At 39.2% G+C, this 72,089-nt stretch overlaps 1 protein-coding gene across 1 annotated transcript; it reads right to left on the reverse strand.

The window, feature by feature from the left end:
• Positions 1 to 12,481: 12,481 nt before the first annotated feature.
• Positions 12,482 to 59,489, reverse strand: LOC133077607 (ADP-ribosylation factor 1-like). The gene is made up of 2 exons (XM_061172416.1): positions 59,418 to 59,489; positions 12,482 to 13,144 (listed from the first exon to the last, which is right to left on the reverse strand). Exons 1-2 carry the CDS (start codon positions 59,487 to 59,489, stop codon positions 12,482 to 12,484), a joined length of 735 nt encoding a protein of 244 aa, XP_061028399.1.
• Positions 59,490 to 72,089: the final 12,600 nt, after the last annotated feature.

Genomic DNA, 72,089 nt, shown 5'->3' on the forward strand with positions numbered 1-72,089 from the left:
AAATTGGGAAACCACCTACCCCCAATTACCACCAAACCACCAAAATAATGATGTTGGTACAAAATATATTTAGGAAAAGGAAAATATTCTTAAATGGATTTGTAGGGACTTCCCTGGTGGCGCAGTGGTTGGGAATCCACTTGCCAGTGCAGGTTCAAGCCCTGGTCTGGGAAGATCCCACATGCCTCAGAGCAACTGAGCCCATGCGCCACAACTACGGAGCCTGCACTCTAGAGCCCATGAGCCACAACTACTGAGCCCGCGTGCACAACTACTGAAGCCCGTACGTCTAGAGCCCGTGCTCCGCAGCAAGAGAAGCCACTGCAATGAGAAGCCCTCGCACCACAACGAAGAATAGCCCCCGCTCACCGCAACTAGAGAAAGCCCGCGCACAGCAACGAAGACCCAATGCAGCCAAAAATTTAAAAATAAATTTATTTTTTAAAAAAAGGATTTGTAAATATGTGGTCTAACTCATTTTCCAAAATATGCCCCTTTAATTTCTCTCTCTACCCTGAATTTTCTAATGACAAGAAATGTTTTAAAACATGTCTACAATATCACTGCTATTCCTCCCATAGAGAGATGGGCGTATATCCCCCCCTCCTTAAATATTAGTGACTTGCTTGTAACCAATGAGATGCAGGGGAAGTGATGCTGCATGACTTCCAAAGCTAGGCAAGGAAAGGCAATGCAGCTTCCAACTGGTTCCCTTGGAACACTCACTCTAGGGGAATACAGCCTTCATATAATAAATAGCTGCCCTGAGACCACCATGCTGGAGAAGGTGAGGAATGAAGCTTTTACTCACCGTACCAGCTATGGTTCCAGCTAACCACCAGCTTCAACTCCCAGTCATGTGAATGAGCCGTCTTGGATGTCCTGCCAGCCAAACCTTTAGATGACTGGAGCCACAACCAACATCTGATCACAGCAGCACAACAGACCCCAAACAATGGCTCGTCAAGCCATTTCCAAATTCCTGAGCCACAAAAATATGAGCAAATAAAATGGTGGTTTTTTCCAAACCACTAAGTTTTGGGGTAATTTGTTACGCAAAACATTGTTGACCATTCCCCAAACTTCCAACAAATAATAGCTAATATTTTGCAATGCCTTTCAATTGACAAAGTGCAATGATATCATCTTAATTAATTTGTATAAATATAAAATAATCACTCATTGCAGTGACTCGGACAAATGCTCAATAACACAATCAGGATTCAGATCCATGTCATCTTATTCCAATGACCTTCAACATTGTGCTGACTCCCAAACATGGTAAATGAAATATTTTAAGTGGCTAAAAATTTTATCTATTCAAAAATGCTGGATAGTAATGAAAAAACTAACAGCATTGTTACTTTGCTTGTTATTTCCAGATGGACTGTCTCTTCATATGTTTATATATTTTTATAAAATTTTAAAAGTAATAATAAAGCAATTCCTGGAGAGTCTAGATGACAGCCAATTCTTGCATTCCTTTACATTTGTAAATAACAAGATGATTTCTCTGTAATTTTACCTTCAACATTATAAGGAACAGACCAGTTTTCACGAAATGAAATAAAGCTGAATTTTAACCAGGCATGGAGAGACTTGTATTTCTTAACAACTCTCTGGATTTCACATCTTTAAACACACATTGAGAATTGATTGATTGGGGTCCTTAAAATTTAGAAGTTGCTTAATCCTAAAAGAGTTTGCCAAATCTGGCATGCCTTCTAGGTATTTCGAGTTCCCCTGCATTAATTTTTTACAATGGATAAATCAACAAAAACACATTTACTTTTTCCTATTAAGGGCACCGATGTGATACAAATAAGTATAAAATGTGCTTCCAGCCTTACAAAAGCTTACAGTCTCGTTAGGGCTATTCAGAGATAAATTTGTATGATGCAGAAGAAAGCATACTGGATTAGGAATACATTTCCCTACATACCTAAAAAGGGTGCTGTAAAGATTAAGAATGAAAATGCCTTAAAGTCACAAAACACTAAGCAAATGTAATATAAAATATGTGCAAATTAAAACAGAAAGATTTTATCCAAAACGGTGGCTGCAGCCCATGGTACAATATTTCTGCTCTGTTTTTAGAAAGTATTAAGTTGTATCTAACTGACTGATTCCAAAAGAGATAGCCAATTGCTACTAACCCCTTCTGATTACATACACCACAGGAGAAGAAAAAACAAAATCAGGTTTCCTAGGAGTGGTAATCAAGACGGACATTAGCGAAATTCCAGGAATTCACCATGAAGTAGGGGGTCACCGAAAGTCTAAGTCAAGCTGAGGCTTATTAGCAAGAGATGATGCCTAATTAAAGTGAAAAAGACAAACGAAATTGTGAGATGTATATAAACCATTTCTATAAATTTCTTACAGCAATTTATCTAGACTCCCTGAGAATAAATATTTACATACTCTATGGTTGCTACGAAGTCTTTTCCTGAAGTTATTTTTTTCTATCACCACTAAGAGGACGTGACGTGTTCCAGAGAAATAAACTGGAGACTCAGGCATAGTTCTCTAGTACCAGGCATCTAATTTAATGCTATCAGGAAAATCTAAGAAATATGAGGTTCTCTTGAAACATTAGGGATACAGAAGAGAAGATGCCTGTTTCTCTTCATTTCTGTGTTTAAACACAAACCAGTGGACGAAACTGTCCTCCTTAAAGTGATTCAAAACACCAGCAGGATGGGACGCCGGCTTGTAAATCAAGATGCCAATACCCTGATACCAATGCCCCTGTGTTGCACTACAATCTTTTGGCCCACTTTTGGCTTCAGTTTCCTATTAAAAGAAATAACCGCAGTGGAACACAGAACGTTCAAGAAAATCTTACTAAGGAGATTCCAGTCCAAGACGGTGACCTACACACCAAACCTGCAGCTACATATGGAACAATTTCCTCTTGAAAAAAAAAAAAGAAAAACCTGAAAACTGGCTAAGCAGCGCCTACGCCTCAGGCGAAGGAGAGAAGGCGCGGGTAGGAGAGGCCAGACACGGATGGCCATAAGCACCACGCCTGAGCGGCAACTCACAGTCAGGAGGGAGCTCAAACCCTGAGCTTCTCCCTAAGGAGTGAAGGCTCTGAACCCCACATGGGACACCCCCAAGCTTTAAGACCTGCACCTGAGACATGAGCCCCCAAAACCCCTAGCTTTGAAAACCAATCACTTCACGATACCTGCACTACAGCCATCCAAGAGACAGCTCTGGAAGGCCCGCGCTCAGACTCACCAGCCCTGGGTCCAGCGTGGAAGCCGCCTCCAGGGATGCCCCAGCGGCTGGGGGAGAGGCTCTGTTTGCCGGTCCCGAAGCATCGGCCTCAGTGGCAGGCCTCTGATTTAACACATTTGGGAGCCTGCTGGTGTTCTCTCCGAAGGAAGCTGGCAGGCAGCATCTCTGTGCCCTCCTTCCAGGGCCAGGATCTCCCAGGAGGGAGTTTTCACACGTGTCAGGTACCGGGTTTTACGTCAGTGCCCCAGTTTTATGTCAGACGCCCGGTTTCACCTCTGGTGCCCCAGCATTATGTCAGGCGCCTGGGGAGTCTGGTGCCCAGGTTTACATCAGGTGCCCGGTTTGACACAAGGTGCTGGGTTTTACATCTGGTCCCCCCGCTTTACATCTGTTGCCCCTGCTTTTCGTCAGGTGCCCTGGATTTACGTCAAGTGCCCCAGTTTTACGACTGGTGCCGGGTTTTAAACCAGGTACCCAGTTTTACCTCAGATGCCAGCTTTACGTCAGGCACCGGGTTTACGTCAGGCGCCCGGTTTTACGTCAGGCACAGAGCTTACGTCAGGCGCCCGGTTTTACGTCAGGCGCCGGCTTTACGTGAGGCACCGGTTTTACGTCAGGTGCCCCTGGGGTTTACATCAAGTGCCCCAGTTTTACGACTGGTGCCGGGTTTTATACCAGGTACCCGGTTTTACCTCAGATGCCAGGTTTACGTGAGGCGCCCGGTTTTACGTCAGGCGTAGGGCTTATGACAGACGCCCGGTTTTATGTCAGGCTCCCAGTTTTACGTCAGGTGCCCGGGGTTTACATTAAGTGCCCCAGTTTTATGTCAGGTCCCAGATTTACGTCAGGTAGTCGGTAATACGTCAGGTGTCGTGGTTTTACATCAGGCGCCCGGGCTTACGTCAGGCGCCAGTTTTACGTCAGGCGACCGGTTTTACGTCAGGCGCCGGCTTTACGTGAGGCACCGGGCTTACATGAGGCACCGTTTTTACGTCAGGTGCCCCTGGGGTTTACATCAAGTGCCCCAGTTTTATGTCAGGCGCCCGGGGAGTCTGGTGCCCAGGTTTACATCAGGTGCCCGGTTTGACACAGGTGCTGGGTTTTATATCTCGTCCCCCCGCTTTACATCTGTTGCCCCTGCTTTTCGTCAGGTGCCCTGGATTTACGTCAAGTGCCCCAGTTTTACGACTGGTGCCGGGTTTTATACCAGGTACCCGGTTTTACCTCAGATGCCAGCTTTACGTCAGGCACCGGGTTTACGTCAGGCGCCCGGTTTTACGTCAGGCGCCGGCTTTACGTGAGGCACCGGGCTTACGTGAGGCACCGGTTTTACGTCAGGTGCCCCTGGAATTTACATCAAGTGCACCAGTTTTATGGCAGGTCACAGGTTTACACCAGTAACACGTCAGGTGTCATGGTTTTACATCAGGTGCCTGGTTTTATGTCAGGTGCCCCAGCTTTACATCTGATGCCCCGTTTGTTTGGGTTTTTTTTTTTTTTGAAGTAAAACTTTTATTATTTGCAGTTTACGAGAATATTTAAAAATAGTCAAAAGAATCTACATACAAACTAATAGAATTAGTAAATTATTTTAGCTAGGTAGGTCTCTGGATAGATCAATAGACAAAAATTGTATTTTCATACACCAACACCAAAAAATTTGCAAGTGCAGTTTAAAATGAATTCCATTACAGAGCATGAAAAAATATTAGATATCTAAGGAAATAAGTAGATCCCCCTTATTTGTGGAGGATATGTTTTAAGACAGCAGTCCCCAACCTTCTTGGCATCAGGGACTGGTTTTGTGGAAAACAATTTTTCCACGGATTCGTGGGGAGGAATCGTTCAGGCAGTAATGCCAGCAATGGGGAGCCCTGGAGAGCGGCAGATGAAGCTTCACCCACTCACCCGTTGCTCACCTGCTGTGCGGCCCAGTTCCTAATAGGCTGTGGACCTGTATCACAGCCCGGGGGTTGGGGACCCCTGTTTTAAGACCTCCCCCCGCCAGTGGATGCCTGAAATCAAGGATAGTTCTAGACACTATGTATAAAGTTTTTCCTATACATATGTACCTCTGATAAAGTTTAACTTATAAATTAGTTACAGTAAGAGGTTAACAACAGTAACTAATAATAAAATACAGCAGTTATAACAATATACCATAATAAAAGTTATATAAATGTGGTCTCTCTCTTTCTCTCTAAATATTTTGTTGTACAAATTTAATACCTTTTCCGTCTTTTAACTAAGCACTTACACACTGTGGCTGTATCTTTTGCAGTTTGACACGTGACAGCAAAACTAGCACAAATTTCTTTTTCCTTCACAATTTCATAGACAGAACATTTGTTCTTACTAGATCTTAGCAACCTCAGCACTTATTTTTTTCTTTATTAAGTCAAGAGCTTTCATCTTTTCACTTAAAGGAAGAACTTTACGGCTTCTCTTTGGCATATCCGAATTGCCAGCATCTCTACTCGTGCGCTTTGGGGCCATTGATAAGTAAAATAAGGTTTTCCTGAACACAAGCACTGTGATGCTGTGGTAACCAAGCAGGACCTACGGGGCCTTCCCGGGAAAGACCCCTCCCCCCAAGTCCTCTGCTTTGGGTCCTCTGTGAAGTACCTAGTAACAGTATCAGATGCACGTTTCCTGAGTTGTTTCACAGATGCTAAAACCACCACCAAGTGGAAGAGGTTAACTACTTGATGAACATGATGAGCATGTAGCCCCCAGACCTACTGGAGCCTCGGGATTGACAACGTTAACCCCTGTGACATCACCTTCTTACCTCACCATCAACCTTTCAGAGAATTGTGCCTGAGCTGATCACATACCCTGGGTGTCCCCTCCTTCACCTTGCCTTTAAAAATGCGTCCCTGAAACCCATCAGGGAGTTCAGGTGTTTTCAAACATTAGCTGTCCTGGACTCCTTGTCTGGTGCTTTACAGTAAACAGGGCACTTTCCTTCGCCATAACCCGGTATCAGTAGATTGGCTTTACTGTGCATGGGCTAGCGGACCCAAATGTGGTTTAGTAACACAGTAACAGTTGATTTGATAACCAAGAGGGCTACTAGGTAAATAACAGGTGGGACAGAGCAGGAGGGCATGAGATTTCATCATGCTACTCAGAAAGGCGTGCAATTTAAAATTTATGAATTATGTCTGAATATTTTCATACTCTGGATTGGTGTACCAGTTTTACATCTGCTGCCCTGGGTTTTCTTCTGTTTTGTTTTTAAGATCTTTACTGGAGTATAATTGCTTCACAATACTGTGTTAGTTTCTGTTGCACAACAAAGTGAATCAGCCATATGCATACATATATCCCCATATGCCCTCCCTCTGGAGCGTCCCTCCCACCCGCCCTATCCCACCCCTCTAGGTCATCGCAAAGCGTGCCCTGATTTTTGAGGCTGCCTCCAGGGGACACCTCTATATCACCTGGCTCTGGTGGCCATGGGGCCTATGTTTTCAGCCCCACAGCACTGTTTATATTTGCATATTTTAAAATCTACTGCCTGAGGGTCTGGCTTCCAATCAGCCTGAATCTAGGTGCAGACTGAGATTCCCCTGCTTTGTAACACAGACTGGTCTTGGCAAACCCTCATCTACTAGGAGCCATTAAAAATAAAATAGGCTGTTTGGACAATCACTGAGGTTTGAGAGACAACAAGAGTGAGGCAGGATTGAACGGTCAGGCTCATCTCCTGCAGGAGGCCACTCCTTTAAGTCTGGCTGCTTTATCTAATGCATAGAAACCAACAGAGAGTCAAGCAAAACGAAGAAACAAAAGAATATGTTCCAAACAAAAGAACAAGACAAAACCTGTGAACCAAACCTTAATGAAACAGAGATAAGTACTTTATCTGATAAGGAAAATCTTACTGAGCACTGGTCACTGGGATGAAGAAATGGGGGTGGCCAACACAGGCAAGATGGAGAAACACACCAGGAAAAATAAATAAACAAGAAAAATATTAGGTACTGAAAAGTACTATGAAGAATACTACTTATAATAGCATAATAAAATAGTAGTATTAAAATAGAGCTGATATGTAAGGTTTCTAAACCTTGGAACTTGATACTTTGGACTGGATAACTCTCTGTTGGGGAGGTGGGTTTCTTGTGCATGGAGGGATGTTTTCCAGCATCCCTGGCTTCTACCTGTTAGATGCCAGTAATATGACCCCTTCGGTTGTGACTCAAGACATTGCCAAGTGTCCCAGAGGGAGAGAGAAATCGGCCCCAGTTGAGCACCACTGCAGTGGACCCACTAGATGATACCTTTCAGCTCCAAATGTTTATCCTCATAATGAAACCAGAATACTGTACATAATGAACCTGCCCCATCCTCCCTTTTCAACCAACCTTTGTAATGATAGACGCCATCCTCTTCTGTACCCAACTGTAAAGCTTGCAGAGCTGTTTGCCTCAATAACATTCCAAACCTGTACTGTAGGAACTGAAAACACCATCAGACCCTGTAAAATAGATGACAAGGTGTCCTGCACTATTGACATAGTTAAGAACCTCCAGGAATAGCGCTTCTAAGCTATTATCTGGAGACCAAGGGTTTCTCCACGTGAAAGCACTTATCTGCACAGTCATAAAAGATAACCCATTACCATGGAAGGAAATCAAAACTGCAATAAATTTCAAAAGAGAAGAATGAGGAGGAGTAGGCATAAAGGACTAGTAGAAAATCTCAAGGGAGAATATGCTCAACACAGAAAGGGGAGGAGGGCAGTGGAGGCCATGACTGCATTGTATAGGGAGGGACCTGGCACTGCCGGTGAACAAGGAGACACTCAGAAAACTGATGCAAATGCATCAAGAGGGTCTAGGGAGTACTGTTTAGACAAGGCCTTCTCTCCGTCATCCAAATCATATTCAAATTAAGTTGAAACCATGACAAAGAAAACCTTTGTATTTGATTCTATCCACTGAGAAATTCCATTTGGAAGCTGTTAAATAGCTCATGAAATTAAAACTCATACCTGAACTAAACGTCTCCATCTTCCTTTGTTTGTGCCAAAATTTTAGGGCCTATCCCATAAAATATTTTTAGGACAGAAACTTCAAAATCTCTAGGAAACATGTTTAGTGAGCATAAGAAATCATTGAGCTATAGATATTTATGGCAAGTAAAAATTGGTTTTCATTAGTTACCTTTTCTAAATAATACTCTTACAGATTAAACTAATTTTTAATAGAGAATTGACATGACTCTCTACTTATGTTACAACTTTCTCTATTTTGCTTCTCTATTATATTAATACAATTTAAAGAAATAAAACACAGGAATCTTGAATTTTTTTTTAATTTTATTTAATTTTTGGCTCGTTGGGTCTTCATTGCTGCACGCAGGCTTTCTGGCTTTCTCTAGTTATGACAAGCAGGGGCTACTCTTCCGGGGGCTACTCTTCATTGTGGTGCACGGGCTTCTCATTGCGGTGGCTCCTCTTTTTGCGGAGCACGGGCTCTAGGCACACGGGCTTCAGTAGCTGTGGTGCACAGGCTTAGTTGCTCCACGGCATGTGGGATCTTCCTGGACCAGGGATCGAATCTGTGTCCCCTGCATTGGCAGGCAGATTCTTAACCACTGCGCCACCAGGGAAGTCCCAGAAATCTTGAATTTAAAAAAATATATAATGTTAGACCAACTGCTTCCTTTGTTTTTCAGAAGAACACAGATTTTATCACAGATTTCCCTTAAATAAGAAGTATTGGGTTGGAAAGGGCACAGGAGTCAGATGCCTTAAAACACCTCTTCTACCATTCGCCAGCTACATGATTCTGTTAATTCATTTAATATTGCTGAGAACCAAGTTTTTCATATAGAGATTGGATATAACAATTTTATACTATTCATGGGGTGGCTGTGAAAATAAAAAGAAATGGCATATGAGAAAAGGCTCTGAAAACCATAAAGTTCTATCAAGTGGTGTTTTGTTATCATCTTATCATTGAATTAACACAAAATGTGGCCACAGTGTGGTTTACATAAAACATTCAAGCATGCAGATGACCAAGAGGTCCAGCTTGAAGAAACTTTAGTCAGGCTTCTTCCAGACTATAGACCCTGACCTCCCTTTCCTCAGAGGATTTTCTTTAGAAAACTTATAAATTCTTTCTCTGCCCATTTGATATGTAAATCCTTTTAAAAGTCTCTAACTCCTTGTTCCTTCAAGGAATATCTTCCTCCAGGAGCTGGGAGCCATCACTTTGAAATGCTAACATCAAGCCCCCCAATCTCCCAGTTTCTGTGGTAGGGTAGGAGCCCAACTTCCATAAGCACTTTGCTCCAAGTTGTAAAACTACCTTCTGTCATGAAGAGAAGAGAAAGTTTACTTTTCCTTTGGGAAAGACCCATTAGCAAATAGAGACAGCCTATGATTCCCCCATTCCCCAGCTATTCAAAACTCACCCACCCTTTGTTTCAGCAGAGTTAAGTTCAGGCTTTAGTTCTGGCCTTTCTCCTCTTTGCAACAGCCTTGAATAAAGTCTTCCTTGCCTGCCAAATTTTGTCCTGTACAATTTTGGTTTTGACGCGTTTGCAAAAGAATGAAGATATATCCTAGGATTCATTTGCAGCAAAACTTAACAGCCCCCAACTCCACTTGTGACTCACCCAGGTTATAGCTCGCGTTAGTCTCTTATAGATTGGAACCTCCTGGAGGTGAGGAACTAACCAAATAACTGACCGCGTCTAACAATGTCCTCTCTATATAACCATGTATTCATGTATGTGAATCAACATGTAGTTATTACTGTTTTCAGTCCCTGAATTAGTATACGTATCAGAGTTTAACTTATCAGAAGCCAGAGCACTTGAAATACTTCCACAGGTGGTAGATCTGGTGATGCTGCAAAGCAGATTGCAAGATAAACACATTTTTAAACCACTTTATTGAGGTATGATTGACATACAAAAAGCTGTACGTATTTAATGCACATGACTTGATGAGTTTGGAGATAAGTATACACCCATGAAACCATCACCACAATCTATGCCATAAACCTATCTATCACCTCCAAAAGTTTCCTCACACCCTCCTTACTTATCATTTTTTTGGGATAAGAACATTTAACATAAGATCTATCCTCTTACCAAATTTTTAAGTATATAATACAGTGTTGTTAACTATAGGCACTATGCTATACAGTAGATATCTAGGACTTTTTCACCTCGTATAACTGAAACTTTGTACCCTTTGACTAATACCTCCCCATTTTCCCTAACCCCAGTCCCTAGCAACCACAGTTCCAACTCACTGCTTCTATGATTTACTTTCCTCTTGTAAGTGGTATCACGCAGTATTTTTCCTGCTGTCTGGCTTATTTCACTTAGCATAATGCCTTCCAGGTTCATCCATATTGTCACAAATGGCAGGATTTCCTTCTTTTTTAAGCTTGAATAACATTTCATTTTATGTGTTTGCCATATTTTCTTTAGCCATACATCTTTTGATGGCATTTAGGTTGCTTCCATGTCTTGGCTATCGTGAATATTGCTACAATGAACATAAGAGTAAAGATCTCTATTCGAAATACTGACTTAATTTCCTTTTAACATATACCCAGAGTGGTATTGCTGGATCATAGGGTAGTTCTACTTTATTTTGAGAAACTGCATACTGTTTTCCACAGTGGCTGCACCAACTTACATTCCCAGCAGTAGTGCACAAAGGTTCCCTCTTCTTCTCATTCTCCCAACACGTATCTTTTGTTTTTTTGTTTGTTTGTTTGTTGTTTTTCTTTTTTTTAATATTTTTTTAATATTTCTTAAAATATTTATTTATTTACTTGGCAGCATCGTGTCTTAGTTGGGCACACGGGATTTTCATTGCCACATGCAGGATCTTCCTTCTGGCATGTGGGATCTTTAGTTGTGGCATGCAGAATCTTTAGTTGCAGCATGTGGGATCGTTTTTAGTTGCGGCATGCGAACTCTTAGTTGTGACATGTGGGACCTAATTCCCTGACCAGGGATCGAACCCTGGGCCCCTGTGTTGGGAGCACAGTCTTAGCCACTGGACCACCAAGGAAGTCCCCTGTCTTTTTTTTTTTTTTTTTTAGTTAAGAGATTTTATTCTAATAGCTGTAATTACAGTGCTTGTTTGTCGAAATGAAAACTGAAAACAAGTATACAAAACACTTGATTACTAATTGTGTATTGAAAGCAGTAAGAGGTTCCACAACACCAAATAAACCAGTTCTGAGGTTTTCCCCAAGATAAAGTTTAACAGCTCCATCTTCTTCAGTGTTTATCAAAATACAAAAGAAAAAAGTAGAGGTTATTTTTCGATGGCAATTCCGACCCTTGCAGGCTGAGGGAATGAAAGCACATGTAGACAGGGGCTCCGAAGGGCTGGGGCTCAAGGATGACCACCCACGCTCCTGCTGGTGAAACCCCGAGAGCCCGGAGCAGGCAAGCAAGGGGACTGCAGGGCTCCCGCTCAAACCAGAGCGTTCCAACCAAAGTGCCCATGCTGACCCAAGAAAAGCCTGGGGTTCCTCCAAGGGGTCTGAGAGCAGCAGCTGCAGCCTCCAGCCCATCTCCTGGACGGCCATGTAAGCACAGATGCAAGCACAAACGCTACGGGGTGTGGGATGACCCAAGACAGAGCAAATCACAGGGACCCTATTGTGACCATGCAGAATGGATCATGGCTGGTTCTGCCCCGTTTCATGTTCCCAACAGGAAACAGACCACTGGTGGACCGGACTCAGGCCATTACTGCAGAACCTACACTAGGCACATTTCTCCCTTCTGTGTGTTCAAGTGTTCTCCTTATCTTGTATTTGTAACTATTTTTTTAAATGCACTGAGTTTGGGTTAAAAACCAACCACCAAAATGGATCTCAACACAGATCTAAAGCCCAGAGGAGGAGCATCGGGCTTGTCTGACACAGCGACTCCTGGATGACCCGTGTGCCTAAAATCCCTTCTCAGTACTGAACAATGGGTTGGTTTTCTTTTTATAATAAAAAAAGCTGAGTAATATTGCATAGGAGTACCAGAAACTGCCTCATTGGAAACAAAAACTATTTACATTAAATAAAAACCCAGGTGCAGGCTGCATCTGCACATTTACAGCATGGTGAAGCACACTGTGACCGACCATGGGGACAGCTTCTGGCACTCACACCCCAGGGGCACGTTTGCCACACGAGAGTAAAGCGAGGGTAAAAGGAGGGAGTGAGAGGGGAGGAGAGAGGAGTCCAGCTCACTTCTGGTTCCGGGGCTGATTGGACAGCCAGTCTGGTCCCTCATAGAGCCCGTCCCCGCTGGTGGCACAGGTGGCCTGAATGTACCAGTTCCTGTGGTGCAGAGAGTGCAGCCCCAGCTTGTCGGTGATCTCAGCTGCATTCATGGCATTGGGGAGGTCCTGTTTGTTAGCAAACACGAGCAGAACGGCGTCCCTGAGTGCGTCTTCTGCCAGCAGCCTCATAAGCTCCTCTCGGGCCTCATTCACACGCTCTCTGTCCTTGCTGCCAACCATGAAGATGAGACCTTGTGTGTTCTGGAAGCAGTGGCGCCACAGAGGCCGGATCTTGTCCTGGCCGCCCATGTCCCACACAGTGAAGCTGATGTGCTTGTATTCCACGGTGTCCACGTTGAAGCCTAGAGTGGGAATGGTGGTCACGATTTCACCCAGCTTCAGTTTGTACAGGATGGTGGTCTTTCCCACAGCATCTAGGCCCACCATGAGAACACACATCTCTTTTCTGCCAAAAAGGCCCTTGAAGAGGTTTGCAAAGATACGCCCCACGCTGTAGACTAGTGGGAGCAACGCTGGCCAGAGAAACCCTCGGCGGCCGGCGCAGCTGCTACCCCGAGGCAGGTGCTGGTTTCGCTCCCACAAGGTGGCAGCTCTGACGGCGGCCCCCTGCTTTTTTTAAATTAGAGCCATCCTGACAGGTGTGAGGTGATATCTCATTGTGGTTTTGATTTGCATTTCCCTGATTACTGGTGATGTTGAGCACCTTTTCATATACCATTTGGCTATTTGTATGTCTTCCTTCAAAACCGATGCATTTCAATGCAACTTTAGAAAATATCGATGTGAAGACGGATTATAGATGTGTAAATACACAAATCTCAAGCAATAGCAATATCAAACATTTGTCAATATTAAACATAATTTAAACCTAGTTAATTTAGCTCTAAAATGTTTTACTGAAAGATGCAGAAAGAATAGATGTGGCACAGGAACAAGACAAATGAGAAGAGTACAGTCTCAGGAAAAAATAGAGAATATAAAACTCTGCTCTTAAAATCCTTCTATAGTTTCCAATTACTTAAAGCATAAAGTAAAACACCGGAACACATCAAAAACTTTGGCCCAATCTGGACAAAATCAAATTTCTCCCCTTTCTCTCTTTGCATTTGCTTCTCCATCCCTTATACTCAGTGTCTCCTTGTGAATGGAGAGGAACTTCCCCCTACATCTCAGAACCTGAAACAGCCAAATCTATTACTACAATCACCTAAAACCTTTTTTTACATGAGAGGGTTTGCAAATGGGTCACACAATCACTGTGTCACACCCAAATCCAAAAGCCCTATGAAATCTCCTCCCATCTCAATATGACTAGGACTCTACATTTTTCAAGGCAAGTTCATCTATTATCTTTACCATCACTAGCAGTGAGTTTATTATTATTAAGTCCACTTTATTTGTGAGAAATCTGATGTTGAGAGGGTTTATTTCTTGCAGCTTTATGAGGTATACAAAAACTTCACATATTTAATATGTACAATTAGATGCTGAGAGAGTGTAAATTTCTTACTTGTGTCAAGATAGGACTTAAGAAAGTCCTTCAGCCCATTTCTATGTGGGATAATCAGATCGCAGGAGTGATAAAAAGCAATCTCTGATTCCGTACAGCCTGCTGTATGTTCCCAGAAGGGTGCTAGGACTGAAATGCACCCAAAGTGATAAAAGATGGACATAACATCCCCAGGACAACCAACAGGGTTAACTTAAGTTTTTCCTGATTCCCCAGAGCAGCAGGTAAACACATAACACAGACTTAGAATGACAGGTGCTTTTCTGTATAGTCACAGGAACATAAAGGCCAGAGGGGCAGACTGGCCTTCTTCTCGGACCCAGGTTGAGCTTCCTGAAAAAACCTGCCTGCCTATGGAGCGCCTCTCCACATACAGGCTGTGTCATTGTCTAAGGCCATGGAAACTGCCCCTCCAAAGGGAGGAATACTCCTGAGTCTCCAACTTGGTATAGCCATCACCATGCTGTTAAATCCTTTATCCTTTACCTACTTTAAAAGGATTTGTGTCTTTTGCCTGTGTCTCTTGATATCTCACTATCAATCACTTTCTCCCTTGTGAAAAACATGCAGAGAATCACAAAATAAATAAATAGATTTGGTAGTTCAGAAATTCCAATTACATGCCCAATACCCTTCTACTTTCTGCTTAATATGTAAAGGAATCCTGTAATACAAACCTTATAAATCACAGAACTGATCCCAAAGTCTAAAATCAGAAAATAATAAAGGCTTTACTAGTGGGAAGCAGCCACATAGGACAGGGAGATCAGCTCGGTGCTTTGTGTCCACCTAGAGGGGTGGGGTAGGGAGGGTGGGAGGGACACACAAGAGGGAGGAGATATGCGGATATATGTTTATGTACAGCCAATTCACTTTCTTATACAGCAGAAACTAACACACCATTGTAAAGCAATTATACTCCAATAAAGATGTTAAAAAAAAAAAACCCTATCAGTGAGTGTCAAGTGACAATTAAGCTGCATCTGGTGGCAGGCTTTATAGTGGCAAGTGAGTTGATGTACTTCAATTGTACAGCTGCATCTGGTGGCAGGCTTTAAGTCAGAATCCGACACTTATTGTAGTCCATGCGTAGCCCGCCCATTATTTTATTTACCACCTCCCTCCGCGCCTCTTTCCCACACTGCGCACTTGTCTCAGTCACAGTTTTGGTAAGCCCACAAGCTAACCCTAGCCAAAATGAGTAAAAAACAAATGTCTCTGGAGAGCTTCTTTGAAAAGGGGGAAAGACCCAAAGATGAGACAGCAGAAGACTCTAAGACTGCCCACAAAAAGAAAGCTGCATTTAAAAGAAAATACCAAGGGCTTTCCTGGTGGCGCAGTGGTTGAGAGTCTGCCTGCTAATGCAGGGGACACGGGTTCGAGCCCTGGTCTGGGAAGATCCCACATGCCGCGGAGCAACTGGGCCCGTGAGCCACAATTACTGAGCCTGCGCATCTGGAGCCTGTGCTCCGCAACAAGAGAGGCCGCGATAGTGAGAGGCCCGCGCACCGATAGAGGCCCGCGCACCGCGATGAAGAGTGCCCCACACTTGCCGCAACTAGAGAAAGCCCTTGCACAGAAGCGAAGACCCAACACAGCCATAAATAAATAAATAAATAAAAATTTTTTTTTAAAATGGAATAAGACTCCTAGGGCACATGCTTATGAGGTTCTTGATATTTAAAAAAAAAAAAAAAGAAAAGAAAATACCAAGAGTCCTACTTAAATTCATTGCAACAGGCGATTCACATTCTCCAACCCCACTTTGTATAATATGTGGCTACCGGCGATCCAACAAAGCCATGAAACCTTCAAAACTGCTCACCTATCTCAGCTTTCAAAAGAGTTTGAGCATTACTTCCCAACCACAAAAGACCCCTGAACTGGGAAGGAATGGATCCGTGACCCATTTGTGAATAAGCCAGGTGAATCGATTTTGTCCGTGCTAGAAGAGGATCAACTGTTTGAGATCACAAATGATGGTGGCCTTAAGAGTATGTTTGAGACAACTTCAAATCACCATATGTTCTGGATTAAAGTCAAGGCAGAATATCCTGAGATTGCCACAAAAGCACTGAAAAGCCTGCTTCCATTTCCAATGTCCTATCCTTGTGAAGCAGGGTTTTCTGCAGTGACAGCGACCAAAACGAGATCACGGAGTAGACTGGACGTAAGCAACACACGTCAGGTGTCACTGTCTCCCATCGCCCCCAGATGGGACCATCTAGTTGCAGGAAAACAAGCTCAGGGCTCCCACTGATTCTGCATTATGGTGAATTGTATAATTATTTCATTATATATTACAATGTAATAATAATAGAAATAAAATGCACAATAAATGTAAAAAAAAAAAGAAAATAATAAAGGCTTTAAAGTTGTTGAGGGAGTTCTGTTTCTGATTAGGATGTAGAACAGTGTAAAAGACCATCATCTCCATGGTAACAACAAGAAAAACAAAATTACTTTTCTATAAAGCTATCAAAGAGCCGTGACAAAAAAGCAAAGAAGCCTTAATGAACTATGATCCAGAGAGAGACAAGCAAAGAGCCGCAGATGCTTCCACACTTAGCAGCAAATTCCAGTCTGACTTTGCAAATTCCAAGCAAACTTGCCAGAGATGGAAGGGGGACGGATTAGAAGAAACCAGCAGGTTTTAACAGTGAGGACAGGCAAAAGACAGGAGAATCTATGATAGCTCAAATACAAAAAGAACTGTTCAAGCCAACATATCTCCAATCTCCCACCCGCTAGGAATTTTTCTGAGAAAGTAGCAGAAATAATTATGAGGATAGGGCTAGCTAAAAGACAGAAAATTTTTTGGCCATTTCATGGTGCTCAGATCCCAGGACCCTGTAAAACTTGAATCCGTAAGTAAATCATAAGCGACTAAGCTAAAAATCAAACCCTTTCAAGTTCAAACTTGGGAAGATCAAAAGGACTAATTTGTCCCTTAGTTGTAGCAACAGTAGTAAAGAACATTGGGGGTTTCCCTATCTGGGCTATTGTAAATAATGCTGTGATGAACATAGGAGTGCACATATCTTATCAAATAGGAGTTTTCATATTCTTTGGATAAATATTCAGAAGTGCAATAGCTGGATCAATGATACTTCTATCCTTAATTTTTTGAGGACTCTCCATACTGTTTTCCATAGTGGCTACACCAATTTACATTCCCACCAACAGTGTAAGAGGGTTTCCTTTTTTCCACATCCTCTCCAACACTTGTCATTTCTTTCCTTTTTGATGATAGCCATTCTAAGGGGCGTGAGGTGATATCTCATTGTGGTTTTGATTTGCATTTCCTTTATAATTAGTGATGTTGAACATCTTTTCATGTGCCTGTTGGCCATCTGCATGTTTTCTTTGGAAAAGTGTTTATTCAGCTCCTCTGCCCATTTTTTAATTGGATTGTTTGGTTTTTTGTCATCGTGTTGTATGAGTTCTTTACATATTTTGGAATATTAACCCCTTATCTGAGACATGATTTGCAAATATATTCTCCCATTCAGTAGGTTGTCTTTTCACCTTGTCAATGGTTTCCTTTGCTGTGCAGAAGCTTTTTCGTTTGATTAGGTCTCACTTGTTTATTTTTGATTTTGTTTCCCTTGACTGAGGAGACATGCAAAAAAATATTGCTAAGACCCATGTCAAAGAGCGTACTGCCTATGTTTTCTTCTAGGAGCTTTATGGTAAGCATACAACCTAAGTGTCTATCAATGAATGAATGGATAAAGAAGATGTGATACATATATTTACAATGGAATACTCCTCAGCCACAAAAAAAAAGATGAGATTTTGCCATTTGTTACGACATGGCTGGACCTTAAAGGTATTATGTTAAGTGAAATAAGTCAGATGGAGAAAGACAAATATAATATGATCTCACTCATATGTGGGCTATAAAAAAAATTAAAGTTTTTGATTAATTTTTATTGGAGTATAGTTGATTTACAATGTTGTGTTAGTTTCTGCTATACAGCAAAGTGAATCAGTTATACATATACATATATCCACTCTTTTTTAGATTCTTTTCCCGTATAGGTCATTACAGAGTACTGAGTAGAGTTCCCTGTGCTATATAGTAGGTTCTTATTAGTTATCTATTTTATATATAGTAGTGTGTATGTCAATCCCAATTCCCAATTTATCCCTCCCCCCCTTTCCCCCTTGGTAGCCATAAGTTTGTTGTCTCCATCTGTGACTCTATTTCTGTTTTGTAAATAAGTTCATTTGTACCGTTTTTTTAGATTCCACATATAAGTAATATCATATGATATTTGTCTTTCTCTGTCTCACTTACTTCACTCAGTATGACAATCTCTAGGTCCATCCATGTCACTGCAAATAAAAATAAATGAACAAACCAAACCAAACAAACAAACCAAAAAATAACAACCACATAGAGTTGTGGTTACCAGAGGGGAAGGGTGGGGTGGGTGAAATGGGTGAAGGGAATTAACTGCATGTTGATGGATGGATTTTTGGTGGTGAGCACACTATAGTGTACACAAAAGTACTGGAGTCAGACAAGTACAGCAGTCAGACAAGAAAAAGAAATAAAAGGTATTTAAATTGGAAGGGGGACTTCCCTGGTGGTCCAGTGGATGGGAAGCCATGCTCCCAGTGCAGGGGGCCCAGGTTTGATCCCTGGTCAGGGAGCTGGATCCCACATGCATGCCGCAAGTAGGAAATCCACATGCCACAACTGAGAAGTCCACATGCCACAACTAAAGATCCCACATGCCGCAACTAAGAAGTCTGCAACGAAGATCCTGCGTGCTGCAACAGAGACCTGGCGCAGCCAATAAATAAATAAATAAATAAATAGATATTTTTTAAATAAATAAATAAATTGGAAGGGAAGAGGTAAAATTGTCATTATATGCAGATGACATGATACTACATATAGAAAACCCCAAAGACTCCACACAAAAACTACTAGAACTGATAAACGAATTCAGCAAGGTAGCAGGATACAAGATTAACATTTCAGAAATCAGTTGCATTTCTTTACACTAACAATGAAATATCAGAAAGGGAATGCACAGAAAATGCCTTTTAAAATCACACCCCTAAAAATAAAATACTTAGGAATAAACCTGACCAAGGAGGAGAAAGACTTATTTGCCAAGAACTACAAAGCATTAATAAAGGAAATTGAAGATTACTCAAAGAAATGGAAAGATATCCCATGCTCTTGGATTTGAAGAATTAATATTGTTAAAATGGCCATAGTACCCAAAGCAATCTACAGATTTAATGTAATCCCTATCAAATTACCCATGACATTTTTCACAGAACTAGAACAAATAGTCTTAAAATTTATACGGAACCATAAAAGACCCAGAATTGCCAAAGCAATCCTGAGGAAAAAAGAACAAAGCAGGAGGCAAAACTCTCCCAGACTTCAGATAATACTACAAAGCTACAGTAATCAAAACAGCATGGTATTGGCACAAAAACAGACATATGGATCGATGGAACAGAATAGAGAGCCCAGAAATAAACCCACACACTTACGGTCAATTAATCTTCAACAAAGGAGGCAAGAATATACAATGGGAAAAAGTCTCTTCAGCAAGTAGTGTCAGGAAAGTTGGACAGCCTCATGTAAACCAATGAAGTTAGAACACACCATCTCACCATACACAAAAATAAATTCAAAATGGCTTAAAGACTTAAACATAAGACCTGACACCATAAAACTCCTAGAAGCGATCATAGGCAAAACATTCTCTGACATAAATCATACCAATTGTTTCTTAGGTCAGTCTCCCAAGGCAATAGAAATAAAAACAAAAATAAACAAATGGGACCTAACCAAACTTACAAGCTTTCACCCAGCAAAGGAAACCATAAACAAAACGAAAAGACAACCAACTGAAGGGGAGAAAATATTTGCAAATGATGTGACCAAAAAGGGCTTAATTTCCAAAATATACAAACAGCTCATACAATTCAGCAACAACAAAGCAAACAACCCAATCAAAAAATGGGCAGAAGACCTAAATAGCTATTTCTCCAAAGAAGAAATACAAATGGCCAATAGGCACATGAAAAGATGCTCAACATTATTAAAGAAATGCAAATCAAAACTACAATGAGGTACCACCTCATACCAGTCAGAATAGCCATCAATAAAAACTCTACAAATAACAAATGCTGCAGAGGATGTGGAGAAAAGGGAACCGTCCTACACTGTTGGTGGGAATGTAAGTTGGTGCAGCCACTATGAAAAACAGTATGGAGGTTCCTCAGAAAACTAAAAATAGAATTACCATATGATCCAGCAATTCCATTCCTGGGCATATATCCAGACAAAACTCTAATTCAAAAAGATACATGCAGCCCTGTGTTCATAGCAGCACTATTCACAATAGCTAAGACATGGAAACAACCTAAATGTCCATCGACAGATGAATGGATAAAGAAGATGTGGTACATATTTACAATGGAATACTACTCGGCCATAAAAAAGAATGAAATAATGCCTTTTGCAGCAACATGGATACAAGTGGAGATTATCATACTAAGTGAAGTAAGTCAGAAAGAGAAAGACATATGATATCACTTATATGTGGAATCTAAAATATGACACAAATGAACCTATCGATGAAACAGAAACAGATTCACGGACATAGAGAACAGACTTGTGGTTGCCAAGGGGGAAGGGGTTGGGGGAGGGATGGAGTGGGAGGTTAAACAACAAGCTCCTACTGTATAGCACAGAGAGCTATATTCAATATCTTATGATAAACCATAATGGAAAAGAATATTAAAAAAAGAATCTATATATATATATGTATAACTGAATCACTTTGCTGTACAGCAGAAATAAACACTATATTGTAAATCAACTATACTTCAATAAAAAAATTAAACTAAATTAAATTAAAAATTTTGGGTGGTGAGCACGCTACACAGAAGTAGAAATATAATGTTGTACACGTGAAACATAATGTTATAATATATACAATGTTATACATATAAATTTATATAATGTTACTACAATAAATTTTTTAATTAAAATTAATTAATTAATAATAAATAAAGTAAGTTGGTGGTTGAGCTGAAGGACAAAGTGAGATCTCCTAAATTATAATTGAATCAGCTATAAACTAAAATTAACTGCAATTGTAATCCAACTCTGACCCAGATTGAAGTAAGTGGAATCTAAAAGAATAGACCTGGTATTGGCTGCCCGGTTGAAGGAAGTTCTTGCACTCTCTGAGAATAAAGAAAAGAAGAAAAATCATCATATTTCACTTTTGACTGTTCTTTAATGACTGGTATAAAATAAAAGTTTATAAGACATGTAAAGAAGCATGTGAATTGACCCATAATCAAGAGAAGGAAATTCAATAAAGAAAGACTTACTGGGACATCCCTGGTGGCACAGTGGTTAAGACTCTGCACTGCCAATGCAGGGGACCCAGGTTCAATCCCTGGTCAGGGAACTAGATCCCACATGCATGCCGCAACTAAGAGTTTGTATGCCACAACTAAGGAGCCCACATGCCACAACTAAGGAGCCCACCTGCCGCAACTAAGACCTGGCACGACCAAATAAAAATAAATAAATTTTTTTTAACACTTACTAATGACTCTGAAATCTATAGACAAAGACTTTAAAACAAGTGTTATAAATATGTTAAATAATTGAAAGAAAAAGATAAATTGAATGAGTTTAGAGATGGTGGATTTTATGAGGGATCTGTAAACTTAAAATAAATAAAATTCAAATTATCGAGCTGAAAAATAACAATTTTTTTAATAATTGAATACTGCTGGAGGCTGCAGTCCCTCTCTGCCTGGGCCTCTCCACACTGCTGCATGCGCTTTTGCACAGTATGGTTGTCGTATTCCAAGAGTAAGTGCCCCAAGAAACAGGCAGTAGAAGCTTCCAGTTTCTATTGTCAACAAGCACAGAACCCATATTCAAGGATGGAGACATAGATCTCACTTCTCAGTGGGAGGAATGTCACAGAATTTGGGGGCCATTATTGAACCCACCACAACAAGAGAATGGATAAACAAACCACGGTCTATTGATGCGAAGTATTTCTACTCAGCAATTAAAAAAGGATGGACTATTAATTCACACAACGTGGATGTATTTCAAAAACATTATGTTTAGCGAAAGAATCCAGACTCATAAGGAATAAATACCAAATCATTCCATTTACATAAAGTTCAAAAACAATCAAAACTAACTTATAATGAGAGATATCAAAAGAGTACTTGCCTCTTGGGGAGCAATGGACTGAAACGGGGCACTCAGAAACTTTGAAGGTGATGAAATATTCTGTATCTTTATTCCCACGTTGGCTTCATAGGTTTATAGGGGTGTCAAAGCTCACTGAACTGTACACTTAAGACCTTTGCATTTTACTGTATATAAATTAGACTGAAATAGAGCTGTTCAAAACACAAATAAAAAATTATTGAATGGACATATATACACTACCAAACGTAAAATAGATAGGTAGTGGGAAGCAGCCGCATAGTACAGGGAGATCAGCTCGGTGCTTTGTGACCACCTAGAAGGGTGGGATAGGGAGGGTGGGAGGGAAGGAAATGCAAGAGGGAAGAGATATGGGAACATATGTATATGTATAACTGATTCACTTTGTTATAAAGCAGAAACTAACACACCATTGTAAAGCAATTATACTCCAATAAAGATGTTAAAAAAAAAAAAAGAAATTTTCATGGCAAAAAAAAGAAAAATTATTGAAACACAAGCACTTATGTGGTTCTGGATTGGATAGTGATTTCTACAAACCAGCTATAAAAAATATAACTGGGACACTTGGAAATAGTTTATCATGTTTCAGATATTAGGTGAGATAAAATTTACTCATCTGTAGAGACCAAGATAGTCAACTGAAAAAAGCATATCATAAAACAATGTGCACAGTATGATCACTATGGTTAAAAATATAATATTATAGAGGTTTATTAGGGAAGTGAAAATGCTCTCTATCATACTGTCATGGTGGATACGTCATTATACAGTTGTCCAAACACATAGGATGTACAACACCCAGAACGAACTCTAATGGAAACTATGGACTTTGGTTGATAATGATGTGTCAATATAGGTTCATCAGTTGTAACATATGTACCCACTCTGGTGGGGGATCTTGATAGTGAGGTAGGCTATGCATGTGTTGGGAGAGGGGGCGTATGGGAAGTCTCTATATCTTAATTTTCTGTGAACCTAAAACTGCTCAAAAATGTCTTAAAAATATAGACAGACACATAATATTACTCATATATATTCTTAGGGAAAAGGTAGGTGGAGTGTTACTAGAGTGTTACTGTGGTAATCTCTGTGCCGTGGGAATGTATGTTTTTATTTTATATTTTTGTTTGCATGGCATTTCTTATAGAAGTACTGCTTCTATAATAATAAAGGTTTACATAATTAACTTGCATTTTGTTTGTGAAAACAGTGTTGAAAATTCTTTTCTAAAAATCTGTTCCCAAAATACGTCATTTTTACCTAGTATTATTTCAATTAGACTGTAGTATGTGCAGTATTTAGTATAAGATTGAATAAAGCATAACAGGTAACCTTTATGAAACCCTTAATATATGCCAATCACCGTGTTTTGCTCTTGCATTTAAACCTTGCAACAGCCATGTGAGAAAGGTGCTATTACTTTTCCCATTTGCAGATGAGGAGCCTGAAGCCCAACACAGTCACCAAACTAAGAGAAGTCAGAGTCCTCCCTTGTCATCACTCCTATGCAATCACTTACAGTTTCCATGCTACACGTGCATAATCTCCTTCATCCTCAAAGCACTATTTTGAGATTGCAATGGCTCATCTGGTGAAACCAAGGATCCTAAGAAGTGGAATAACAAGCCAGCCACTGGCAGAGCCAGTGATATGAAAGCAGGTATGTCTGCTATTGACCAGCAACTGCTACACTGAATCCCTGGCTTTATCAGCAGGACACAGTGTTTTCATGTGAAGCCCTAGCAGAGACTATAACGCCATGCTTCCACTGCACAACTTGTAAAATGCCCAGATAAGAGAAGAGATATTTATGAATGGTTGTTGGAAGGAAGTGTGTCCATCCATTTCTTTATAATCTAGAGCTAAAGCCCGATCATCAGAACCTTGCAAGTTCAGAACATATTATCCTGGCCTGCTGCAAAATTGCTTTCCCTGAGTTCAACGTTCTGTCCTCAGCACCTACTGGGGGATGAGTCAAGAAAACATTCCACAAATCCCACAAATGTGTTTGCAACAGAGAAGTCATAAGTGAACATTTTTACCTTGTCTCTCTTACTCTCCTGTTGATAAGGCGAAGCTCCCCATGAGAACTATCCTTTAAAATTAGGTACTGGGTGAAACTTTACATTCCTTGAGAATTTTCCTTAGCATTTATTTTATTTTTTATTTTAAAAACACTCAGATAGTGCTTACCTTGTGCCAGCCACTGTTCTAAATGCTTTACTAATACTGGCACATTTGATTTAATCCTCATAACATGCCTATATAACGAAGTTACTTCTATCATTCTTATTAAGCTTATGAAGAAACGGAGGCACAGGGTGATTACTTAATTTGCCTAAGGTCATACGGTTAATAAGCGCTATTTTTCCTTACTTACAATTTGAAAACAAATGTGTTTTCTTTCTCACTGGGCTTGCTAGGATGTTTGGAAGAGAATTTTTACCGAACCCTAGAATTTTTGTAGGATTCTTTACCTGTAAACATGCATTTTGTTTTCCTTTGAAGTTCTAATACTGCATTGTATGTTGCATTTTCTTTGTTCATGGATGGATAGATACAGGAATAAAAATAAGGATGGAGCCAAAGACTGAGATCTAGATAAAACTACAATTATGTGTGCAATTCCTATATGCTAAGACAAGTACTTTGCAACATTAAGTCAAGGGGAAAGAATCATTTCTGTATTTGATTAAAGGTTTAATATAAGTTCAAGTTAAATCAAATTCTGAAACAAAGATATAAAGGTAATTCAAATAAGAGACTAAATATGTTTAGGCAAAAGGGAGGAGAATGGTAATTTTTAATATAATTTTTAACAAATAATGGTAATTTTTTAATGCACAAATTCAGTGAGTTCAGAAGAAAAGGTAAAAGTATGTACAGGAGTTTGTCATACTGCCCAGAGCTTATCATTTTTTAAAGCAATTTTTCTTGTACAGGGTCCAGAAAAGCAATACATTTAACAAGGCACAGGAAAGCAATCAGGAGCCCGGGTATAAAGACCACATACTAGAACACAGTGACACTAAGAAATACCTGTTCTTGTCTTTTGTTGCCAATAAGATCCTTCAGCAACAACAGATTTTCATTTGTAATCATTCACAGCCAATTCCAATTTAGTGCAGATGTGAGTTTAGCTCTGCAGCTGAACCAAAGCTCCCTCACATGGGGAAGTATTTTTCAATTTTGTCTCTATGATATTCCTTTGTCAGAAAAGGGACGAGAAGAACTGTTCCCATGGGCAGTGGAAGGCATCTGTGAAAAGAAACACCCGTTTATTTGGATGCGATTTCTTTATCAAGTTACTTATTCACTGATCCTCCCTCTAGGAAACATGCTAAAGATATTGCCAATATTATTACATCAGCACAGGAGCTGAGAAACCAGTTGAACATTTCTCTGACCAAAAGTATTACATTTTCCAGGCAGCACTCTCACCTGTGTATGGGAAGTGGTGAGAGTCTGCTTCCAGGGATACCTGTGTGTTTTAGCCTGCTCAGGCTGCATTAACAAATACCACAGGCTGGGTGGCTTCAACAGAGAAGGTTTTCTCACAATTCTGGAGGCTGGAAGTCTGAGATCAAGGTGTCAGCAGGGTTGATTTCTTCTGAGGCCCCTCTCCTTGGCTTGTAGATGGCCACCTTCTCCCTGCGTCCTCACATGGTCTTCCCTCTATACGTGCCTGTGTCCTAATTTCTGCTTCTTATATTGGGTTAGGACCCACCCTAATGACCTCATTTTACCTTAATTGCCTCTTTTAAAACCCCATCTCCAAATACAGTCACATTCTGAGGTACGGTTAAGACTTCAACATGTGAATTTTAGGAGATCTAATTCAGCTCATAAGACAATGTGGACGCGCGTGCTTCCTCATCTCTCTACCATGTTCTAAGCAGACTAGGTATTTTGCGGCAGAGACATCCATCACAGCAGCCCCATTTCTCAGAAGCCACATGAGTAACTTAAAAAGCTGATAATTTTCTGCCAAAAGACTTAAGATTTTGACTATAAAATAAAGATCTCAGTTTTTTAAACTCACATGTGACATAAATATGAATTGAGAAAATATCCCAAATTAGAAAATCAGAATAATAGGAATAAAAGTGACATTTTAATTTCTGAGGCCCCAGCGAGGCATTAAGAGAGCACTCAAAGGAGAACAGACCAGGAGTTGAGAGGTGAAAAAAGGGAGCCACTACTCCTTCAGAAAACTTAAATTGTGTTCTCTCTCTGTTTTAACACAAAACTTCCCATTACAACACCCTCGTCAAATCAAAGAATCAAAATAAAATTGGAAAGGGCAGATTACACCTGAATAAATGCAGCCTTCCTAACAGCCAAAGAAGATGCTGGTGATGGTGTCGATGTTGTCTATAAATAAAACAAAAGGACCGTGAGCCACAGCTACTGAAGCCCGCGCGTCTAGAGCCTGTGCTCCACAACAAGAGAAGCCACCGCAATGAGAAGCCCGCGCACCGCAACAAAGAGTAGCTCCAGCTCGCCGCAACTAGAGAAAGCCCGCACGCATCAACGAAGACCCAACGCAGCCAAAAATAAATTAATTTTTTTAAAAAAATTTTTTAATTAAAAATTTTAAAAAAGGAGGAGGCTCACCAGCCTCCCTATGGTCACTGTGTACTCTGAACATTCCAGGCCTCCTCACTGTTTGCACAGTTTGAGCCAAAGCACCTCAGCCTCCTGAAAGATGAGCCATTATTGTATTTCACCAAAGCCAGATCTTACTAAGGATATCCACAGCATGTTGGAGCTGAAGAGGATACTACACTCATCAAATCCAGTATCCTCCGGGTGGCCCATGTGATACTAACAGCTTTCTCAGAAGACGGTTTGTAGTCAAAAAGTTTGCGGAATGCAAACTTTATATTGTCTGTGGTTTGTTGTTGTTTTTTCGACCCCACATACTTCTCAGAGCTTCGTGGTTGCTAAAATGTATACTTTTATAAATTTTATAATATTAATAGAATATATATTTAATAGAATATATAATAAATATTATATATAAACTTTAATATTATAATATTAAATTTTATATGCATCATATAACATATGTAATATCTAATGTTATGATATATTACATATATTAGGTATTATATATATACTTTAATACTATAGTTTGAATACTGCATGGAGTATTCAGTTTTTTTAACAACTTTCCTGATCCCAGAAGCACTGTTACAAAGACGATTCTTAGAGTACTTTGTGAAATGCAGATGTAGTCCAATTGCCTCGTTTAACAGATTAAGAAACAGAGACACAAGATTGATGCTACTTTCCCAGGGGCAGTGCCAAGATCAGGATATAAATATCCTAATTCTCAGTGTCCTTTCTTCTATGCCATTGAACTTCTTCCTAATGAATACTGATCTCTGGACTTGGACAGAAGGCCTGTGCAGATATCCATTCAGGAAATCTGAATCTTCAGGTTGGAATGTAACGTCTGACATAAATGATGTATTTAATCCTCATAAAATATATACCAAACACTATGTAAAATTTTGGATTTGGCCTATAATTGGGGTATTCAAATAAAGAAAAGAAGTCTGTCTTATCATGCAATTCTATTTGGTCACTTGTTAGCTATAGATTGGTCCAGACCACACAGAAGGAATGTGGCAGTGTATGAGCAACAGTCTAGAATAAATTATTGATTTGTTCATTTGGAAAAAAAAAAGAGAAAAGAAGTCTTATAAATTGAACATGTTTAAATTCTCACATTGACAAAATTCTTCCACACATTAACAGAGTCTGGTTAGTACAGATTATCATGAAGAGTAGCTCACAAAAGTGTGAGCGAGAACATGGACAAAGAAAACCTATAGAAAACACTAAATTCTCAGCCAGAATATCTGTCTCCTTGTTTTCTGACTACTTATGAAAAATGCAATTTCAACTTCATTTTTTTCTTGCCCTAAGAATAGGATTGCCAGCTAAATACAGGATGCCCCATTAAGTCTGAATCTTAGATAAACAACAAATAGATCTTTAATATAAGTAGCTCTCAAATATTGCATAAGATATACTTACACTGTATTTTTATTTTCTAAATCTGGCAATTTTGCCTATGAAGGATACTCACACTTATTGAAAAGGGCTTCAGGAGAGCAACAGATTAAAATGTCAATAGAAAGTAAAAGTTGACAGTAAGGAAAAGCCAGAAAAGGCTGATTATCATTCAATAACTGAAGTTTGATTCTGAGATTTAAACTCAAGTATCAAAGATGAGAGATTAAGGGATACATTTATGCATTAAATTACATTTCCTACATTCCTGATTTGAGCCTCATTGAAAACTACAAAAAGCCAACCTGTGTTTTATTTATTTTTTTTAAATGTAATATAATTTACTTCAAAATGGTTTTTTTTAATAGATCTTTATTGGAGTATAATTGTTTCACAATACTGTGTTAGTTTCTGTTGTACAACAAAGTGAATCAGTCATATGCATACGTATATCTCCATATCCCCTCCCTCATGAGCCTCCCTCCCACCCTCCCTATCCCACCCCCCTAGGTCATCGCAAAGCATGGAGCTGATCTCCCTGTGCTATGCTGCTGCTTCCCACTAGCTAACTATTTTACATTTGATAGTGTATATATGTCGATGCTACTCTCACTTCACCCCAGCTTCCCCTTCCCCCTCCTCCTCCATGTCCTCAAGTCCATTCTCTATGTCTATGTCTTTATTCCTGCCCTGCCACTAGGTTCATCAGTACCATTTTTTTTTTAAGATTCCATATATATGTGTTAGCATACGGTATTTCTTTCTCTCTCTCTGACTTACCTCTGCATGACAGACTTTAGGTCCATCCACCTCACCACAAATAACCCAATCTTGCTTATTTTTATGGTTGAGTAATATTCCATTGTATATAGGTGCCACACCTTCTCTATCCATTCATCTATCAATGGACATTTAGGTTGCTTCCATGTCCTGGCTATTGTAAATAGTGCTGCAATGAACATTGTGGTACATGTCTCTTTTTTTTTTTCTTTTTTTTTGGATTTTTTTTTTTAACTTTTGCATTTTATTTTATTTATTTTTTTATACAGCAGGTTCTTATTAGTCATCCATTTTATACACATCAGTGTATACATGTCAATCCCAATCGCCCAATTCATCACACCACCACCCCCACCCCCTGCAGCTTTCCCCCCTTGGTGTCCATACGTTTGTTCTCTACATCTGTGTCTCAATTTCTGCCCTGCAAACTGGTTCATCTGTACCATTTTTCTAGGTTCCACATATATGCGTTAATACACGATATTTGTTTTTCTCTTTCTGACTTCATTCTGTGTGACAGTTTCTAGATCCATCCACGTCTCAACAAATGACCCAATTTCGTTCCTTTTTATGGCTGAGTAATATTCCATTGTATATATTACCACATCTTCTTTATCCATTCATTTGTCGATGGGCATTTAGGTTGCTTCCATGTCCTGGCTATTGTAAATAGTGCTGCAATGAACATTGGGGTGCATGTGTCTTTTTGAATTATGGTTTTCTCTGAGTATATGCCCAGTAGTGGGATTGCTGGATCATAAGGTAATTCTATTTTTAGTTTTTTAAGGAACCTCTATACTGTTCTCCATAGTGGTTGTATCAATTTACATTCCCACCAACAGTGCAGGAGGGTTCCTTTTTCACCACACCCTTTCCAGCATTTATGCTTTCTAGATTTTTTGATAATGGCCATTCTGACCTGCGTGAGGTGATAACCTCATTGTAGTTTTGATTTGCATTTCTCTAATAATTAGTGGTGTTGAGCATCTTTTCATGTGCCTCTTGGCCATCTGTATGTCTTCTTTGGTGAAATGTCTATTTAGGTCTTCTGCCCATTTTTGGATTGGGTTGTTTGTTTTTTTGATATTGAGCTCCATGAGCTGTTTGTATATTTTGGAGATTAACCCTTTGTCCATTGTTTCATTTGCAAATATTTTCTCCCATTCTGAGGGTTGCCTTTTTGTCGTGTTTATGATTTCCTTTGCTGTGCAAAAGCTTTTAAGTTTCATTAGGTCCCATTTATTTATTTTTGGTTTTATTTTCATTACTCTAGGAGGTGGGTCAAAAAAGAGCTTGCTGTGGTTTATGTCAAAGATTGTTTTTCCTATGTTTTCCTCTAAGAGTTTGTTTTTCGTTTTTTTTTTAAGTATTTCTTTTTTTTAATTTTATTTATTTTATTTTTGGCTGCGCTGGGTCTTCATTGTTGCGCACGGGCTTTTCTCTCGTTGCAGTGAGTGGGGGCTACTCTTTGTTGTGGTGCATGGGCTTCTCATTGCGGTGGCTTCTCTTGTTGCGGAGCACGGGCTCTAGGCATGTGGGCTTCAGTAGCTGTGGCACGTGGGCTCAGTGGTTGTGGCTCGTGGGCTCTAGAGCACAGGCTCAGTAGTTGTGGCACACAGGCTTAGTTGCTCCGCGGCATGTGGGATCTTCCCGGACCAGGGCTTGAACCTGTGTCCCCTGCATTGGCAGGTGGATTCTTAACCACTGCGCCCAGGGAAGCCCCCTCTAAGAGTTTTATAGTGTCTGGTCTTACATTTAGGTCTTTAATCCATTTGGAGTTTATTTTTGTGTATGGTGTTAGGAAGTGTTCTAATTTCATTCTTTTACATGTAGCTGTCCAGTTTTCCCAACACCATTTATTGAAGAGACTATCCTTCCTCCATTGAGTATTCTTGGCTCCCTTGTCAGTTATGAATTGACTGTGTACATGTGGGTTTATTTCTGAGCTGTCGATTCTGTTCCATTAGTCTATACCTGAGACACAGGCAGGCATCACTCCTGCTGGGTTCTGTAACAAATGGTGCTGGTGGCAGGACCACAGCCAAAACGAGATATAATATCCACAGGGGAAGGAGCTGTTTCTGGGTCTAGCTGGGACCACAGTTGGCAATTCAGCAGCCTGGGCATGGATCTGCCTTCTCAAAACAGCCCTCACTGGTCTTGGGCTCCAATAGGATTTAACAATCTCCTACCTGGATCCCAAATCTCCCACTAAGGCACTTTTGTCCAAGATGGCTGCCAAATTATTATTGCTGAGTGGGGATACAAACAGGGGACTCCTATTCTGCCATCTTGCTGACATCATTCCCTGTGAAAATATTATTTGTTAAAATTTGATTTCACCTTTTAGAATTAGTTTGTATGTGTGTGTGCCTTTCTGTCTGATTTAACATCTAACCAGATTTTACCCAAAGAAATCCCTCCAGGGCATGTTTATAAGAGATTCTAATCAAAATTAAAATAAGCATTCTTCACTATGAAGAACATGTTTCTTAACTTTTCTAAGACTTCTAAAACAACTAAAACTTGTATATACCAGAAAACAGAAACCTCTGCAGACTAGCATCATCTAAAGCAAATCTTTAAAGATGAGGGTAGGGCAGCAAATGGGTAATGAACCATGCAGAGCTTGCTTTGAGAGGCACCCAGTTTGAAAAGAGCATTGTCAAGCTGACAGAAGCATTTGTCTCGGTAAATATTCTTCTTCATTCCTAAAGCATTCAACCATGAGAAGGTGAGCACAGACAGCAGTCTAGAAGTCTCTAATGAATACTTGTAACACACAAGCTGAAAAATTCTTGATCTGTCTGCCCTTTGTGAAAAATAGCAAGAACTGGAGATGGGGGTTAAAAATGAGGGAGGCTTTCACTTCCCATGATGGGCCAGCCTGTGGCAAAATGAACCTCTCACCAAGAAAATCTTTAAAAGATGAATAAAATACAGAAAACTTCAGGTTGAAGATATCAGAGAGCTACCAAGGCAGCCAGGACTCAAGGAACACATTACTGGAGAGAAATGAAGCCCAGAGAAGTGAACTTAACATTCTGGGCCCCTTTTCCTTCAGGCATTTGATAATTCATGTGATACACAGGTCAGAAGGATTTTTTTAATCCAAAATAAGGAGAGCATATACCCCCAATTTATGCAATGAGGCCAATCTAACTTTCATATTAAAATCTGGAAAGGACATTGCAAGAAAAGTGAATTACAGACTAATAACCATCATGAGCATAGTTGCAAAATTGATTTCAATATAAGTCATCGATATATTAACAAGGTAATAAATACATCACAATCCATTGAATTGGATCCAGGAATGCATCACAATCCATGAATGCAATGTTGTTCCCACAGCTGAAAGAAAGAAAGACAGACAGAAAGAGAGAGAGAGAGAAAGAGAGAGAGAAAGAGAGAGGGAGGGAGGAAGTAAGGGAGGAAGGAAAGAAGGAAGGAAGGGAGAGGGAGAGGAAGAAAGGGAAGGTGAGAGGGAGGGACAGAGGGAGGGAGGGATGGAGGGAGGAAGGAGAAAGGAAGGAAGAAAGAAAGAGAGGGAGGGAGGGAGGAAGAAAAAAAGAAAGAAGAAAAGTAGGGAGGGAGGGAGAAATAAAAGCCAAACAATTCACCACACTGGAAGAAGAAAAGAAAAAAAAAATATCTTCTCAATAGATGCCAGAAAAAGCACTTGAAAAAATTCATTATAGAAACTTAGCAAACTAGAAATAAAAGAATCTAACATTAGTTTGATATTGAGGCTCATCTACAAAATACCTACAGCAAACATCATACTTAATAGTAAAATATTGAAACCTCACCTCCTAAGATCAGGAACATGACAAAACACCCTCTATCACCTCTTCTATTCCACATTGTAATAGTTTAGGTCCTTGGCTACGCATGTGGGTAAGTAAAAGAACTACCAAAGCATAAAGAATGGAAAAGTAAATATCCCTGTGATTGGTCACAGACCACACAGTTGTTCATCTGGCATATCCAAAAATATTCCACAGAAAAACTATTAAAATGAATAAGTGAACCTAGCAAAATTGCTCATTAAAGTCAGAATGAAAAAGTTTCATTATTATCTACTGGGAAGAAGTAGAAAATGAGTTTTTTAAGTGATAGTTATAAAAGCATAAAGAATACTTAAGGGTTACCCTAACAGAATACATACAATACTTCTTCACAGAAAACTAAAGACATTGAGAGAAAATATAAAAGAGCTAAACAAACAGGACAAATGTCTATGAATTTCAAGACAATATATTATAGAGATAATAATTCCTTCTAAACTGATATATTCATTCAATACAATCCAAAGGAAAATCCCAGCTGTATTTTTATATTGTGGAAATTGAAAAGTTGATATTAAAATATGTATGTGAATTAAAAGTCCACAGATACCTAAGACAATTTTGAAAACAAAGTTGAAGGATTCACATTACTAGTTATTAAGACTCATTATAAAACTATATTAATTACGACAATGTGGCATGGCACAAAGATGGAAAAATATTCCAGTTAAACAGACTAGAGGGCTTCCCTGGTGGCGCAGTAGTTAAGAATCTGCGTGCCAATGCAGGGGACACGGGTTCGAGCGCTGGTCCCGGAAGACCCCACATGCCACGGAGCAATTAAGCCCGGTGCCACAACTACTGAGCCTGCACTCTAGAGCCTGCGAGCCACAACTACTGAGCCCACGTGCCACAACTACTGAAGCCCAGGCACCTAGAGCCCGTGCTCCACAACGAGAAGCCACCGCAATGAGAAGCCCGCGCACCGCAACGAAGAGTAGCCCCCGCTTGTCACAACTGGAGAAAGCCCGCACGCAGCAACCAAGACCCAACGCAGCCAAAAATTAATTAATTAATTAATTAAATGCAATGGCAAGTCACCAGAGGCTCTTAGTGGAAAATGCTATGAACAAATTTATATGATAAATTTATAATTTATAACAAGAGTGATAACTGGGTGGAGCAGGGAGGAGGCAGTAACCCAAAGTTGTTGGTGTCTCCAATCAAGATGATAGCTGTGGAGCTAGAATAAAATGGGATGCTGTCAAACTGGTGTGGTGCCATGGATGCCAGCAGGAGAGATTGCTTTAAGTGAGGAAATCGCTTTAAGTGCCAGATGTTCCCTGAAGATGGAGGGAGGTGTAGACTAAAGAAGTATCATTGCATTTAATGGCATGGAAGTCCCCGCTAACAGCAGAGAAGGAGAAACTTTGAGGCGACTCACAGAAGACATGGTCTCAGGAAACCAAGCTGACAATACCTGGGAAATCAATACGGTAGATAACTTGGCTTTGAGAAGAGATGGCGATGGTTTTTAAATCAAAGGTATATTGATCTCACATGGAGATTGGGGGAAATGGCTGACATATCAAACCCTGTTCCCTTCTCATGCCATCTTACAAACAACCCTCAGTCCAATTCCACTCTTATTCTCAGCAAAATGCCCTTGAGAAATAGGAAGTAGGTTAACCTTCCCTAAGCAACTCATTCTACTGTTTAACCCTAGCTTTCCACGCTAATGCCCTTAAATCCTAGGTAAATCCTCCAGACAGCAGGCTATTTTGGGACCATAATCTCTTCTCACCACAGGATCAAACTAACTATCCCTTCAAATACAGCCAGGTTTTGTTTTGCCTTTTTAGTACACTGAATGTAAAAGTTGACATCAGAGTCTGAAAGGGTAATTGTACGTGATTATATTTCTTTATCACTAATTTTAAAAGCCTACATAAACCATAATTTGCTGTGTCTTTGGAGATGTTATCTTTATGGCTTATAATCCATTAATTGCTATGTTGCTCAAATGTTCTTGTAAATTTTCTGGGTCTGCCTACTTACCTCATTTGAAAGTTACTCTCAGGTACACTTTTTTATAACCTTCAGTCATCTTCTTGAGTTTTGATGTTATTAAATAATAGTTTTTCAGAAAATGAAAGAAGAAAATCAATAAGCAATGGTAGAGGTGCTCTGAGATCACTGATCACTATACTTTCCTATTTTACTTTCCTTGCCCATATTTTATGCTGTATTTGTTACTTCCCAATTGTGCCATGTTAGGAAGCTGAACATAAATTAATTTGCTTCCCAGTTAGAAGGCTCAATCATTGGAAGACATTTTCAATACCTACAATACCTAAATTGTTTTAATTAAATGAGAATAACATGCATGTCCTTTTTCTATCTTCTTCATTCCTGTGCCTGGCACATATTAGGTACTTAATGAATATGTGTTGTATGAGTAAATGAGTGAATGAAAGCATTTCACAGACTTTTGGCAGAATGTGCAATGGTCTAAACATGCTGATATTAAAGGGGAAAGGAAATTACTATGTGCATTTATAGGTGTGGGATTCGTTTAAATCAGCGTTCTCCTAGAGAAACTTCTAAGATGATGAAAATGTTCTACGTGGTGTTGTTCAATTTGGTGTCCATTAGCCACATTCAGCTACTGAGCACTTCAGATGTGACTAGTACACCTAAGGAACTGAACTCTTAATCTGATTTAATTTTCACTAATTTAAATTAAATAGCCACATGCGGCTACCGTAGCGGACAGTGCAGCTTTAAATGAATCATACATGCCCAGTCCCATCCTTTTGAAAACTAGAAGCATTTTCCTGATAGACCCATACAATGTTAGAAACAAACTAATTCAAACACCAGTGTGAAGTGTTTATACCAGTTTGAAACATCGGCATCAAAGACTGAGGCAGGGATGTAGTGGAGTTGGCTGGAGAAGTACGGCCGTTGATGGCATCTGCCCTGCCACACACACGCTCCTCCACGTCAGTCATCTTTACCTCTCCCTCAGGATTTACCGCGTTCACAAGATACGGTTTCTGCAAGCCCTGGGGCTGAGTCTTACTGAACTCAGTATATCCATTTCCTAGTGTGCCTGGCACAAAGTAGCCAATGAAGTGAATGCATATACAGAAACGCATATATGTTGATTTTTTCATTTAGGTACAAGTAGGTCTATGTAGCACAATAGCCATATATTACACATACATAGACATAACCATGATTAGGGTTACCACATATCCCAGTTTAACCTGGGCAACACTAAAACTTACTATCCCAATGTCCCCATTTGGGTTCTCATCCTCTTAGATTCTCAGAAGTGCCACTGTTTGAACTCTATCAAATCTCTACTCTTTATCAACTCTCCAGAGCTGTATTTATGTGGATTGCTACATTTTGGAATAACCAATTTATTATTATTATTATTGTTAATAAATTCTCCTTCTTGGTCTGATCATTGTAAATGTACATTAGAGGCATTTCTTGATTAACTACAGTATGTTCTTATTAAGTAAAAGAAAATAATATTGAAATAGAGCCACTTGGTTTCCATAAAAATTAAAGACTTAAGTCATAATTAAAAAGGAATTATGTACAAAATTAAGACTGAACGGTGAAATTAAACCCCTGCTGCCACCCCACGTGTTGCAAAGAACACTAGAACGAGTTGAGAAACCACTTCAAAACCAGGAACAGTGTGCTTACACTTGAGGACACCCATAAATCTGCCCATGCCAAAGTTACCTGGCAGATCAGACCAGAATTAGAATTCCTGTGTTGAACATTATTCAAGCTAATTTGAAATGTAATTGCATAATCACATCAATATAGTCAAAGAAATGTGGTTTTTACCGAAAAGGTATAATCATTTTCTAATTACCAATTAAGAACTCTCCACAGTTTATTAGAATTGGAGAATTACAGTATGTGAATTAACCCAATTGCCCTCTGGAAGTCCTCAGGTGACAGAAATATAAATAATTCACTGTGAAACTCTGGCTGTAATTGGTATCCTGAAACCAAAATTCATGCCCCCATGCTTTTTACCTTCTCATCTTCAATACCAGTTTATTTAATCCAAGTTCCAAGGGAGAATAATATTGATTCCAGTGGCTCTGAACAGTTTGTTTGTTGTAACTGCCAGTGAAGGATCAACTTTTGTAAATACCAGTTATTCAAAAATGGTCCATTTGCACAATGAAATTTAAAGTACAGCTAAGAGGGACTTCCCTGGTGGTCCAGCGGTTAAGACTCCATGCTTCCACTGCAGGGGGCACGGGTTCAATCCCTGGTAGGGGAACTAAGATCCCACATGCCACACAGTGCGGCCAAAGAGTAAAAAAAAAAAATTTTACCAAACATGAAACACACTCATACTATGTCATAATATTGACATTCAGTCCAGTAATCCTCCACTGTAACAGCTCCTTTACTTTGCAGTGAAAATTGATTTGTATATTCTTTGCCTCTGAGTCCTTGTGGGATTTTTTCTTTTTTTTAATTCAAACAGAAAGTCACAAAAATTATCCATGTACAATGCTTGGTGTCAGTCTATTTATCTCTCATAAAAATAAAATACAGTGTGTGTGAAAAAAAAAAAAATTTTTATATATGTATAAAGTACAGCTACGAGTTCCTGAGTAACCAGTTAAAATAGTTGCCTAGATGTCTACAATGCATGGCCACTGGATGAGCAGTCAAAACACCTGCATTCTAGCCCAGCTCTCATTCTTATTACTGAGCCTCCCTCTTAAACTGTCTGAACCCCAGGTTCCTCCTGTACGGAATCAGCATAATTACCCCAGAACTACATATCAGACAAGGTTAGAAGGGCTCAAACAAAAGAAAGTATGTGGAAGTTCTCTATAAAATTAGTCTCACTATGCACATGCAATCAAATATTTTAAGGTATGCTTTAGGTAGAATTATAATGATAGAAGTCCTTTCTCTAGGAATCAAAATGCTCAATGAAACTGATAAATATCACTTGCTAGCCTGAAGGATCTCTGTTTCCTCAGCCCTGGAAAGCTCTGTGAGAGACCCATCTCTGCCTTCAGAGTTTCCAGTCCAGCCCTCTATCTCCCACCTCCACTAGTTTCAAAATCTGCCCCCAAAAATCTTACTGGAAAGACCAATTTTGTGTTTTCTCCCAGATGTATCTTTATTCCCTATGCACCTCAAGGCTGCAGGATGTTTCGTTCTACCTCTCAAAACATTTTGACCAAGACCCCTGGCTGCCATTATATACAAGGATCAGTGCAAATTTTCCATGGAAAAAATCCCTGCCATTGTTATTGTTATATCAGCCCTGCATGACCAGGAAGATCTTTGTTGTTTATTCTCTCCTCCAAGATAGGATTTCTGTCTGTGTAAGCTCCCAGTTCACACCTAGAATCAGGAAATGCCCTTCCCCCAAATTTAAAAAAAAAAAAAAAAGCTGGAGATCACTACCTCACCTCTGATACTTTCTCTCCTCCCTGGAATTTTGGTTCATCTAATCCCTGTGGCTCCACAGCTCTCTAATATTTTCCAAAATTTTTTTTTATTTTATTAGGCATTTTTTTTTGCAATGGGCACACTTGCCTGCTGTGTCTATTACATCATTCCTGGGAGTAGAAGTCATAACAACATCTTTTTAATTCTGAACTAACATATTTTGCACATATCCTTTAAGTAAGTTTTAAAATTAAACCTTGAGGTCCAATTTTTTAATGAATGGTATATTTAACCTTGAATCCTAATTGATGGTTTTTTTCAGAAAATGTTATCATTTCAGCAGATTCTCTAGCACAGGTATAAGGAAACTGACACCAGAAGTGTTTGGCTTTGTTCATACACCTTGCAGAATGGCCACTCATGGGATCACCTACAAGCTTATTTTTGCCCTTGCCTTAGAAAAGATATTAATCATAGGATTATCTTAAGATTATATGACACCTTTTCCATAGAAGTGAAAATAAAATTGAACATATTGCTTATGCATTATTAAGTATTGTGTGGTATATACCTCCATGCATCTAATAAAGAAATATATATACAGAGAGGTAAAGTAAATTACCCAAGAGTACAGAATTACCTGGTGGAAAAGTTTCAAAATAAATTAACCTGAATTTCAAGGATTGTCCTTCTTAGAATACTGACTCCTACCTCTATTTGATGCAATAAATGCCTCCCAAAAAAATTAATAATTCAATCCTTCTAGTGTGAATAAGTAGTGGCTTTTGGTCAGTCCTGTCAAATTATTAATTTTAAAACTGCGAGTATGGTTTGCTGAACCAAGACGCCTGAGTAGAAGGACGTGCTTTCACTCCCTCTTGTGAGAACACCAGAATCACAACTAGCTGCTGGACAGTCATCGACAGGAAGACACTGGAACTCACCAAATAAGATACCCCACATGCAAAGACAAAGGAGAAGCCACAATGAGATGGTAGGAGAGGCACAACCACAGCAAAATCAAATCCCATAACTGCTGGGTGGGTGACTCACAGACTGGAGAACACTTATACCACAGAAGTCCACCCACTGGAGTGAAGGTTCTGAGCCCCACATCAGGCTTCCCAACCTGGGGGTCCGGCAACAGGAGGAGGAATTCCTAGAGAATCAGACTTTGAAGGCTAGTGGGATTTGATGGTAGGACTTTGACAGGACTGGGGAAAACAGAGACTCCATTCTTGGAGGGCACACACAAAGTAGTGTGTGCATCAGGACCCAGGGGAAGGAGCAGTGAACCCAGGGGAGACTGAACCACACCTACCTGCTAGTGTTGGCCGGTCTCCTGTGGAGGCAGGGGGTGGCTCTGGCTCACCGTGGGGACGGGGACACTGGCAGCAGAAATTCTGGGAAATACTCCTTGGAGTGAGCCTTCCCAGAGTCTGCCATTAGCCCCACCAAAGAGCCCAGGTAGGCTTCAGCGTTGGGTTGCCTCAGGCCAAACAACCAACAGGGAGGGAACCCAGCCTCACCCATCAACAGTCAAACGGATTAAAGTTTTACTGAGCTCTGCCCACCAGAGCAACACCCAGCTCTATCCACCACCAGTCCCTCCCATCAGGAAACCTGCACAAGCCTCTTAGATAGCCTCATCCACCAGAGAACAGACAGCAGAAGCAAAAAGAACTACAATCCTGCAGCCTGTGAAACAAAAACCACATTCACAGAAAGATAGACAAGATGAAAAGGCAGAGGGCTATGTACCAGATGAAGGAACAAGATAAAACCCCAGAAAAACAACTAAATGAAGTGGAGATAGGCAACCTTCCAGAAAAAGAATTCAGAATAATGATAGTGAAGATGATCCAGGACCTCAGAAAAACAATGGAAGCAAAGATCAAGAAGATGAAAGAAATGTTTAACAAAGACCTAGAAGAATTAAAGAACAAAAAACAGAGATGAACAATACAATAACTGAAATGAAAACTACACTAGAAGGAATCAATAGCAGAATAACTGAGCAGAAGAACAGATAAGTGACCTAGAAGACAGAATGGTGGAATTCACTGCTGCAGAACAGAATAAAGAAAAAAGGATGAAAAGAAATGAAGACAGCTTAAGAGACCTCTGGGACAACAGGAAATGCAACAACATTCGCATTATAGGGGTCCCAGAAGGACAAGAGAGAGAGAAAGGACCTGAGAAAATATTTGAAGAGATTATAGTCAAAAACTTCCCTAACATGGGAAAGGAAATAGTCACCCAAGTCCAGGAAGCGCAGTGAGTCCCATACAGGATAAACCCAAGGAGAAACATGCTGAGACACATAGTAATCAAATTGGCAAAAATTAAAGACATAGAAAAATTATTGAAAGCAGCAAGGGAAAAATGACAAATAACATACAAGGGAACTCCCATAAGGTTAACAGCTGATTTCTCAGCAGAAACTTTACAAGACAGAAGGGAGTGGCATGATATACTTAAAGTGATGAAAGGGAAGAACCTACAACCAAGATTACTCTACCCGGCAAGGATCTCATTCAGATTCGATGGAGAAATCAAAAGCTTTACAGACAAGCAAAAGCTAAGAGAATTCAGCACCACCAAACCAGCTTTACAACAAATGCTAAAGGAACTTCTCAAAGTGGAAAACACAAGAGAAGAAAAGGAACTACAAAAACAAACCCAAAACAATTAAGAAAATGGTCATAGGAACATACATATCGATAATTATCTTAAACGTGAATGGATTAAATGCTCCAACCAAAAGACACAGGCTTGCTGAATGGATACAAAAACAAGACCCATCTATATGCTGTCTACAAGAGACCCACTTCAGACCTAGGGACACATACAGACTGAAAGTGAGGGGATGGAAGAAGATATTCCATGCAAATGGAAATCAAAAGAAAGCTGGAGTAGCAATACTCATATCAGATAAAATAGACTTTAAAATAAAGAATGTTACAAGAGACAAGGAAGGAAACTACATAATGATCAAGGGATCAATCCAAGAAGAAGATATAACAATTATAAATATATGTGCACCCAACATAGGAGCACCTCAATACATAAGGCAACTGCTAACAGCTGTAAAAGAGGAAATTGACAGTAACACAATAATAGTGGGGGACTTTAACACATCACTTACACCAATGGACAGATCATCCAAAATGAAAATAAATAAGGAAACAGAAGCTTTAAATGACACAACAGACCAGATAGATTTAATTGATATTTATAGGACATGCCATCCAAAAACAGCAGATTACACTTTCCTCTCAAGTGCGCACGGAACATTCTCCAGGATAGATCACATCTTGGGTCACAAATCAAGCCTCAGTAAATTTAAGAAAATTGAAATCATATCAAGCAACTTTTCTGACCACAACGCTATGAGATTAGAAATGAATTATAGGGGAAAAAACGTAAAAAACACAAACACATGGAGGCTAAACACTACGTTACTAAATAACCAAGAGGTCACTGAAGAAATCAAAGAGGAAATCAAGAAATACCTAGAGACAAATGACAATGGAAACACGACGATCCAAAACCTATGGGATGCAGCAAAAGCAGTTCTAAGAGGGAAGTTTATAGCTATATAAGCCTACCTCAAGAAACAAGAAAAATCTCAAATAAATAATCAAATCTTATACCTACAGGAACTAGAGAAAGAAGAACAAACAAAACCCAAAGTTAGCAGAAGGAAAGAAATCATAAAGATCAAAGCAGAAATAAATGACATAGAAACAAAGAAAACAATAGCAAAGATCAATAAAACTAAAAGCTGGTTCTTTGAGAAGATAAACAAAATTGATAAACCATTAGCCCAGACTCATCAAGAAAAAGAGGGAGAGGACTCAAATCAATAAAATTAGAAATGAAAAAGGAGAAGTTACAACAGACACCATAGAAATACAAAGCATCCTAAGAGACTACTACAAGCAACTCTATGCCAATAAAATGGACAATCTGGAAGAAATGGACAAATTCTTAGAAAGGTATAACCTTCCAAGACTGAACCAGGAAGAAATAGAAAATATGAACAGACCAATCACAAGTCATGAAATTGAAACTGTGATTAAAAATCTTCCAACAAACAAAAGTCCAGGACCAGATGGCTTCACAGGCAAATTCTATCAAACATTTAGAGAAAAGCTAGCACCCATCCTTCTCAAACTCTTCCAAAAAATTGCAGAGGAAGGAACACTCCCAAACTCATTCTATGAGGCCACCATCACCCTGATACCAAAACCAGTTTTTTATGATAAAAACTCTCCAGAAAGTGGGCATAGAGGGAACCTACCTCAACATAAAAAAGGCCATATATGACAAACCCAGAGCAAACATCACTCTCAATGGTGAAAAACTGAAAGCATTTCCTCTAAGATCAGGAACACGACAAGGATGTCCACTCTCACCACTATTATTCAACATAGTTTTGGAAGTCCTAGCCTCGGCAATCAGAGAAGAAAAAGAAATAAAAGGAATACAAATTGGAAAAGAATACGTAAAACTGTCACTGTTTGCAGATGACATGATACTATACATAGAGAATCCTAAAGATGTCACCAGAAAACTACTAGAGCTCATCAATGAATTTGGTAAAGTAGCAGGATACAAAATTAATGCACAGAAATCTCTTGCATTCCTATACACTAATGATGAAATATCTGAAAGAGAAATTAAGGAAACACTCCCATTTACCATTGCAACAAAAAGAATAAAATACCTAGGAATAAACCTACCTAGGGAGACAAAAGACCTGTATGCAGAAAACTATAAGACACTGATGAAAGAAATTAAAGATGATACCAACAGATGGAGAGATATACCATGTTCTTGGATTGGAAGAATCAATATTGTGAAAATGACTATACTATCCAAAGCAATCTACAGATTCAATGCAATCCCTATCAAATTACCAATGGCAATTTTTACGGAACTAGAACAAAAAATCTTAAAATTCGTATGGAGATACAAAAGACCCCAAATAGCCAAAACAGTCTTGAGGGAAAAAAACGGAGTTGGAGGAATCAGACTCCCTGACTTCAGACTATACTACAAAGCTACAGTAATCAAGACAATATGGTACTGGCACAAAAACAGAAACATAGATCAATGGAACAAGACAGAAAGCCCAGAGATAAACCCACGCACCTAAGGTCAACTAATCTATGACAAAGGAGGCAAAGATATACAATGGAGAAAAGACAGTCTCTTCAATAAGTGGTGCTGGGAAAACAGGACAGCTACATGTAAAGAATGAAATTAGAACACTCCCTAACACCATACACAAAAATAAACTCAAAATGGATTAGAGACCTAAATGTAAGACCGGACACTATAAAACTCTTATAGGAAAACATAGGAAGAACACTCTCTGACATAAATCACAGCAAGATCGTTTTTGATCCACCTCCTAGAGTAATGGAAATAATAACAAAAATAAACAGATGGAACCTAATGAAACTTAAAAGCTTTTGCTCAGCAAAGGAAACCATAAACAAGACGAAAAGACAACCCTCAGAATGGGAGAAAATATTTGCAAACGAATCAACGGACAAAGGATTAATCCCCAAAATATATTAACAGCTCATGCAGCTCGATATTAAACAAACAAACAACCCAATCCAAAAATGGGCAGAAGACCTAAATAGACATTTCTCCAAAGAAGACATACAGATGGCCAAGAAGCACATGAAAAGCTGCTCAACATCACTAATTATTAGAGAAATGCAAATCAAAACTACAGTGAAGTATCACCTCACACCAGTCAGAATGGGCTTCATCAGAAAATCTACAAACAACAAATGCTGGAGAGGGTGTGGATAAAAGGGAACCCTCTTGCACTGTTGGTGGGAATGTAAACTTATACAGCCACCATGGAGAACAGTATGGAGGTTCCTTAAAAAATTAAAAATAGAATTACCATATGATCCAGCAATCCCACTACTGGGCATATACCCCAATGTTCATTGCAGCACTATTTACAATAGCCATGTCATGGAAGCAACCTAAATGCCCACTGACAGACGAATAGATAAAGAAGATGTGGTACATATATACAATGGAATATTACTCAGCCATAAAAAGGAACGAAATTGGGTCATTTGTTGAGATGTGGATGGATCTAGAGATTGTCATACAGAGTGAAGTAAGTCAGAAAGAGAAAAACAAATATCGTATATTAACGCATATATGTGGAACCTAGAAAAATGGTACACATGAACTGGTTTTCAGGGCAGAAATTGAGACACAGATGTAGAGAACAAACGTATGGACACCAAGGGGGGAAAGCCGTGGGGGGGTGGGGGTGGTGGTGTGATGAATTGGGCAATTGGGATTGACATGTTTACACTGATGTGTATAAAACTGATGACTAATAAGAACCTGCTGTAAAAAAAAAAAAGATAACATTCTTTTCTCCCAGTTAAAAATATATATATATATATATATATATATATATATATATATATATATATATATATAAACAGTCTGGAAAAGGCAAAAAAAAAAAACAACTGCGAGTATGATCAGCAAAAGAGAAAGGTAAGAAAGACGTTGATGATTGAACTTAGTAGGAAGTCAGATGAGTAAAATCCTGAAACCATAAGAACACTATCCAAGGTGCTAAAGCATTTCCCACCAATTGAGAATAATGGAAAATTTACCAATTCATAAAGAGTTACTTGTACAAAGAATCCCTCCTCTTTAATGTTGGGAGTATATTTGAAGAGTCCACAGATGAATCCATGTGGGATGCCCCATGGGCAGGGACACAAAAGGAACCTCAAGTAGCTACAGACATGCGGGGAACCAAGGGCACCACTTAGCCTCAAATACAGCTATTTATTTAATGAGACAAAATAAATACCAGGTCATGATAAAAAAAGATAATGCTCTTCACTTTGTATTATCTAGGAAATTGCTTGGGGAAATAGCACAAAAGAAAACCAGATAACACAGTATTTAATTCCAGCTTTGTCAATGTTACCATGTCTGGATTTTTTTTTTTTTTTTTTTGGTCTGTTTATTTGTTTGTAAAGTAGGAATCATGTACACATTACCTATTTGCTGTGTGAGATGCAGGTGAGAGCAAATCTGAAACAACTTGTGAACTCTGTACCACTACACGTAAATAACATGTAAATATAGGAGAAATCCATTATTTTCATAGAATTGAGAACCAGTCCAAAACCAAGTCACTTTCATTTGTGTTGATTTTTCCTCCTCTGTACTACAAATGTATTGGGTTGGCCAAAAAGTTCGTTCGGGTTTTTCCGTAAGACGTTACAGAAAAACCTGAATGAACTTTTGGGCCAACCCAATACAAGTAGGAATAAAATCAAATGGAATACAGAGATTTTTAAAGGGGTTGGTCGCTCCTGCCAGTTCCTCTTTTCCTGGCCAAGAGAGAGTTCCCTTGACTAACACCTGGATTTAAACATTTCACTAACGGCAAAATAACTTGTTTGCAGGTAATGCTAGATCAACTATGTATAAATACATACATTGAGAGGGACGTGGCTGCTTTATGGTATCAAATGTAACTAAAGTTCTTATAGAAACCATACTTAGTCTTTGTTGGAATAACAAAAGGACAGCGGGACGTTAAGAAGATAAGAGAGGTGAGGTAGTCGGCAGCTAAAAATAGATGCTGTTTCGTTGCAAAAAAGCAAAACAAAGGTAAGAACGGAGAAAGACACTGCAGCAGTAACAGCCTAGGGGTTCGGGTGAGGGGCCGACAGTAGTTTTACTTTTAGGTTCTGCTAACAACTGGCATGAATTACCTTAGAGTTCAAACCATAAAAACCTAGCACATTTTCCCTCTAAGAGGATTATTGGAGTTTTACTGAAAACCTTACCTGTTCACAGCATGCTAGTTATTCTGTCTTTAGAGTCTCAGACCCAGAAATGAGGCAAAAAAAATTTTTTTCCTCAAGAAAATCACTTTGATATTAGGCAGGAAGATAAGAAGTCAATTCATATGGCTTTACACTGGTTTGTGATTATCAAAATAAAGTGAAAACAGTTTATTTCTGAGGCAGACATTCTCTGATACCTTATTCTCCAAGCCTTAGAAATTAGAACCAGCTGTCTGGGTTTGGTTTGGGAGCTTGTATGTGTAACTTCCTGGTGGAAGAACTTAACTTCTGAAGCTCATCTTTCCAACACAGTTTTTGCCGCCTACAGGGCTTGTGAAGGTGCCAGGCTGAGCCGTGACATGGAAGCCAGTCGCTCTGGAGCCTCCCAAACTTGCAGTGGGAGTTTGTGTGAATGAAAAATAAATGCTTGCTCTTTTAGGCCATTGGAATTTGGGGATTGCTTAGCTTTTCATCTGGTTGTTCAGGGGTCACTGCTAAAATCCTTAAAATCTAAATCTTAGTAGAGCCTTGGTTTAGAGAATAAGCAGTAAGGAAATTTATATTACAAACTGGAAAGATGGCAAGCCATATTATGAAATAGCAAATTATTTGGTAAACAATCATGTCTGACAATTTTTGAGACAATTCATGTACCTCATCATATTGTAGCTCTACAGAAAGTAATTGGAAAACAGAATGTTAAAAGCATGAGTTGGTTATTATGCATTTGACAAAGTGCTTTAAGCGATTAGCTCAGAAAAGAATTTACATTTGTAAGCAGGAAAAAGAGGGAATAGAGAGAGTCCAAAAGTTCTAGGATTTGCAAAGTCAGAAGAGGCAACAGCCCCTCATCCCCAGCTGTGTTTTAAACGCATCTGTATGCTATGATCAGAAGAGATACTAGGTGGCTGGTAAGCGAGGAAGGAGGGAGAAAAATCAGGAGCCTGTGGGAGTAATTCTGGAACGAGATGAGGGCGCTCACACTGAGGTGTTAATGGAGGAGGTACTGAGAAGGGGTCAGATTCTTGATGTAGTTGGAAAAATAGAGCTAATTGGGTTGCTAATGGATTGCATGTGCGCTGTGAGGGAGAGGAGACAAGCAGGGCAGCAAGGTTTACAGCACTGAAACTGGAAGGATGGGATTTCCATCTGCTAAAATGAGAAGCCTGTTGAAAGAGCAGGTTTGGGGGACTAGGTATTTGTTTGTTTGTAGAGGATGCATTCAGTTTCTGACGGAAAGGTTGAGATGTCTATTTGCCATCCAAGTAGAAACGTCAAGAAGACAGCTAGAATTTGGGGCAGAAGTTGGGAATTGTCAGTATATATGCGGTGTTGGAAAGCCTTGAGGTCTCCAAGGAGTGAGTGTACACACGGATGTGAAAGATGCCCGTGGACAAAGTCCGGTGGCCCTACACTGTTAGCAGAGACGATATCAGAGACTGAGTTCAGGTTCCTCACAACTAGATGATATCCCGAGGCAAGCGAACTTGCCCAAGATCGCACAATGTCTGTGGGCTAAAGCACAGAGACTGCCTTTGAAGCCATGACTCCAGGGCTTTTCTACTTCATTCAAAGCACTACATACACACACACACACACACATATACACACGTGCATACATATACACATATGTGTATATACACATATATGTATACACATAGATTCATGTGTGTGTGCACACGTGTATGTGTGTGTACCTAACTGGTTTCTAAATACCTTAAGAACCAACTTGCCCTGAGTGACCCTGCAACAACAGGCTGCAGCCCCTCAGGTCCTTGATTTCTTTATAAACTCAATATAGAGGCTAGAATCAATAATACCTAAAAATACCGAATTTTCCTTCCAGGACTAAAGAATAAGATATCTATTTTATATTCCAGCACTGGCTTCAGAGTTCAATACAAAGATAGGATTTGCACCCTTAGCAAATAACACTCTTTGGATCACCATAGACATGTCACGAAGCCTGATTTGTCTCAGCAAATCAGCTACTAATGACCCTGCTTTTCCTGCAGTGTTTTTTCCTGACACCAGGAAAAGTATTCATCCTAATGTTTCAAGATTCCCCACACTCATGTTTTAAAACGTTTTTGCAAATTGTCCTGTACTAGTTTTAAGATTAGATTTCCATTTCAGTACTCATGTTGCAGTTTAATGAAAACTAAATCCTCTTACAAATCATGTGTCAACAATCCAAATACCACCATGGCTGAATGTAACCAACCCAGAAAGATAAGTAAAGTATATGCTCCTACAACTTAGTCAAACCGCTAACAGCATCTCGTAGATGATACGCTCTGATAGACAGGTACTTAACGTTACTTGGAAGATCTCAGTCTTAAATCTTATCTTTTTTGCTAACAGACTCCCTCACAATAAAATTGGAAACAGAATTCAGAACTAAAGGAGACGTTTTAGTCACTCCTTCTCTTGCTGTTCATAAGAGATGTGTTTTTCTGTGTGCCAGTTCAGTATATGTTTGGTTTAATGTACCTGGATATCAGTAAATCCAAACACAAGTGCATTTTTCATTAGCCAGGATGCTACCTGGAGATGCCCAGGCTTCATTTAGTTATCCACCCAAGCAGACCAAGGCAGAGTCCATCCAGTTATGCCGGCCGGCCTGTATTTAAATCCCCCTTTATACACTGTTTGCCATGAACACTGCTGTGCTGGAATCAGTGGCCTAGAAATGCACATCCATTACAAGCAAGCTGAAATAAGCAAACCTCACTTATACCCTGTACAGTAGTTGTTGGTGGTATGTGCCCAATGTACTCATGTCCTAAGAAGAAAATGGGATGTGAACATCCATTTGTCTCAATTCTGGGCTCCATTAAGGTAATTATAAATCAGTGCCCCTGGTGTGAATGGAATGCATGATGCTCAAAATGATGCTCATTTGGGGGAAACATTATATTCATTTATAACCACCCCATCCACATAAAGAAAACATCCTTCCTCTCATTAGTCTGGGAAAAAAAACTGTCAAACTCTCCCTCAGTTGAACTAGTGGAAACATTTTACTCTAATACACTGTCTTGGTGTTTCCACCTTTAAAGCTTAAATATTTTCCTGTTATGTGCATTCATGCACTGCTGGCATCCACATCCTTGTGTATCTCTTTGTCATATCGGGGTCATGGCAGCTAACCTTTTAAACAATCTACAGAGATGCAGCAAGTTTGGAGAAACAAACTGATACAGCAGGTAAACAGGAACTGAGAAGTTCATTTTCTGTGAGCTAATGAAATCCATGTAATGCTTCATTTCCCTTTTACTATTCTCAATCATTTATTTTACATATCAAACACAAACTGGTTTGCTGCATTTCTCTGGTAGCTGGAAGGAAGTTAATATACAAATTACTCCATTATTTCACTGTCTTCACCTATGTCTCTAGTGATTGATCCCAGGAGATTCAATTCTGGGAATGTTACGAGACGTGGTCCTAAGAGGAACAATCACCCATGGTCTCACTTTGTGTGTTTGCCTTTTTTCATTTTATAGACAAGCTAATCCACAAAGAAAAACTCCTTCAGAAATGAGTGAGCTTTTTCCATGGACCCAGTAGTGTCCTGCAGCATTTTAAAGACATTAAACCCTTGGCTTCTTTTTATTATGATTTAATCTTATACATATGGAATTAGTACCTCCAATTAATTCTAGTTTCTTAAAGATATTTGGTCATTTTGTTCCCATAATGTCTTCTTCAGTGCAGAGTGTTGAGTAGGGGTTACATAAATATTGAAAGAATGAAGGAATGACAGAGCAAATGAGTGAACAAATTGTGTCTTTGTTGACTTCTGGGATGTTCTACTTCTTGTTTTCTTCAGGGAATACTCTGCTTTATTCACTGGTTTTGTATGTGTGTGTGTCTGTGTGATTGTGTGCATGCACACACACATATATATGTAAATTATTTCACATTTTTACCTCCTGCTATAGTCTGTTTCTAATCTGCAAGACTCCGTGCATCTTCTCTTGAGTGGCAGCTTGCCAGCCTCCTCATGCTCAGCCCCGGTTCCAACCAGCCCCTTCTAGAATCACTACTCAGCTTCTTCACAGGTTCCAAAAGCAGAGGAAGCCAAGTCCTGGATAACTGGAGATTCAAGTACAGTATGACATGAGCTCTTAGATAAGGAGAATGAAAGCACTGGAAAGAGCAAAAGATGGCTATAAAAATAGTTCCTATACGACTTTTATTAGTATAGCAGTCATCACTATACTAATACATTTCCATTTTATAGCCTTTTTATCCCCAAATTATTTTTGTAGACATGCATTAATTAACACTCACAGTGTTTTGAGTCATATCACTTGATTAATTTTGTGCTACCTTGAAAATTGTCATATAAACTAAATACTGGAGTTTCACCAGCCATATTTCTGAAGCAATTTGAGCCAAGTCTCAAGTTCTCACTTCCAGAATTTTATCCCTATTAATAGAAGACATGCATCACAAGAGTGGAGTGGGGAGAGGAGACACACTTCTATTCTGCATGTGTCAAAACCACATTCAGAGTCCTTTAAAGCAATGAAAAAGGACAAAATGCTCAGGTGTGAAAATTTAAAACATTTTTATTCTCAAACAAATATGAAAGGCTCTTTTCCTTAAAATGTAAGGAAAGGAATATAAAGTAAATTTTTAATCTTATTGTTCAGATAACTATTCCATAATAACAATTATACATTAACTTCCAAATGTCTTGCCCACCCCCTACCATGTAATAACCACATTTAATTAAAGTTGTTGTCATTTATTTTTAAATACTTTTTTTAAGAAATAGAAACATGAACCCAACAAATAAATAGCCAAATTTGGATGATTCGAATGTGTTTGGGATGTGGACAATCTATTTACATTTTAATAAGATATTTCCTCAGTGCAGGTATTAGATAAATCTCCACAGAGATGGGGCTAGGACACAGAATTAAGAAGAAAGAAGCGCCCTTGACAATTTGGAGAAAAGGAAAGATAAGCAGAATGGTGTTTAATAGAAACAGATGTGGATGTAATCTCTTTAGGAAGAAAAAAAGCTGTACAAATATAACATAAGAGATGGGGAAATGGCTTTAGACACAAAGAATGGAAAAACCTGGGGAGTTCTGAGAAACCCAAGCTCAGAATGACTTCATGACTCAGACTCTCTTCCAATGCACAGCCCAACAACGGATGTGATAAGTGGATAACTTAAAGAAAGACATGGTGTTAAGCGCAAGATGTTATTTATAAGAAAGATTAACACGAGTTTCTGAAGTGGCAATGGAGGGCTGAAAAAAGGGGGATTAATCAGCCTAAAATGTATACATCATATATATAGTCACAGATATATATGCTGGTTGGCACTTCTCTAATCTATGACCAGTGACAATTGTTTTCTATTCCAGCAAGAAGGATTTGAGTCAACCTTAAGGAAAACCTATTGACTAAAGGTAGAGCATTAAAATATGTTAATGGGGGCTTCCCTGGTGGCGCAGTGGTTATGCAGGGCACATGGATTCAATCCCTGGTCCGGGAAGATCCCACATGCCGCAGAGCAACTAAGCCCGCACGCCACAACTACTGAAGCCTGCGCGCCTAGAGCCCATGCTCCACAACAAGAGAAGCCACTGCAAGGAGAAGCCCGCGCACTGCAACGAAGAGTAGCCCCCGCTCGCGGCAACTAGAGAAAGCCCGCGCACAGCAATGAAGACCCAACGCAGCCAAAAATAAATAAATAAATGTATAAAATATGTTAATGGGAGTCAAGAATTCTATTAACTCCGTTTTCTTTTAAAAATGACCACCTGTACTTGTGCAATGCTTTGCATAGCTTGCAGGAGTATAAAACAGGTTTAGACTTACAATCCCACCATTAGCTGATAAACGGTTAACAGTTAAGTGATAAGGAGAATTTTGCGGCAAGTTGGGTAGGAGAAAATGTCTCCCGGTACACATTGAGTCAGAACAGCACTCCCTCACTCTTCAAAGATATTCTCTCTACCTCTGAGAAAATATTTCCATTCCTTGTGTTTTATGTTGTCCTCAATTTTAAGGAATTGAGACTCTGTGACTCCTCCACCTTGCTCCTTAAAGAAAATGAAATGAACAGAGATGCTGTCACGGAAAACCCTTACTGGGGAGGACTCAGAGACACAGGTATCCAAATCTGCCTTCCTAAAAACAAAAAATAAAAAGTAGCAATTCTGACTCCTCTAAACCTTGATCCTTCACCCCTACATCTCAGGCTGGAACTTGGACAGAACTCTATACACACCTCTCAGAGCCACACCACATCATTGATAGTTATTACAAAATACTGTGAACAGTATTACAATGAATCAACTAATCTAAGGCTGTGATAGCTTTAAATAATTCTCCATAAATGTTAAGTAAAATTTCTCCACCAATAAATTTATTGTGCATAGTTGTGGCTATAACGTGATACAAAAAAGCAGCATCCTTCAGCTAGTACAGTCACAGGGAGAGTAGCAAAGCAGCACAATGTGGGATACATTCTCCATCTGAATCCACCAGTAAGCTATGCTTTCTGCCTCTTAATGCAAGAAAAGAGTCTTTAGAAGAGAAAGACAGAAGCAGGGCCAAGCCAAACTGAAATGTTTCCTGAGCTAACAAGTAAAGGATCAGCATTTTGTGATGCATAGTATAGATCAGCAAAGACATTAGTATAAACAAATTTTTTTTTAATATTTATTTATTTGGCTGTGCCGGGTCTTAGCTGTGGCGTGCGGGATCTTCGTTGAGGCATTTGGGATCTTTTAGTTCCAGCATGCGGGATCTTTAGTTGCAGCATTGGAACTCTTAGTTGTGGCATGCATGTGGGGTCTAGTTCCCTGACTAGGGATTGAACCCGGGCCCCCTGCATTGGGAGCACAGATTCTTAACCACTGGTCCACCAGGGAGTCCCGAAAAATTTTTTTAATCATTCATCAAGTTAACTTTAAGTATATGTAGATTCAGAATAAATTCTCTACACATGATAATTATTACTATGATTAGTATTGTAAGAAGGTTCACAAACTCTAAAGAAATTATTTCAACATCATCGTAAAATCTTGCATTAAAAACTTCATCCATCATGTTTGGTAATTGCAATCATTGTTGCTTTTGTTGTGGTCATCCATGTACAATGCTTGATGTCAGTCTATTTATCTCTTGTAAAAAAAAAAAAAAAAAAAAAAACTTCATCCATGCTTTTTAAAATAGACAGTGGATGTTATCTATGATAAAGTGAGATACGGGTACCCAGGGTGGACCAAACTAGGGAAAGAGCACCTTTTCTAGAATCTGTATTAACAGCGATTCTCTCTCTCATATAATTTTTTTTCTTAAATATTCTGAGTTGCTTTGAGCAGGTCTTCATATTTCCATGGCAGTTTATTTAATTAATGGTATTGTATATCTGCTGTGCCTAGCACTTCCTACCTACGCCTAAGCTAGGTAGGAAAAGCAAAGGGCATTTCAGAGTCTACCCACAAGAGCCTAGATGGAGACACCTCAAACACACACACATACACACACCAGTGGTGAGCATGGATGTAATAATCCAAGTGTAAGGACACTAGTTTTGCCTTGGGGGATAGAAGTAGGAATGGGAAGGGTTCCTTGGGTAAGGCACATTGTAAAACAAAAGGCAGGAGGTGGGGCGAGAGGAAACAGAGAGATCAAAGGAGACTTCTGTGACCCCTGTGACCGGAAACAGGAGCTGCTGCACTGGGGGAAGAGGTAACAAGGTTGGTTTTGGACATCCTTAGTTAGTGGCTGGACAAGGAGCTACCACCCAGGGGCCTCGTGCTGCTGTTCTCTGAACAACTGTAAGCTCTGAGCTGGGAGCTGAGAGGTGCCTGCAAACAGAGGAGGAGTGCTTGAAGCCATGAGTGTGTCAGCCCAGTGGGTTTATTATGTCACAAAACGAGACATCAAGGCATCATTGCTACCACATAAAGAGATTTTCCTTCGTGTTTACACAGTCGAGGGAAATCTAAAAATTTAACGCTTGACTGCATATGTGCAACATCATGCACCTTGGATTAGCCTATTCAAGAAACTATCATTTCCAGTTGCAGCTCTTTTCCACTCCTTCCTCTCTGTTTGCAATAATAATCTCATTCTGAAGCTCACCCACAGAACAAGAGCTGTGCCCAGCAGACTCGCCTGATTCATATTCTCCACGTAGCTTGTGGGAAAGTGGCTGGAATGATTGAAGCTTATTAAATACCTGTTGTGGTCTTTAGAAATCACCAGGAAAATATCACATCTAGAACTACCACCAAATATTTCAATTTAGTATTTATAAATACAGGCTTCTTATCAAAATGGATTTTCTCTTCCTAGAGAGAGAGTTAAGCCAGGATTCCTAATTCATATTCATCTTTCCTCAAAAATTAGTTGCTCTTAGGGCTTCCCTGGTGGCACAGTGGTTAAGAATCCGCCTGCCACCGCAGGGGACACGGGTTTGAGCCCCGGTCCGGGAAGATCCCACATGCTGCGGAGCAACTAAGCCCGTGAGCCACAACTACTGAGCCTGTGCTCTAGAGCCCAGGAGCCACAACTACTGAGCCCACATGCTGCAGCTACTGAAACCCATGCGCCTAGAGCCCATGCTCCTCAACAAGAGAAGCCACCACAATAAGAAGCCCACGCCATGTAACAAAGTGTAGCCCCGGCTCGCCGCAACTAGACAAAGCCCGCATGCAGCAACGAAGACCCAATACAGCCAAAAATAAATAAAAATAAAATAAATAAATTTATAAAAAAAAAAAAATTAGTTGCTCTTAATAAGCGGTGCTGATCAAGAGGGAAAGGACCTTGGATGTGGGCTAGCTCCTTCCTGCCCTTGCCACCTTCTTGCCCAGGTCAGTGGAGAGCTGAGTGAGTGCCATGTTGCTAGGCAACTCCGAAAAGATTTATGAATCTTGTTAATTAATTAATTAATTAAAGAGCTCTAAAGGGCTCTTGGACAACATGGACGTATCCAGTCCAGCCAGGACAGGGGAAATACTCACAAAAAACAGCAGGACACAGTGTGAAAACCAATCACAGAAGGAGCTTGGTGGACACAGTTTACACAGGCAAGATTTCCTGCCATTTTTGACAACATGGATGGAATGTGAGGGCATTATGCATAAGTCAGACAGAAAAAGATAAACACTGTATGATATCACTTAGATGTGGAATTTTTAAAAGCCGACCTTGTTAAAAACAGAGAGTAAGATGGTGGTTTCCAGGAGCTGAGTGGTGGGGGTTAGGGGGTGGGGGGATTGGGGAGATGTTGTTTGAGGGTACAAACTTGCAACTAGTAGATGAATAAATCCTGGAGATCTAATGCACAGCATAGAGATTAGAGTCAACTATACTGTATTATAAACTTCATAGTTTCTGAGAGACTAGATCTCAATTGTTCTCACCACAAAAAAAGAAATGGTAATTATGTGATGTGATAGGGATGTTAGCTAATGTTGTGGTAGTGATCACATTGCAATATATAAATGTAACAAATCAACACGTTGTACTCAAACTTACACAATGTTATATGTCAATTATATCTCAATTTTAAATTTTTTAAATAAAAAATTAAAAGAGATATCGAACCAAAGGAGTAAGAGAAGAAGTCAAAGCAAACATAGCTACCTCATACCACATACCCTGTACAGAGAGCATAGTAGCAACTGAATTCTCCTGAAAATGTCTCATCTGGGGGGAGTAAAAACTCAGATATCCCATTTATTTCTGAAACTTTCCAGGCTTTGTCATTTTTCAGCAAATACTTTTCAGTAGATGAGTAGACTGAACTGGCAGAAGGAGTGTCCTGTAGGTAGGCTCTCTCTCCAGTCACCTCTCACTCTCCTCATGCTATTTGAATTCAGTGAGTGCATGCTTACTCTTTTTGTTGTTGTTTCATTTTCTTGGGTACCTATTTTGTGCTTTACTCAATTAAAGTAAATGTATATTACAATACTTCACTGATAAAAGTAGAATCAATTGTTTTAGTTTCCGCTTCCGTCACTGTTCGTGAGGAATCACCATCATTTTGTGCATCAATTTCACTCATTTTTTTTTGGCATCTTTGTGTGGATACAGTTCTCTGTCTGCTATTGTTTCTGTTATACTTGAAGAACTTCCTTTAATATTTCTTATAGTACAGGTCTGCTGGTGACAAATCCTATACATATTTGTCTTTAAAAAGTATTTTGCCTTCATTTTTTACTTTTGGCCAACTTAACATTCTAAGATAACAGGGTTGTTTTTCTGCACCTTCCAGAAGCATGAAGATGTAATTCCATTGTCCTCTGACTTATACAGTTATTGAGTAGACATCTGAAATTATTCTTATCTTCTCTGCCCAATATGTGATGTATCTTTTATTTCTGATTGCTTTTAAGACATTTTTTTAAGCACTGGTTTCCAGAAATTTTATTATGATGTGGCTCCATTTGTTTTCTTTTTCTGTATTTACCTAGCTTGGCTGGGTTCATTGAAACTTTTAGATCTGTGGGTTTATAGAGTTCATTAATTTTGGAAATTTTTCTGTCATTGTTTGTTTAGAAATTTTTCTGATTCCACATTTTCCACAACAGCAATTAAATGTAATTTAGAACATTTGATATTGTCCCACAAATCACTAAGACCAATCACTGTTCTTTTCTTATGTGTTTACTTTTCTCTGTGCTCCATTTTATATAATTTCTTTTGTACATCTTCAGGTTCACTGATCTTCCCCTTTTCAATGGGTGCTCTTGGTTCCATCCAGTAAAATTTTCATTTTGTATACTGTCTTTTTATGTTCATCGGTTCATGGTTTATTTTTATATCTTCTGTTCCTTTCCTAATTATGTCTAAAGGGAAGATTTTAAACATAATGATTTAAAATAACTGTTTTAAAGCCCTTGAGCTAATTTCATCACCTTTGGTATTTCTACGTACATATCTATTGCCTGATTTTCTCTTAGTTAACCATAATGTTTTATATATAAAATATATATACACACATATACATGTATGTATATATGTTTATATACACACCTATATAAAATATATATAACTGTACATTATGAATAATATGATTATATATTGATTTTAATATGTATATGTTTCTTTGCATGTTTCATAATTTTTTATTAGATTTTAAGTGATATGTTGTTGAGTGTCAGATTGAGTGTTGAAATTTAGGCAAGCAGTTGAGTAACTTTCAGATCAGTTTATTTTTAAGCTTTATTAGGGCTGAATTAGCCTTTATTCTAGGACTAAGTTAGCCTTACTATTAAGGCCTAACCTTTCAGCCATCTCTATTGAATAATCACCCAGGTTTCAATGAGATTTCTCTACTCTGGCTGGATGGAACTTGTCTCCCAGCACTGCGTGAGTTCTAAAGTTGTTGTTCCTTGTGTTGCCTCATGGAGTTTCATCCTACGTATACATATTCATCCTACATAGTACTCAGCAACAGATTCAAGAGGACTCCTATTCTGATTTCTGGAACCATTTTCTATAGGATTCCCTCTTCTCTAGTACTCTGCCCTGCAAATTCCACCCACTTCATTCTCCCAAAACTCTAATCTCTGTCTTCTCAACTCAGTGAGAATGCTGAACTCTGCCTGGGTTAGCCTTTCCTATGCCATGGTCCACTAAGGATTTCCAGGTGATTGTAGCCAGAGCAACTGTAGTGTTCACATCATTTATTTTCCATTTCCCTGGATCACAGTCCTTCACTGCCTATTGCCCAATTTATGAAAACTGTTATTTCATACGTTTTTCCAGTTTTTAAATTCTTTACAGCAAGAGGACAAATCTAGTACTGCTTACTTCAACATGACAAGAAGTGGAAAATCTACAATTTTAGTGGGTAAGGTATTCAGAACAACCTGAATGGGTATTTCTGATGCAGGGTCCCTCATAAGGTTGCAGATGACTTGTTGGCCAGGACTACAATAATATGAAGGCTTAAATGGGGCTGGAGAGCCAATTCCAAGGTGACTCGCTAACATGGATGGCAAGTGCTACTGGTTGTTTGCAGGAAGTCTAGTACCTCACCTCCTGCACTCTGCTTGAGTGTCCTCCTGGTACAGCAGCTGGCTTCTCTCAGGGCAAGTGGTCCTAGAACAACCTATGCTTTCTATGGCCACCAAAACACATAAAACACAGGGATAAAGCACCTTTGATTCTTAGGAAATGACCAACCATTGACATTCTCTTTATTTTTTTATAAATTTATTTATTTATTTTTGGTTGCGTTGGGTCTTCATTGCTGCACGTGGGCTTTCTCTAGTTGCAGCGAGCAGGGCTACTCTTCATTGCAGTGCATGGGCTTCTCATTGTGGTGGCTTCTCTTGTGGAGCACGGGCTCTAGGCACACAGGCTTCAGCAGTTGTGGCACACGGGCTCAATAGTCGTGGCTCGTGGACTCTAGAGTGCAGGCTCAGTAGTTGTGGTGCACGGGCTTAGTTGCTCCGCGGCATGTGGGATCTTCCCAGACCAGGGCTTGAACCCGTGTCTCCTACGTTGGCAGGCGGATTCTTAACCACTGCGCCACCAGAGAAGTCCCTGGCATTCTCTTTAAATCAAACCACTCTGGATTGCACTCAGCACACAGAAGAACCATAGCTCTCAAATTCTTCAAAGAATTACTTATGAAAAAACTAACCAAGGGCTTCCCCGGTGGCGCAGTGGTTTAGAATCTGCCTGCTAATGCAGGGGACACGGGTTCGAGCCCTGGTCTGGGAAGATCCCACCTGCCGCGGAGCAACTGGGCCCGTGAGCCACAATTACTGAGCCTGCGCGTCTGGAGCCTGTTCTCCGCAACAAGAGAGGCCGCGATAGTGAGAGGCCCGCGCACCACGATGAAGAGTGGCCCCCGCTTGCTGCAACTAGAGAAAGCCCTCGCACAGAAATGAAGACCCAACACAGCCAAAAATAAATAAATAAATAAATAAAATTAATTAAAAAAAAAAAAAAACTAACCAAAGTTCAACTTGGTTAAAATGAGTGCAACCCCCAAGGAAGCTGAGCAGCAGCTCGACAGTCACTGTCCTCCCTTCCTTTCACAAGAAGGTCGTCATGTTATTTCAGAGATTCTAGAATAGAATGCTCCCCAAGAGCCCCAAGAGGGCATGAGGGAATTTTGCGTGACACACAAGGTCAGGATCTCCCACATAACTAGAGCCCTGACACGACACTCCGTTGGCACATCTCAGTGTACCTGGCCACCCTCGCTGCTCATTTCTACAAGGCTAAAGCCAGCAACCTCTTTCTGAGAGTTCTGCCGGTCCATGCCACCACCTCAAAAAATAAAATAAGAAAAGAAAAGAAAGCCCTTTCTAATGAGAGGTATGCCAAGGACTAAGGAAAAGATGATCAAGCAGATGCTGCTTCACTATAAATGGTCAATTCAATGACCGGCAAGGCTGCTTTTCCTTCTAACTGGAGGCAACTTGCAAGTCACATTTTTAAATGTATGCATTTCCTTAGACTTTATGTATTCATTCCAGAAAATCCACTTTTCTTCCAAGCGCATAAGACTCATAGCTCTTAGCAATAAATTTAGCATTTAACATGCAGAAGACTAAGCTGGGAAGTCAACAGAGGGGAGAGATTCCAACTGAACTATTCTGGCTCACACAAAAGTGAAAGCATTTTTATATATATTCATATTCGTATCATACATATAATTTCCATTTAGCTTTTCTAGATAAGAATTAAAGGAATAAACAGGTACAAAGTCTAGCAGTCAGTTCACAAGCATTTACTGCTACCTGCTCTGTACGATTCACTGTGCTAGAGACAGATGTTGAGGGGCTTGCCTTGAAGAACCATAGACTAGGCAATGCACACACAACTAACACACTTTCAACTATTCAGTATATATAAATTCGGTATATATAAATTCCAGCCCCTAGGTGACAGACCCTCTGTCAGACTCTGAGGGTTCAAAGAACGACAAGAGAAAGATTCTGACATTAACATGGTCCAAAAAGAATAAGCCAGAATTGGAAAGGGGACATTGGGCAAGACATTGATACCATTTCTATGATTGTCCAAAATTTTTAATTAATTAATTAATTTAAAATAAAAATAAAATGTTTGTATAGCATGTGTCTTGGTTGATGGTCTGAGATTTGATAATCATGAAATACCATACAGATTCTATGCTAAGATGTTTTAAAAAGAAAAAAAGAATGTCATCATTTCTCAGCCTTATTTGTACTCTCATTAATGCACTCTGGCATTTATAATGGCAATTTGTAAATAATCTTCTAAACATCTAATGATCCAACCTTCTTTTAGTGTCTTAATTTTCACTGTCCATAGCTGTGTTCTCTAATATGGCAGCCATATGTGGCTATTTAAATTCAAACTTATATTAATTAAAAGTGAAAAATAAAATTCACTTCTTCAGTCATACTATTCTCATTTTAAGTATTCAGTAGCCACTGTATTATAGAATATTTCCATCATTGTAGAAAGTTCTACTGGACAGAACTAGCTTATTGATTTCTAACATAAGAAAATAGTCTTCCAACCGAAATCATATTGTTTGCCAAGCAAGTTTCCATAGCATTTCACTTGTTTATTTTTTATTAATAAGTTAACTTTTTTCACTCCAGTGGATGACCTCAATGCTATTCATCTTATTATTATTAAAATAGTAATTGATTAATAAATATGTTTCCTATGCTAAGTCTATTCTCTACCCAATGTCATCGCCATTTGAAGACATCATATTAAAAGTAACAATTTTGTATAAAAAAAATAAATAAAATAAAATTCAAAAATTCAAAAAAAAAAAAAAAAAAGGGCTTGCTTTTTTGTCCACCTGTTCTCCACTCAGCCAAATCTCTTGAAAGAGTCTTATCTCCATGTCCTCTTTTGCCCCCATTCCCCATTCATTATTCAACCAACAATCAGGTTTTCAGCACAACACTGAAAAAAAATAATAATAAAAAATTTTTTAAATAAATAAAAGTAACAATTTTATGTCCATTAACAGATGAATGGATAAAGAAGATGTGATATATAGAGATACACACACACACACACACACACACACACACACAATGGAATACTACTCAGCCGTAAAAAAGAATAACATTTTGCCATTTGCAGCAACATGGATGGACTGGGAGGGCATTACACTAAGTGAAATAAGTCAGACAGAGAAAGACAAATACTGTATGGTATCACTTATATGTGGAATCTAAAAAATACAACAAACTAGTGAATATAACAAAAAAGAAGAAGACTCTCAGAGATACAGAGAACAAACTAGTGGTTACCAGTGGGGAGAGGGAAGTGGGGAGGTGCAATATAGGGGTAAGGGATTAAGAGGTACAAGCTATTAGGTATAAAATAAGCTACAAGGATATATTGTACAATACAGGGAATATAGCAAATATTTTATAATAACTATAAATGGAGTATAACCTTTAAAAATTGTGAATCACTCTATTGTACACCTGTAACTTATAATAATATTATACATCAACTATATTTCAATTTTTTAAAAGTAACACTTTTAAATTTTTAACATCAAATTTGAAAATACCATTAAAAATTAAAAATCGAGGACTTCCCTGGTGACGCAGTGGTTAAGAATCTGCCTGCCAAATAGAGACACAGATGTAGAGAACAAACGTATGGACACCAAGGGGGGAAAGTGAGGGGTTGGGGGGTAGGATGAATTGGGAGATTGGGATTGACATATATACACTAATTTGTATAAAACAGATAACCAATAAGAACTTGCTATATAAAATAAATTTAGTTTAATTTTTTAAAAAAAGGAATCTGCTTGCCAGTGCAGGGGACACGGGTTTGAGCCCTGGTCCAGGAAGATCCCACATGCCATGAAGCAACTAAGCCCATGCACCACAACTACTGAGCCGGCACTCTAGAGCCCACGAGCCACAACTACTGAGTCCGTGCACCACAACTACTTAAGCCCACGCACCCTAGAGCCCACATGCCACAACTACTGAGCCCATGCACCACAACTACTGAAGCCCATGCCTCTAGGGCATGTGTGCCGCAACTCTTGAGCCCGCGTGCTGCAACTACTGAAGCCCGTGCGCCTAGAGTCCGTGCTCCGCAACAAGAGAAGCCACCGCAATGAGAAGCCTGTGCACTGCAACAAAGAGTAGCCCCCACTCACTGCAACTAGAGAAAGCCCACGTGCAGCAATGACCCAACGCAGCCAAAAATAAATAAATAAATAAATAAATTTATTTTTTTTAAAATTAAAAATTGAATACAATAAAAATTAACTCAACTACTTATTTTCTTCATGAAACTCTCTGTGGAGGACACACTGAAAATACATCCCCCTTCCTTCTTGGAAACTTGCAAACTACTTGCTAATGAAAATTATGGAAATTCTGAATCTTGTACAATATGCTTCTAGATTTTGTTTTCCACAGTGAGACTGGAAGAAATGGATCTGCATATACTTCTTCAATTAAAGGAACTTTCAGATTGCTTTTTAAAACTCAAACTGATATAACATCAAATACAGTGATAATTTACTTGTTATTGGACAAAGACTTATTAAACAATGATATCTGGACTCAGAGCTCCTCCTTGGAAATTTTATTATAATTGTTCATATTAGATAAGGGAAAATTCAACATGATAAATTCAAATATTCCACCAGACAAGGAGAGCTAAATAATACTGCGTGCCATGGCCTTTTTTTTTTGTGAATAGGCTTTTTCTCTAGCTTTACCCACAAGAACATCTTTCTGTCAAGGAGTTAAGATGACCTCACCTAATTTCCTTGGCAGATAAAGGCAGTTTTTCTGTCTTGTGTTTGATCTCATTTTTGCTTAGATATTCTTCTTCTACATTTCCAAGTTCCTCAATTAAGTTTGGTGATGTATCTACTCTTTGGGGATATTGCAAAACCTTTTCCCTAGTATGGAAGACTACCCATTCTCCCCAAATTCTATAACCCACAATTAGATTAAAAATTTAAATAAACTATCAGTATAACTAACTCTAAGAGGAAAAGACCCTCACTCCTCAGTATTGGACACCTCAGAGTTAATTGTGGCTCAGCTGAACACAAAAATCTTGGAAAGAGACATGTTTCTTGCCTGGGGATTTACTTCTTTATAATTACATTATTCTAATTTTCAGTAAAAATTAGTTTACTAATATTTGAAGGAGTCTGTCTACAATCCTGGGACCTTTGCTTTCCCAACATTCTCATCATACACTTTCTCCTCTTCAGATCCAAGCACATACATGCAGAGATCAAACACCAAACCCCTTGATCAAAATGGCTGTCATTCTCTTGCTAGAATGACTTTCCCCTTCTCTCTACCAAAGGGCTGGTATGATTTTCCTGTCAAATATGTCAAGGGAGTCTTTAAGGTGTCCGTCAGTTGCCAACATGAGGTCTGCTCAGACAAGAGTGCTGCCTTCAGGAAGGAAGCAGAAACTTTCAGAGTTACACTGTAAAAGGCGGTGAGTCTCTGGGTATCCAGGGAAGAAACACTTCTATTTGAATCTCAAATCTGGATTTTCATAATATGTGGACACATAGGAAAACAGTTTTCTACAAAAGCCTTGTAAGGGAGAGATATTCCTTTATTTCCAAAACAAGACTAATGGCTCATAAAACTCAATGTTCTATATGGGGTAGAGAAATTCAATGAATTTAAATGTTATTTCTTACAGATTTTCAGGGAACTGGAGACTTCCTACTAGGATAACCTATTGATATCCTTTTTGATAACCTACTGAAGTCAAAGCTATAAGAACCTCCTTTTTTTTTCTTGTCTCAACTAGATAGAAGGCAAGCCTATATTTAGGATGAGTCACTGAATATGGGAAGGGAGTTTCTGAAGTGGTCTAGAGACTTCTCGACAGCTAGATGTCCCATATTATCATTTCTTAACAGGGAGGGCTAATAAAGAGCTACCTCAAGTAGTTGGTCTATTCAAGCCTCATTTCAGCTCAGCTGCTGATTCATCAGATACATCTCTTGCTGTGTACAAGGGCTTTCTATCTGACAGAATGAAGTTTGGCTTAGAAACCAGAGTTCAGATTGCTGTGTTTTCTGCCTTTCATAATATGCTCTCCTAAAGATCCTGCAATAAATAAACCAACTCTTCTTGCTGTCATCCTCTTATACTTTCTAGCAGAAACTAGAGAGGCACATAGCTGAGCTCTGTATCAACCTTATAAAAAGTTGAGAAAAAGAATGCAATGAATTTAATTTTAAAATAACAGATAAATGATAACTTCCAAATGGTCTAGAGTATGATTAATAAAAATTGACAATAATAGAGTATGTGGGAGAAGTATTACTGGTTTCTTTTGAGATGATAATGGGATAGATAGATGACTTATTCAGAAAGTGTTCAAGGATTTTTGGTTGCTTAAGAATCAATTAAGGTAGAATGCATCCTTTATGAAGTAAAAGTTCAGATGATTATCTGAAAAGTATTACATACCTGAATAAGTGAAAAGAAACTGTATATTGAAGAAGAATAATATAAAGTTACATCACTCTGTTTATATGACATTTACTCTTAATAGGATAAATATATTTAAATCAAACTAATGCCTAATAACAGAAGAAGAAAGTGATTTTATACATATACATACACATTTGATTCTCTATACACAAATATGTATGTATGAATATATTCCAATTATAGATACATATTCTATATTTATATACATATATATTCCATGGATATATGTATAATTTATTTGGAATTAAACTATAATTCTAAAATACTACATTGGAAGATTTTTTTACAATATCACAAAATATCAATAATTAAGTAATAAAGGTATAAAAATATTTTAAGTCACTCAATAGAAAAAAGTATTAAAGCTCATATATATCATACATATTTATGATTTTATAATACATAAATGTATTATGAAAGCAAAACTGGAAATGACACTTCAGCACAGATTTCAAAGGCCTTTTGTAACTTTTGTGCTTCATTATGAAAATTTTTAAATGTGCATCTTAACAAAGATAAAAGTAAGTTTTTCTCTTAGAGGAAAACATAGGTAGAACACTCTATGACATAAATCACAGCAAGATCCTTTTTGACCCACCTCCTAGAGAAATGGAAATAAAAACAAAAGTAAACAAATAGCACCTAATGAAATTTAAAAGCTTTTGCACAGCAAAGAAAACCATAAACAAGACGAAAAGACAGCCCTCAGAATGGGAGAAAATATTTGCAAACGAAGCAACTGACAAAGGATTAATCTCCAAAATATACAGGCAGCTCATCCAGCTCAGTATCATAAAAACAAACAACCCAATCCAAAAATGGGCAGAAGACCTAAATAGACATTTCTCCAAAGAAGATATACAGATTGCCAACAAACCCATGAAAGGATCCTCAACATCACTAATCATTAGAGAAATGCAAAATAAAACTACAATGAGGTATCATCTCATACCGGTCAGAATGGCCATCATCAAAAAATCTACAAACAATAAATGCTGGAGAGGGTGTGGAGAGAAGGGAACCCTCTTGCACTGTTGGTGGGAAAGTAAATTGATACAGCCACTATGGAGAACAGTATGGAAGTTCCTCAAAAAACTAAAAATAGAACTACCATATGACCCAGCAATCCCACTACTGGGCATATACCCTGAGAAAACCATAATTCAAAAGGAGTCATGTACCACAATGTTCACTGCAGCTGTATTTACAATAGCTAGGACATGGAAGCAACCTAAGTGTCCATCGACAGATGAATGGATAAAGAAGATGTGGCACATATATACAATGGAATATTACTCAGCCATGAAAAGAAACGAAATTGAGTTATTTGTAGTCAGGTGGATGGACCTAGAGTCTATCATACAGGGTGAAGTAAGTCAGAAAGAGAAAAACAAATACCATATGCTAACACATATATATGGAATCTAAAAAAAAAAAAAAAAGGTTCTGAAAAACCTAGGGGCAGGACAGGAATAAAGGCACAGACGTAGAGAATGGACGTGAGGACACGGGGAAGGGGAAGGGGAAGCTGGAACGAAGTGAGAGAGTGGCATGGACATATATACACTACCAAATGTAAAATAGATAGCTAGTGGGAAGCAGCTGCATAGCACAGGGAGATCAGCTTGGTGCTTTGTGTCCACCTAGAAGGGTAGGATAGGGAGGGTGGGAGGGAGACGCAAGAGGGAGGAGCTATGGGGATATATGTATATGTATAGCTGATTCACTTTGTTATACAGCAGAAACTAACACACCACTGTAAAGCAATTATACTCCAATAAAGATGTTTAAAAAATCATAAAAATAAATAAAAATTAAAAATGAAAGCCAGTAAATAAATAAAAGTAAGTTTTTAATTAAGTTTTATAAAGTAGATTACAGTAAATTATTTTAAAGAAAACAGCTACCACCCAAAGACCATGAGCATAATTTGATCTACAATCTTCCAGTCTTGGTTTCAAAATGTACCCTAATGTGTTCCTATTTTCTGAAGGATTTGTTTATTCACTGTGGTTCAAATTCAGATAAGTAATCATTTGCATGTTTAGAATATTCTCTTTCAATATTTCACATTGTATTAGTTTGTTTTTCTTTTTAATTTTGTATTGTGTTGTCTCCTATTCCACTCTCCACAAACTACTTATGTCCAAATGAAGGAGGAGGAAGAGAAGAAAGAGCAGAAGCTGCTACAGAAGATCAGCTTTGAAACCACCGTTCTGTATACCCTTGTGGTTTATAAGAAGTAGTTCATAGAGTCTCTATAATCAGAGGTCAGTGTGTTTTATTTCCATGTTGCCCATTTCAATAGGCCTATTACTTAGCAATCAAGGCACATTATACATATGATTACAAACACATCTGGAGACTATGAGGTTCTAGGTAACCCAACATCTACAGCATGCGGAGAGGTTTCCCCAGGCTGGATTTTTTTTTCATGAAATAACGCATGTTTATTTACATTTATGCTGCTGCTGTGTCCCTGTGTTCTATGTTTTGGTTCCCCTGTAAAGAGAGGATGTAAACAACATTTAACATATAGGAACACAATGGAAAAGTAAAGGTATAGTTAGTATGCATGTTAGCACAACGCCAAACCACTCTGTTTGAAGTCAGCACTTCTTTTTCAATAACTGAGCATCAAATTTTTTTTATCATAGAAAAATGGAAACTGTTCTTGGATGCTTTTCAAATCAGTCAATACCACACACACTGATTGAATAGCATCTATATATGTGCCAAGCTACTGTTGCTGGTACAGGCGCTTATGGTAAATTATTCTATCTCTGCAACATGTTATTTGGAGGAAAATTGGCACTATTTGCAAGGAACTTTGGGTTTAATTTGCATCTAAAAATTTTAAATACCCATAATTGTATATGGCCAGGAACATTACCCATGGTTAATTTGCATATTGTTCTTATTGTCCCTAAGATGTAGGACATTTAACAATGACTACTTTATGCCACATGACGTTGCACACCAAACTGAGAGCAAAGATCACTCAGGGCTGATGAAACCTGGCATTGAGGACTTTTGGGGTCATGATGAACCACCAAACAGTTTAACACCCTTTCATCTCATGCCCCCTGAATTTCCCTTTTGAGCATACCTTGTGCCCAGGCTTTTGCAGACTCATCCCAGGACTGTCTGGCTCAATTATCTTGGTCCTAGGTGTCTGTAAGCAGAATCATATTTCAGAGGTTCAAAGGGCTCAGGGGCTATCCATCAGGCCAGTTCCATTTCAAATATAAAAAAATCTTGTGCACTCTGATCAAATTGATGTTTCTCCTTCCTTACGTATCAGTAGCACAAAAGCTGAAGCTCCCTTCCATCTTGAGAGTCTGAACTTCATTCTCCTTTAATGTAACAGTCCTTTCACTAAATCCTTTCTCAGGCTCATTGGCTGCTTCTGTTGAAAATACTCTAACCTTGTATCCCTTTCTTGTTATGAATAAAACAGTTATCCAAACCCTAATGCTGAGAAATTTTCACAGTTCTCCAGCACTTTCATACTGCAGCTCTGTCAATAGTGGAAAATGAATCTAGGCTCTGGAGGGAAAAATTTGTGCTTCAAAGGAAAAACTATGTGTTATCTATAGCATGTCTCCATATTATCTGTTTATGATTCTATGGCAGCTATTCTACATCTCTTTAAATTATAGATAACTGATGACAGTGAAAAGTAATTCTTATCTATAGTTATATAAATCTGTGCTGTCCAAAGAGAGTTAATTGACCTCCCTCCGTCACTGTGGAGAAGCCAGGATTTTTTGAACTGTTAAACATCTACTTGATTTCCTCACTGATTCATGAGTTAAATAAAATCTTTAATAATTATTCATTTTATATCTGCATGGAAGTCACATATTTATCTTTTTTTTAATTACCATTTAACAGCTGCAAATGAGGAAAAATAAGCATAACGAGGTTATTGATCAGGGAATTTATAAAAATGAGATGGTAAAAGAGGACATATCCAGCAAGAGGGGATCAAGAGTCATATTCTCTCATGCTTTTCTTAGCATTAACATGCCATAATTTAGGGGGAATGAAAATAAAGAGTTATTTAATAAGTTTCTCTAAAAGTAATATCACATTTACATTCATATTGGAGAGTCTTGATGGAAATGATTAAAGGGTGATGGTTAGTATCTGAAACCACTGTCAAGGCAAAAATTGCACCAGACAAAGTTAAGCAGGTAAGGAAGACTTTATTCAAGGCTATTGAAATAGGGAAGAAAGACAGTCTGAACTCAACTCCACCAAAACAATGGGCATGAGAATTTAAAAGCTGGGTTGGTAGATATCATAGATCATCTGTGTTTGCTAATTGGCCTTACCCAAGGAAAAGGGAGGCAGAGGGAGATTCAACACACAGAGAGGAGAAGGCAGTGTAAAGACAGAGCAGCGAGAGATTTGAAGATCCTGGCCTTGAGGACTTGTGTGATGCAGCCACAAGCCAAGGATTGCCCAGTATCCACTAGAAGTTGGAAGAGACAAGGAAATTATTCTCCCCTAGGGCCTCCAGGGTGAGAACAACCCTGCCCACACCTTGATTTTGACCCAGTGATACTTATTTCTGACTCCTGGTCTCCAGAACTACAAGAGAATAAATTTCTATTATTTTAAGCCACCAAGATTGTGGTAACTTGTTACAGCAGCCAAGGGAAACCAATACTGATTTTGGTACCAAGGAGTGGGGTACTGCTGTAACAAATACCTAAAAATGTGGAAGTGGTTTCGGAGTTGGCAATGGACAAAGGATAGAAGAATTTTGAGGCACATGGTACATAAAACCTAAATTGCTTTAAACAAACTACTGACAGAAATATAAGCATTAAGGACAATGCTGCTGAGAGCTCAGAAGGAAAGGAGAAGCACAAAAGAGGAAATCTGTATCATCTTGGAGAATATGTATATTGTCACAAACAGAATACTGGTAGAATGTGAACATTAAAGGTGCTGCTCAAGGGTCTCAAAAGGAAATGAGAAACATCCTAGTGGAAAATGGAAGAAAGGCAATCCTTGTTATACAGTGGCAGAGAAATTCACTGAATTGTGACCTACAGTTGTGTGGGAAACAAGAACTTGTAAGCGATGAATTCAGATATTAGCTGAGGAGATTCCCAAGCATAGCCTTGAGATACAGCCTGGCTTCTCCTTGCTGCTTGTACTAAAATGCTAGAGGAAAGAGACATATTGAGGAAAGAATCACTAAGCCAAAAGGAACAGGACTTGTTGATCTGGGAAATACCCAGACTACCCAGATTGCAAAAGATGCTAAAATTAGGAGAGTCACTGTTACAAAAGCGTACTCTGGAGAGAAGTCCAGCGGTATGGCTGGAGAACCTTTCGTTAGGGTGGAAGAGATTAAGCATGAGTGAAGGGGAGCACAGTTGGGGGACTGGACCATCTGGGTGAGAGATAATGGTGCATTGGTCTGCGAAGTACATGTGGCGGTCTAGCACTACAAGTGATGAAAAGTGGTTGGATTCTAAATGTATGCTGAAGACAGAAATGATGATATTTTCTGACTGACTGTATACACTTTGTGAGAGAGAGGGTTGAGGATTATTCCAAAGCATTGGGTCTGGGTAACTGGAAGGATAAAGTTGACATTTCCTGAGATGTAGGAAAATACCAGGAGCCCAGTTTTTAGTATAATAGGTTGATATTTCCATTGGGAAAAGCAAGTGGAGATTCTGGGAAGGTAATTGAAGATAGGACTCCAGAGATCAGCACCTAGGTCCAGACTACAGCTATAAATTTGGGGCCATCCAAAATATACAAACAACTCATACAACTTAACAAAAAAAAAAAAAAATAACCCAATTGAAAAACGGGCAGAAGACCTTAATAGACATTTCTCCAAAGAAAACATACAAATGGCAAGTAGGCACATGAAAAAATGTTCAGCATCACTAATTATTAGAGAAATGCAAATCAAAACTACAATGAGGTGGGCTTCCCTGGTGGCACAGTGGTTAAGAATCCGCCTGCCAATGCGGGGGACATGGGTTCGAGCCCTGGTCCGGGAAGATCCCACATGCCGTGGAGCAACTAAGCCTGTGCGCCACAACTACTGAGCCTGCGCTCTAGAGCCCATGAGCCACAACTACTGAGGCCACGTGCCACAACTACTGAAGCTCACACGCCTAGAGCCTGTGCTCTGCAACAAGAGAAGTCACCGCAATGAGAAGCCGGCGCACCGCAATGAAGAGCAGCCCCTGCTCACCGCAACTAGAGAAAGCCCGCGCGCAGCAACAAAGACCCAATGCAGCCAAAATTAATTAATTAATTAATTAATTTTAAAAACTACAATGAGGTACCACCTCACACCGGTCAGAAGGGCCATCATTAAAAAGTCTACAACTAACAAATGCTGGAGAGGATGTGGAGAAAATGGAACCCTCCTACACTGCTGGTGGGAATGTAAATTGGTACAGCCACTACGGAAAACAGTACGGAGATTCCTCAGAAAACTAAAAATAGAATTACCATATGATCCAGCAATCCCACTCCTGGGAATATACCCAGACAAAACTATAATTCAAAAAGGTACATGCACCCCTATGTTCATAGCAGCACTGTTCACAATAGCCAAAACATGGAAACAACCTAAATGTCCATCAACAGAGGAATGGATAAAGAAGACATGGTACATATATACAATGGAATACTACTCAACCATAAAAAAGAATGAAATAATGCCATCTGCAGCAACATGGATGCAAATAGAGATTATCATACTAAGTGAAGTAAGTCAGAAAGAGAAAGACAAATACCGTATGATATCACTTATACGTGGAATCTAAAATATGGCACAAATAAACCAATCTACAAAACAGAAACAGACTCATAGACATACAGAACAGACTTGTGGTTGCCAAGTGGGAGGGGGAAAGGGAGAGGGATGGACTGGGAGTTTGGGGTTGGTAGATGCAAACTACTACATACAAAATGGATAAACAACAAGGTCCTAATGTATAGCACAGGGAACTATATTGAATATCCTGTGATACACCATAATGGAAAAGAATATTAAAAAAGAATGTAGGGCTCCCCTGGTGGTGCAGTGGTTAAGAATCTGCCCGTCAATGCAGGGGACACAGGTTCGAGCCCTGGTCCGGGAAGATCCCACGTGCTGTGGAGCAAATAAGCCCATGCGCCACAACTACTGAGCCTGCACTCTAGAGCCCACAAGCCACAACTACTGAAGCCCACGTGCCACAACTACTGAAGCCCGTGTGCCTAGAGCCCATGCTCCGCAACAAGAGAAGCTACTGCAATTAGAAGCCCATGCACCGCAACGAAGACTAGCCCCCGCTCGCCACAACTAGAGAAAGCCCACGTGCAGCAACAAAGACCCAACTCAGAAATGGAAATAAAAACAA

Source organism: Eubalaena glacialis, chromosome 18 (assembly GCF_028564815.1).
Source record: "Eubalaena glacialis isolate mEubGla1 chromosome 18, mEubGla1.1.hap2.+ XY, whole genome shotgun sequence".
Taxonomy (NCBI): Eukaryota; Metazoa; Chordata; class Mammalia; order Artiodactyla; family Balaenidae; genus Eubalaena; species Eubalaena glacialis.

Coding starts and splice junctions, on each gene's coding strand:
- LOC133077607 (XM_061172416.1), bottom strand. CDS start 59,489: ATGGACCGGCAGAACTCTCAGAAAGAGGTTGCTGGCTTTAGCCTTGTA. Junction 13,145..59,417: donor TGAGCAGCGAGGGTGGCCAG/GTACACTGAGAT, acceptor TAAAAAAAGCAG/GGGGCCGCCGTCAGAGCTGC.